Genomic DNA, 72,089 nt, shown 5'->3' with positions numbered 1-72,089 from the left:
TCAAACCACCCATCTTCAGACATTTAATGTATGACTTAGCTTTGAAGCTAAGTTTGCCTTAATAGAAAACATTATATTTACCTTGTCAATTTGTTAATTGAGACTTGTGGGTTTTGGAATAGAAAATAGTCTCATTGCTACTTGTTTATATCAGTATGCTATAAGGTGATAGAGAAAGTCCACATTTCCCACCCAAGCCCATGTTTGTAGAGAAGAAAGAAAGCCATTAGATATGAAATATGGATTCTACTTTCTTCTCTTAAGCTTACTGCTTCTCCCCTATTCCTTTCCTCCCCTCTCCCCCTTCTCTCCCTCCTCCTTCCCTTCTTCACCCTCTTCCTCCCCTTCCTTCTCCTCTTCCTCTTCTTTCTTCTTTTCTTTTAACTGATAACTTTTTCACAAAGACAGTCTCTGATTAGCTCTAACTGCATATAGATTTGTTAACTTTTTAATTTTTATTTTATTAACTATTCTGACTCCTCTCTGGGTCACTAAGGAGCCTGTCTGACCCCAAAATTCTACCTTCTTCTTAGATGGAATCTTCTTTCTGTTGACATGGACTCTTCCTTCAAAAAGTACAAAGTCTGAGTGTGTCATGCATCCTTAACTATGGCAGTCTGTTTGTGTTAATATTGCTTTCCTCCTTTGGGCCAAAGAAGTCTGTATTCTGAGTTTGGGCGACATTGTCACAAGGAAAGTGTTCTGAGCTCTCTAGTAATTCCTACAGAAAGCTATTGAAAGCTACATCTTGCTTCATTGCAGTGAGGATGCCAGCACAGAGAGGAGGACAAATGTTTCATCGTTGGTGATGGGGTTGATAGGTGACACACTAGTGTGCCAGTGGGTGTGTCCTGCTCATATTCCTATTCTGCCAGACATTGCCCTTACAGATTATGCTTTTCTTTATGGTCACATAATGTCGTCTGGTCCAAACTTCATAGCCAAGGTCGACCTTGCATCTCTAATTAGCCTTCCTCCACCTCCTTCTGCTGGATATAGAGTCACAAGCCACCACATTCAGTTGCTGGGAATTGAATCTGAGACTAACTGCTCTCTAGCAGCTGAGCTACATCTCTACCTTAAGACTGGACCTTCTGGGTCCTGAAGTAGGACTGCTAATGTGACAGAATCACTGAGATCCTTACATAGAGACTTTTCCTCCCCACAAAGAAGTTCATCTACTATTTGAATTGTTAGCACTAACTTTACTTGTGTTCTTGACAGAAAATAAAACAAGAACAATTTAAGAGAGGGAGGATTCAAATAAGGTTATGTTCTTAAGTCAAATAAAGATCAGAAGTTGGCTAAGTTTAAGAGGAGAGATTCTCTTAGCTGTAGTGAGGGTTTTACCATTCTTAGCTCACATCTTATAAAATATAGTACCAATAGGAACCCAGAAAAATGTCTCTACTTGACCATCTGATATTTACTGGGAAGACCTTCACTCATCAAATTGCATGTAATATTATAAGAAGTCTGTGTATATGAGGCTCTGAGTTTAGAGCTAGGAGTAAGACAGGTAGATCTCAACCTTCAGGAGATGTATGTTTGTTGATTGCCTCTTAACTGAATTTATTAGTATCTTTTAAATAGTCAAATCAATATAATAAATTTTAAATATTTTATCTATAAGGTGGAAATAAACAATGGCATTGTTATACTTGTTTCCAATTGGGTTTTATATAGTTGACTATATTTTAAATATTTGTCAAGATAAGGACCCTGTGGCCAATCCTGGTAAAGTACGTGGACATAAGTTGCATAAGAATAAACAAATATTTGCCCTTAGCAGTTAGTCATACATTTCTTGGTCCCAGCCTCTGGATGTCTTGAGAACAGATTACTGGATATAAGTTCAGACTCTGAAAAGGTCCAAGGTACAAACTCTCTACAGCTTATTGAACTAACTAAACCTTTTTCATTTAATAAAAGAGGTAGGAAGTCTGAGATGGAAAATATTAATACATTAAGAAATGCAAACATAGAGGAAGGACTTGAATGACTTGTGCTTTCCAATGAAAAAGGATCTGAAATGATTTCATAGGTCATTCATGAAAATGGATATAGAATTCTATGGGGCCTTTTCACATGTCTTGTGACAGCTGTGGACTTCTCCATGTGAAAGAATCTGCAATGGGAACAGCAGTTCATCCTGAGTTGGCCAAGTCTTTATAACAAGAGTTGAGAATAATCTGGAGCTGGAATTGAGCCATGGGCGGTGCATCCGGTGACACATTTTATAAGACGCCACATGTACTGGAAACTGGTAATAAAAGTGTGTAAAATTTTAATCGTAAACATTTTTTTTTTTAAGAAAAGTAATAAAGCAAATGGGGAAGTGATTGGAAATTAGTTTCTAACAGCATCAGGGCAGGAGTAAATTCTTCAAGCTCAAGTCAAATTCTTAAAGTATGATTAAGTAACTAAGAAGGACATTGAAAGTGCTCATCCATTATTGTGTGTGCCTTTGAATACCTGGCCCACTAAGACTGCTCATGCCTTTGGTAGAGTGACTCTCCTGATATTCCATGTTGTGACTCTTATATATATTTTCATGCTTATAAGGTCCCTAGTAATTGGTATCCTTCTCAGTAGTTATTTTTATTTAATAGTTACATTTGCAGTAGGAATTTTGAGATAATGAAAGAATTGAAACAAGAGTCCAAGGAAGTTGAGGTTCTCCAAGTGTGTAAGCCAAGTATTTCATGTACCGTCAAGCCATGGTTCATGTATGTGCTGTTAGAACAATGAATAAGAAATTCAAAGTCACAATGGAATGGTGAAGGATGATATCATCTGAGGTAAAGTGAACTCTCTGGCTGTCATTCTAGTTCATCATTTCCTGAGCTACTCTCATGACGTGTGTTTCTTATTCTTCTTCCTCTTTCATTCAATGCTTAAAGCAGTGGATCTTTTTCTATTCACTATTGGGTTGCTATTGCATATAAAATTGCAATTCCATCATAAGATTTACTATGTGCGTTTGTGAGAAGGCTCTAAAATTATGTGAAAAAAAGGGTCAAACCTTGAGAAACTAAATAGCAGTTAAGAATATTGTTCTAAACAGTTTTCCATGGAAAATGTGGGACAGTGTGGGCTACTTGCTCGTGAGATATTGAACACATTCTCTTCTTTTTTTGGTCTATAACCATTACATCATAACCACCATAGAGCTGGTGTCAGGGAGGGAAGATACTCTCCGGCATATATAAAACAATGCTAAAAACAATGCCTGCTTGTATGTTTTCTAAAATTAGCTCAAATGGGCCTTGTAAACTGAATGAACCAAAAACTGGAGCGCTTTGTAAAAGCAGGTAATTCAGGACGTGAGGATTCTATATGTAAAGTACATGCTACTGGTTTAGACAGAAGAGAAAGTTGGGACTTTGTTTGAGTCACAAACCCACTCTGCTTGGATAGAAGCTACTAAAGATATCTCTCGTGCACTGACTATCGCCTGCTGGCTGTGTGTCTCTTTGTCCCTGTGTTTGTTTAAGAGTGAAGACCTAACCCATCCTGTTATCAATCATTGTTATAGCTCCTGAGAGCTGCAATGGAAATTTGGTTTATAAGCAGAAATTTTTCACTGGAATTAGCCATCAGGGCAACAAAGCTACCTTTGGATTTCAAAATGCTGCACATCCATGAGTCATCTACCAAACTCTACTTACTTTCTGGAGACTAAAAGTAGGACACAATCAAATATCTTACGTTTTTGGCAAAAACATTACAAGTCATTTGCCAACAGTCAGGACATGTTCAGTGTCTGGATGGGTTAGGATCTATGGTGGATACATTTGAATTTAAATCAAGGGAGATTATAAAGGCTAGTGTCATGAAATTTTTAGCAGTGATTGAGAAGAAATGGCTGTCCATCATGGTTCAGTGTGGGAAGAGTTTGGAAGACTGTTGTGCATCTTGTGCTATAGACACATCAGGATGCTGTGTCTTCATACCAAGTTTATTTAAATCCCAGTGAATTGTGAGGAGCGGGTGTGGCAGCAGTCCCAAGAAGGCGCCAGGGACTGTAGCTAAGTCTTATAACTTGCACCTGACTTCCTCACCTGAATGAATATAAGCCACAACCATCGTGAGAGCTGTGCAGGTGTACCAGGATACTGGCAAATCCATTTTGGTGGAGACATGCCCCTGCTGCCCTGATTAGCTGAAGCTGCGTGCCTGGTGAGGTGACGTAGCCTGCTGTGAGTGGATGGGAACTAAGAGTATATAAGAGTGAGAGGCCCGGGGTTCGAGGTCTTCCTCATGATGAAGCAATAAAGCTTGCTGCAGAAGAATCCGGTTGTCCGAGTGTGTTCTTGCTGGTGAGGCACTAGCTTGGGACAGTGAATTTCCAGTGAAGAGCAGAGCTCTTCCTCCCTTCACTGGAATCCAAAGAAGCCATTTTTGGAGTCCTGGTAGTGCATGGATAACTTAGCTCCTGGTAGAGAATTCAGAGAAAAAGTGGGTAATGTGTCCTCACATCCAGCGAAGACAATTATCAGTACCTGGAATGTTACTGACACCTTCAAAGTAGACTAATTTTGCTAAGAAATGGGGTGGAGGAAGGGGTTCGATTCATTTCCTAGAGTGTGTTAAAAGGTGTCACAAGCAGGGGACACGGCTTCCTCCTGTGGACATTAAGGGTCTTCTTTATTAAGCCTTCCTTCACTACACAGCTTGACCTTTCTCTGATGGTCTCTGGAAAGCTCACAAATGAATATTACTCTATCAGTCTGTTCTCTGGGTGCAATGACTATCTCCTGCTGTCTTAGGTGTATCTCTTTGTTCCTGGGTTTGTTTAAGAGTGAAGACCTAATTCATACCTATTGTCAACCACTGTTACATATCATGATAGCTGCCTAGACCACCACCTTTTTTTTTCTATCTTATTTTGAGAATAAAGTTGGTGAAGGATTATAAGAAGTGAAATGCAAAGCTTTTTTTTATTAATTATTTTTTATTGGGTATTTATTTCATTTACATTTCCAATGCTATCCCAAAAGTCCCCCACATGCTGCCCCACCCACTCCCCCACGCACCCACTCCCACTTCTTGGCCCTGCCGTTCCCCTGTACTGAGGCATATAAAGTTTGCACGACCAATGGGCCTCTCTTTCCACTGATGGCAGACTAGGCCATTTTCTGATTCATATGCAGCTAGTGACATGAGCTCCAGGGGGGTACTGGATAGTTCATATTGTTGTCCCACCTATAAGATTGCAGATCCCTTTAGCTCCTTGGGTACTTTTAAATAATGTCATTTGACAAGGACTCTTCCCTCCTATACCAGAAGAAAGCAATACGCCCCCCCCCAAATAAAAATAAAAAAAAAATTAAAAAATGAAGACATTCCTCGAAAAAGTCATCTCTCTGACTCTCTGTCCAATAATACAAAACTGGTAGAGTGCTAAAGCAGAAAAAAAATGTGAATTGTATCTGAATCATGGGCCAGTGTAACAACCCAGGCTACACCATTCTCAGAGCACCATGTGAAATTGCCGGTCTCATTTCTAAGTCCCTTCCCATACAGACTGGCAAAGTAGATGCTTTGCCCTCTCAGTAGAATAGCTTCACCTGTCTTTTCATCAATTGTCTACATGGTTTACACAGTACAGGAATTGTTCATCAGAAGCACAAATCAGTTTCCTTGAGTCATTACTGCAGATCCCTTGTTCTGCAGAAAGAGGGCATATGGGATAACCAGTGGAGAGACAGGTGGGCTAGAGAGAAAGCACACTGTCCCTGATACAGGGGGTATCTTCCTTGTTTTGTTTTATATATTCCTTTTTGTAAAAAAAAAAAATAGAAGAACAAAAGTTTGGAGGTTTAATGTATAGAAGTTTAAATTCTCCAGATTCTGTTCCCAGCCAGGAAGAGGGTGCTCACAGCCTGGAGGAGGGTAAAATGTCTTGTCATCTGTCCTCTGATTTGTGTCATTGTCTTCACATTAGGGTCTGATGATTATTGTTTTATAACTTAAGGACTCTGACCTTTAAAACGAAATATGATCTTCAATATAACTAGTGCCAGAGACAGTACACAGCAGCTTACTTCAAAATAGGTTTTCCTTCTCATAAACTGTAGTCTCCATGGTGGTGTTTATCAGCTTCCTGGGAAAACCACCACTGAGACTGAGATTACAGAGCTTTTGGCTCACTACCTGAAGATTCTTAGAATCAGGATCTCATAGAAGCGCAGTTTGTGAGCACACTTGCAAGCGCAACAATACTTAATTTACTCTTTTCCCTTGCCAATGTCCTCCCTGACTTGCTTTTAGGAACCACCCCCCCAATATGCAGAAAATGGTTCATTTAGCTTTTTAGATATCGGAAGCAGGGAGAACAGGCTCATACAGGATTGGACTTATTCACTGTAAAACAGGCAGATGTTAGCCTGGCAGTCCACCACAGTCCTTGTCAGCCGTGGGTGATCTTGTTTGCTCTTCCTTTGGGGTCTCTCCTTAGTTCAAAACATGGAAAGGGGAGTTCTTCCAAATGCCCTTTCTATCATTCATAATTCTTTAACTTTCATGTCAAGCATGGAGCTTACTGTCTGATGTCTGAGTTGATAAGTTAATCCCAGCAAAGAAATAAACTCTTGGGGACAGCCTGCATACTGTATACTGTATACCAATTGTCCACTTAAAGGGAACTGTTCCTTTTTCAGTTAATTCCCAGTAGTATTGCAGTCCCTCACCAGAGGCATGCTTCCTCATTGGTGTGCCCCTTTGTGTTCAGAATTTCCCAGTGTTTCTGCTGCTTAGGGATAAGCTAGCTTAGAAAAAAAAAAAACTATACCTGCTTGTATTTGTTAGCTTCCTTTTGTTTCTGAGACATGTCCCTCTGTCAGGAGATAAAAACATCCTTTGCCTCCGCACATTCAGAAGGGTTTCCACAATAGGGCTCTTTTTATTTTTTTTCTTGGCCCCAGATTTCTGTGAAGAAGACAAGTATATTTTTCTATGCAATAACATTCTACTGGCTCTATCCATATTACATTATATTTCTCATTACCATCATCACTGCAAAATGTTACAAAGTTAAAAAGAAAAATCTATGAAGGAGGCAAAAAAAAAAAAAAAAAAAACAAATCCAACATCACAAACCTTGTCTGATTATTTCCACAGTCTCTTGTATGACTCACAACTGTCCAGAGGAAGTTTTAGAACTTAATAATTATTAGAAAAAAAAGACAAAAAATAACCCTCCAGTAATTTTTGATCTTAGTTTGAATGCATGTTTACTCGATACATAACTTGTATTATAGGGCATCGTTCTGACACTGTGTAGTTGTCACATTCAGTATGTGTATATGTGTGGATAAAACAATAGTGAAAGCTTCATTTTTACAAATAGCTAAGCCCATGAATACTGCAACTAAACATTAATGTTAAAGTATCTACCCCTGTAAAATATTTTGTGGCTACAAAATAATCTTGATAAAATATTTATTTATGTAAGTTTAAGTACAAAGGTTATTTATGTCATAAGTTCCTAAAATCTCATATACTTGTTGCAATTATATATTTTTTAATCTAAAAATTCAAACTGGGGTCGTAGAATAATACCTTCCTGAAAATGGATAGAACACAATTTACTCTATTTTCACTGAAAACAAATGAGGTAATTCCACTGGAAAGAAATATAAGATATAAACATGATGTGGCTTAAGGAAACATTTTAAAGTTTGAGTTTTAATACTACAAACAAAATATTGCCTCAGTGAACTGACTATTTAAACACCTTCAATAACTCTAAGATACATAACTTTATCACATAATTAGGAGAGCTGACAATTGGGAAACAGAAACATATCAGTATGCTCAATTAAAATATCTGATCTCTGGTGCAGCTTTTTATTTCTCCTATGAAACACAGGTGTTCGTAGAGGATTCAGTCTCCGAGGTCATGTGCAAGCCTTCAGACTTGTGACTCATGAGGCATCACAATGTCACAGTCACCATCATCCTGCCCACCACCTGCTCTGTTCCCACAGTACACATGCCGGCCATTATACATAGAATCATCTCCCCAGAGTCCCAGTTTATACCAGTCCTCAGAGAACTAGAAAGATTGTTACTATTTAAACACATGGTTTTTACCTTTGGAAAAATGATCAAAAGGAAATCACAGAATAAGTGCAAAGGTACTAAAAACCTCAGATGGAAAAGGCCACACTGTAAAGGTATGTCCTTTCTCTTGTCTGAGATTTCACCGGATGCTGGATTGCTCTTCTGTTTGGTTTGGAGCTTTTATTTCCTACTTTCTCTGTTGCTATTCTCCATTTAACTGCCCTTTTATAGCATGAGAGTCTGGTTTGCTGTTATTTTAGCTCCTCTGGTATATGCTTCCTTTTTCTACCAATATTCTTACCAGCATCTGTGTCAGCACTGACTTCTGCCCCACGGGTTGACCTGTTTGTGGGGCTTGTGGTGTGGGGGCAGTTGAGGGATCCAACATGTGGGAAGCAAGCAGTGCAATTTTCTTCATATTTGAGTACAGGGCTGGAGATTTGGAAACTCACATGTATAGACTCTGTTCGGCCAGAGAAATCATTTGTCCAAATATTGTGTTAAAGCCAGTGGTGACATCCCTCTCATTTCTTCATTGTAAATAGTTATAAATGTTCTGCTAATACATCAGGGAATGATACTAATGCATTCTACTACCTTCCTTAGCTTTTTAATGTCCTGTAAATTCTATCTGGAGACTAAAGTTACTGTGGAGAGTGGTGTGGAGGTGGGTGTGAAAATTGATCATAGCAGATTTAAGGTCTTTTACCTAAATTTATCTAAATATAACCATATAATAACTTTCCCGAGTGGGTCACGGTTGTAACAGCATGTCATTCAATATTGACTAAATATAGATCCAGTAACCTTATTGACTAAAAAGACATGTTTAAACAAATTGTCTCATTTATACTGTGGATTAATAATAATGGTAAACTTCAAAGAAAATACAAACAAGGCCCTTTTGTTTCTCAAGACTTTGTCTAGGAAGAAAGTTTAATGGAAGAATTAATGGCTGAAGGTTTGTGATCTTCTGTCACAGGCAGTATTGGGGGGGGGAGGAGGGAAACCAAACATTCATTGTTTAAGTTGTGAACAAAAATAGGGACTCTTAAATTATGATTGGGGTTAACATGTGTTGGGCAAACTGTTTGCTTAGCCTTGACTGAACACTCCACTCCTCCTGTGCACTTTGTCTCACACACATCTAGGAATGTGGTGAAGGCACCAGAGGAGTAATTACAAAGCCAGTGTCCAGTTAAAGGCTCTGGATTTTCCATTTTTAGCCTCTGCTGCAAAGTGTGGGTGTCCCAGGGCATCCTGTGTGAACTTCACAGGGAAAAAAGTGCCTTGATTTGAAATTCCAATAAAGCCAAAATTGCAACAAAACAAAAGAGAGATTTGAAAGGGCCAATCGACACAAACGAAAACAAACTAAATTATAAGGAGTCGTTTTTAAAGAAGATATTGCAGACACTGAAATGTTTTCATTAGAAGCCACAGCATATCATCTATTAAAGAGAAAGATCTTAGAAATAATAATTAAAGTTTTAGTGGGAATTGTCTCCAAAAGTCGGGAATGGAAGTGGGTGGCTTTGGTGTGAAATAGCTCGGAGTATCTATCCTAAGGCCAGTGTTGTCTAGATAGATGCTGGTTGTACTGATCTAATGTGTGTGTGTGTGTGTGTGTGTGTGTGTGTGTGTGTGTGTGTGTGTGTGTATAGATATAAGTTTAAATTTTCATGTATGCATAACATGTATTTTAATCAAATTCACCCCTACTTTCTCACCTCTAACTCTTCCCAGGCCATAATCCTATACTACCTTTCTCTCCCAAGTTCAAGTACTCCTGCTATCTCCTGCTAAATCTAATTATTTTGAGTCATCTACTGGAGCATGTCTCAACCTTCACACAGAGGTTTCTTCTGCAGTAGATGCTGGTTGCCACTGAGACTCACAATTATTCGAAGTGCAGAGAGTAACTGACTGGAGTATTCAGTCTTAATTGAAGTATCTAAATAATGCTTCCTCCCCTAAAGGCTCAGGGGTCATGTAGAAGAGTAGGCAGAAACATTGTAAGAGCTAAAGGTTTGGGAGGACAGCTGTGAGACAGTAGTTCCCAGATACAAAACCAGATAAGACAGGTTATGCGGCTGCTACATAGTGGGTATTGCCTCTTAGGGCTCAGACTTCTCTATGTGAGATGGGAATTCAAAAAAGGACATTACCTCAAAACCTTATTAGGAGATTGGATACACTAAAACAAACATGTATGATTATTTCAGTGGGTGATATATCATAAGTATACAATGGATATTATTAATAGCTATTACCCAAATGAGACTGTTGAAGTATTGTGGTTATTGACAATATATGGAATCAAAGGAATAGTTAATAAATCCTACTAGTAAATGGTTGCCATGATTTTTATGATGAGATTGGAAGCAAAGTGATCTTGGTAAATTGCACGAGGTAGGGCTGTATTCTAAAGAGAGCACAATGTTGTTTGGGCCTGGAATAGCCTGGTTCAAACTCCTGGGTAAGCACACATTCCAATAAGGACCAACAGGAGTCTGCATTTTCTCAAAGATCCCATCCAGAAAGATGTGTTCGTTTAAGGAATTAGAGCTGAGGGAGTAGTAAGGAGTAGATCACTGTGCCATCTCATAGTAAGAAAAGACCAAACAGTCTTCCAGTCTTAACCTGCTATAAAAATCCTCTCTACATGGTAATGGTAAAATCTTTACAAAGAAAACTGACTTTAGTACTTATCTATTTGAAAATACCTAAACAGTCATCATAACTAACAGTCCAAATCCAAAAACATACTCCAAAGACTCCTGGAAGGGCTCCCAATGCTTGACTCATCTGGATCAGGTTAGTGCATGCCTCAACCTGCCACACAGTGTTGGCAAGTTGCCTGAAGAGCCATAGCCTCCAGTACATCTTTGTCTTGATTTAGTCCACAAAATTTTCTTCAGGACAGAATTGTCTTTTCTTCCTTACATCCCTCCCCAGCTGCTGAGGCTGCCAGAGAGTGCATCCTGTCCTGTAAAGCTATGCTGAATACCTCTGCTTAAATGTTTATACACCTCACATTCTACCACTAAATTGTGAGTCTTTGGGGACACAAGTAACATCTTCTCCATTATGAAAAGACCTTATGGCTTATAAGATTTGTATATTCTTCACCATTCTAATGATTACTAGAAATTTCTGACCATGTCTTTGTATACTAGAATGTCTCATTCCTAATTTTAATCCCTTAATCAATGTGTTCTCAATAGTTCAATTTTGAGTTCATAGAAACATACATTGAAGAGTAGTCAGAGAAAAAAATTTGTCCTAGAGATTTGCTTTGAGTATAGCTTGCTTAATTAGCCTTATATTCTGGGACAACCCTAAGCAAGGGGCTCCTGCATCATATCTGAAGAACAATTATTAACTTAGTACCTATTCCAGTATTTGGGATATGAATTGTTCTTTTACATAAAAATATATGGCTTTCAACAGGACCAGTTGAAGTTTTATTCATCACAAACATACCACTAGCATTTGACTCATTAGTAAAATACTAGTAACAACGATGTTAAATAGTTACATAAAAATGAGCTCCTGTGACTATCCAAGCATGCTGCATGTGCCTACATTGCATTAGAATTCAGTTTTGTTCACTTTACAACAATTACAGCATTGTTTGCCACTTTCCATTGCTTACCATCTTTCCCAAACACTTTTGATTATTAATGTAACAAATGTGAGTGATATTTTATTTCAAGATAGAGTTCTGGATTTGTAAAACATTTTCTCATTTAATTTTTGCTTAACCATGGGCATTTTTTTGCAACATTAGACTTGGATATATATATATATATATATATATATATATATATATATATATATCCAAGTACCACAAGATCTTTAAAGCAAAATAAAATTCTAAAGTAAAATTACATAGCTATATAAACAAATGAGGCTAAGCAGTGATTCATATATATTTATTTATATACATTCATTCCTATATGCCAAGCTAGTGACTAAACATTGAGAGTAAATACTTCATTGCCATTAACCTGATTGTTATATAACTCATTTTTGTCTGCTATATAATACCTCTCTTCATGTAGTAAATTCTACTTACAAAATTAATGTGTTTAGTTCATAGGAATATAAAACTATGTCAAATTCTTTTGGAATAAAAATTTGCCATACATACAGAAAATTGCCATACATATAGTACCCATCTGCACATCCAATTATTGCCTCCTTTCCTTTGAAGTAAAATGATATTTCGATTGTTCAATTAAAAATACAGTAGCTTATCTGTGAGGAACAAGTTGTAACCTACCAGAAAGCCATTCATGGCCTGGGAAAGCTCCTTTCCCCAATTATACCATTCAATGTGTTTAATCATTAACCTGAAAATACTAAATTCGTTAAAGAAGAGAAGAATCTTAAGTCCTCATTGCTGTTGCTAAATTTCCTGTTAATTGCTTTATGGAAACAGCAAATATCAAGGGAAGCTAAATAGTTCTCATTCCTTAGAAAAGAAAGTTTCTCTGTAAATAAGATTTAGAAGTGATAGAAAATTGAACTTAGAATGTAAGGAGTGAAGTCCTGGGTTTTTGTTTATACTTCTTTAATGTAGGGCAATGCAGTTTTTGGTGTTCCCTACCTTTTTGTTCTCTGAGATTTTTCAGAGTCTCATATAAATGAAAATAATATCATAAAGGTCAAGATAAGTAAAAAGAGACACATTTGTTTAATATATCTTTGAACCACATGTGTTTCACAAAGAATATTTTTCTTTTTTTTTTCGATATTTATTTTGTTTACATTTCAAATGCTGTCCCCTTTTCTGCTTTCCCTTCTGAAAACCCCCTATTCCCTCCCTCTGCCCCTGCTCACCAACCCACCCACACCTGCTTCCTGGCTCTGGCATTCCCCTACACTGGGACATCCAGCCTTCACAGGACCAAGGACCTCTCCTCCCATTGATGACCAACTAGGCCATCCTCTGCTACATATGCAGCTGGAGCCATGGTTTAACTTAAAATAATTTTGAGCAGATTTTAGGAATTGATTGTTACTGGCATAAGCCATTAGTGATTAAGACAAAAGAAACAGATCTCAAGTCATCCTTTTCTTAGACACGTAATATGATTCACGATTTCAAAGGTAATTGTAGAAAACAAGATCCCAGAGGTGATTATAAGCTGATTGAATCTGGAACTTTTTCTGTCTGGGACAGCCTGTGGTTACGCTCTGCACCAAGTGAATGAGATATGTGTGGGATTCCTGCTCCCCTGAGCTCACTCAAGTGGGAGAGACAGACATCTCCACGGGAGAAGAGAGGTCAAATCAAACTGCAGGAATGCTCTTGAGAAAGAAACTCAAGGCTCACTTTTATGTGTTCTACTTAATGAGTTCATTTCAACAAGCCCAAACTTCCAGTAGCCTTTTTATATAAACAGGGGAACAAACACTAAATTGTGCTTGTCCTTGCAGGCGACAGTTGAGAGCTCTCCAAGAGACTGCTTATCTGTATCTCTGAGTTTCCTTTTGAAGCCAGATTTTTAAAAAAAAATACTAGGCCATAAATAGATTACTACAAATGTCTGAAGAAAACTGAATACTCTCTTTCACACCCCCCTTGTCATTGTTCCTGCCTCCTTTCCCTCTGAATGGTTGCTTATTATACACATTTTTATATAGTTATATATGAGGAAGATAAGCCTGAAAGCATCTCATGGAATAATTATAAGACGCCACAAAAGCCACACGGAGGGAGAGCTTACAAGAAAAAGAAAGCTTGAACTGAATTTTCGTATTTCATCTATAGTAATTCAAGTGCCTTGGGTGCGCTGCGTTGCTAAGAGAACAGGTGCATGCTGGGAGAGCGTGGCTGTCTCGAATGGAGACCTCTCTGGAACTGGAAGACTTGTGTGAGGGAGGATGGCTTTGAATGCTGTTATGAGAATGAGAAAATTCCCGTCTTTTTAATGTGGGCAAATGATAGTGTATGTTTTACACCCAGTTCCTTGTATTTTATTGTATATGCTTTTACTGCGATACTTTGAACCTTGCTTTAATAAATCTGATGAGTGCTCAGAGAGGCCAACCAACAATGAGTTAATAAACCCTCTCTCCAAATCATACCCTTCTGAAGTTCACTGGAAAGGGGCTTTAAGTAGGGAGTCTGTGGAGTAGGAGTAGACATAAACGTGTTTTTCTAAGCAATTTCCAGTTAATCAAAAAGGTGTTCTGGATTTTTATGTATTTACAGTTGAATTATCAAAATGTTCCTTTGTAAGAATATTTTCCTTTTGAGGTATCTTAAGTCACACTTCCGGAAGCCACAGTTTGCCATAAGTAGAAAAACTCCACACCAAAAAGCTGGAGTTTTGTTCCAAACTCTAACCCTACAATTTTGTGTGGGTTTTGTACTTGGCAAAATGAATGATCCCATCCCTAATCACAATCCACACTAGTACAGTGGGTGACAGTGGGGACAGAAGAAGGACTCTTGAAATACACCAGTGAACCTACTAGGAAGAGTCAGCTGTGCTTTCCTCTCTGTCTGCTGATCCCAGGAGGGTGTCCCTTCCAGATGGATACTTCTTTGCCCCCAGTTTATTAGACATGCAGAATTTGAAGCTTGAGAATATTGTACCTCAGGGTTTATGTTACCAGACCATCCTTCCTTCCATCCCATTGTTCACTGTTCTGCACAGGCAGCTTACATGCATTTTGCCTTGATTCTCTGGACATAAAACCCATATACAGTTACACCATACACATCCACACTATTGTCTATATGGCCACCAGGTTTGAATATTCAAGAGACAGCTTATTTATAAGTTTTGCTTGTGCAAGGCAGGTCATAAAACAGAGACAACCCAGTAGGTTGGAACAGTGGTTGTTATTTCTCATCCCATGCCCCTTAGTAGAAGGAAAGAAATGGTTGTTTTGTTTTTGTTTTGTTTTGTTTTGTTTTTCTGAGTCATCCCAGCTAAGGTGAGAACTATTTCACCATCTGTGGGGCTTTGAAAGAGGCCTGGTTAATCTTTATAGACTCTGAGCTTGGCTAGCTTGGCTTCCTGTAAATGTAGTACCACCCTGCCTTTTATATAAAAATGCACTCCATCCTGGGTGATGGGCTGAGGGCCTCTTCCTCCTCTTCATTATTATTACCCACAACCTCCTAATCACGGGGGCACCACCTGGGTCATTTGCTGCTTCTTACAAATTTTGTACAGAGCACTAAATGTTCAAAACAATGAAAGCAGCAAATGCAGCTCCCAAAGGCATTTGTTAGCACTCACCCCATACACGGAACTATTATTTAGGGGAAACATTATAATTGTGGCAAAATTACAGATTACAGTCTTTCTCAGACTTCCTACAGTTAACCTCCACCATTATCCCCCTATAAGGTCTGGTCCACTGAGCTACTTGGAGGATACCGCACAAGTCCAGTTACAGAAGGAGAAAACAACTTCCATGAGGATTCTTGCTTTATAAAGTGTCATGTTATTTATAGAAAAGCAAGACAGTAAAGTGTGCTTTCTTTTAAATCTGGCCTTTACTGCACCATATAATTTATGGTGATATAATAGATGATTTGAAAATAAAGATTTGAGACATTTTAGCATTAGTGTTTTTAAGACAAAACAAACATTCAAAATAAAACCTAAGCCACCAAAGTGAACTCTGTCATTAAATGCCCACTTTTTTGCTAAATCTGAGCCCAGGCAGTTTCAAATCTCAAACTCTTCAATTGTAACCTCTCACAAAGTAAAAATAATTGTATTATTTTCTGTGGTATGAGGGCATGATGGTTCATTATTTCCCTCCTCCCCAAAGTCCAACTAGATCTGCTTCAGCTGCTATTAAATGGGATTAATGAACTTGGAAGAATTTAAATAACAGTATGAGATTTCAGAGATGAACGAACAACCTATAATATTTCAGACTCCTGACGAGAAATGATTTCAGCTTTGTCTCATCAAGGCTCATTGAATCTTATGCCATTATGCAAGTGTAAATCAATCTGAACTTTTGCGTTTGCATGAAATAAATTCAATTCAAATGTTCTTTTCTTGTTTATACTATGCAATCTCTTAGTACACTATTGTGCCAGAAAGAAATGTGAGAAATACTATGAATAATAAATGTCAGGCAATTCCACAGAGATCATAAAGACAGTGAAGACACACGGTCACCTCAGTTCATTGATGTCGCTGTCACTTAGGCAGGGAGCACTGTACTCTGAAGACTCACCATATGAGGCAATAGGGTGATAAATCCCTGAAGTCACAAATATAAGGTTGACTTTTAGCTCTCTGTTCCAGCATGTCTCCCCACTCCTGTGACTAAATAAAGGCACTCTGAAGCCTCAAAATATTGTGTACTCATTTTATTTTTGCCCCCTCCCCAAGTTGTTCACTGGTCTTTTCAGCTTTCTGAGTAATTAGCAAAGTTCATGAAAAAGATCAATGGGAAATTTCATGTCTCACAAAAAGCCTTGTTTGTTTCTAGGGGGCTTGTCACACTAAGAACCGAAGATGCCATCTCTGTTTATTGCCTTCTTATTGCTTTTATAAAACACCAAGGCTGCATTTAAAAGAAAGCATTTGATTGGGCTTATCGTTTAGAGGGCAGAGCAATGGAGAGCTCACGTTCTCAAACCTCAAACAAAAGAAGAGAGAGGGCTAACTAGAAATGGCATCAGTCTTTTGTCATCAATGCCAGTCCCCACGATACATTTCCTTCAACAAGCCACACCTCCAAATCCTTCCCAAACATTTCTACTAACCAGGAACCAAGTAACTGATATGTGTTCAGAGGACCATATTTACTTAAACCACCACATCATCCAGAGGTATTGTACTTCAATTGATCATTCCACAATTTAGAACACTTATACTGAATAGCCAAACAGTTACTACCCCTAGTCCTGAAGGTTCTTTTAGAGCTAGGAGTGTTGCTGGGTCGACAAGGCACATTACACCTGGAGACCACCATTAAAGCATCATGAAGTTAAGTCCCAGCCTTCATTTTAACACAGTTTCTAGGAGGAATCCACACACACTGAAGCTGGAGAAGCATGCATTGAAGCATTTGTTCTCAACATATAAGCATGGCATACCTTACCAGTGCCACCTGGGCTGTTTTGTAAAACTCCCTGTCTGGCTCACCATCTGTCTCCCATGGAGATCTTCAAAACCAAGATGTTGGTGAGTGATGCCCAAGAATCTGCATTGTAAACAAGCACAGAGGCCCTTGATGCTCAAAATGTGGCCCAAAGCCAGATAGAATTCCTGAGGAGACAGGGAGAAATTCGAACTTCTGGGCCTTACTGCTGACTTCCAAATCATTGCCTGAATTTTAACAGGACCACAATAATTTCTATATATACTAATGTTTGAAAACCATTGTCCTCTGATATTTTCATATATAGTAACTTAATGATTTTCATAACTGCACATTACCTATACATGGGAGGGGGGAAACTTTAGTATGCTATCTCCCATAACTTCAGATAAAAACCAAACCAAACAAACAATAAAATAACTCCTTAACTGCCGTAACTTGTAAAGAATTCCAAGTCCTACTATTTCAAACAGTTGAGGCCCATAAACTTTATGAATAAACATTTGACAGCTTTAACCAACTGCAAACGATTCTTCAGCTTCTACTTGGATAAAAATACTTCTATCACCTAGAAGGCAAGTTTTAGAAATTATAAACTCATTGAATATCATCAGGTACTGATGTGATTCAGAAGAGGATCCAGGCTGCCTTTCCTAATGTCATGTTACCTTCTTTCTGTCCAGCATAATCCTGTCTCCTGCATGTAGCCTCTAGAACCCTTTGTGAACCTTAATATTATGCCTTATCAACACATGGGCTAAGAGCAGTGGTTCGCAACCTTCCTAATGCTGTGACTCTTTAATACACTTCCCATGTTCTAATGACTCTCAACCAAAAATATTTCATTGCTATTTCATAATTATAATTCTTCTACTGTTTTGAATTGTAATGCAGATACCAGATATGCAAGACATCTGAGGTGCAACCTCCAAAAGGTGTCACAATGCATAGTGGTTTAGAAAGAAGTTTGGTTTCTGACGGGTTTATCTTCTTACAAAAAGAGCAAGAAGAGAGGCCTGTGCACAGTCAAGAAGTCCTGAGCATGTCTTTTATAAAGTCAGATTCAGCTGAGGGTGCTCTGAGAATTCTTAGAAGAGATGTATGATATGGCGTAACCTTTTGCAACACAGATACTTTGCCCTGGGGGAAGGAGAGTGTGTGGGTCAGAATAGGGGTTGATATCAAGTCCAGCATGATTTTTCTTCCTTTAGTATAAAGATTATCTTGCTGATTGTGACACTACAGTAACATGAACATACTATACTGGAAGGCTATGTTCAATTTCACTAGCAGGGACCTGACATCATGCCAATCCACTGTCCCTTAAATTTACTGAATGTACTTTGTGCACCATCGAACAAACAATCACCCTCAGTGTTATGGTCAATAGTGAGAATAATAATGAAAATGTACCCTAGCATTGTTCTGTGAGTTAAAATAAAACTTTAAAATAATTAGAGTAACACCAGAAACATAAATTCAATGTGTAACAAACCTTATCCATAAGTCTAGTCTTTCCTCCAACATTGCTGCTTTTGCATAACGTGTTGATAAAAGCACTTTGATTTTTATACATCAGCTTGTATGAATTCATGTTAGGCATTGCTCCTCAGTAATGGGGAAGTCGGATATTTCCATAGGGGGAAAACACTTTTTCTTCAGGATGCTACTTTTAGTGGCTGTACAAAAATGATCTACTATAAAAAATAAACAAACAAACCTAGTACCAAAAAAGTGCTGGGAACATAAGCAATAGAGTTCATTTATGGAACAGAGAAGACAGTGGAGGACCCCAATTCTGGAAATGTAACTAGAGCTTACGACACTGGTGGGATTTGCTATGAGACAAGGAATGAAGCAGAGACTATCCCAACAAAGGCAGAAGACTGAAATATGGAGAGTGGCCAAGGATGAGGGGACAAAAACACTAACTAAACCCTTCATCTTCACAGTAAGGAGGTAGCTAGTGATATTGTAGTGGACTGCTGCAATGGCATGGGGAGGACTGACTGGAAAGAAATCAGGAGCTGGAAGCTAGTTTCTCTTGCCAAAAGCACAATCCTAAAGGAAGAAGTAGAGTTAGCTCACCCCAAATAGAAGGCAGAGTTGAGAAAAGATGGTCAGCCGTATCTTGCTTTTAGCTGTCTGAGAGGAAGGTATTCCTCTGCCACATTCACAGAAGGACCACCATTTATATAAAATGCATGCTGTTAGACAGTAGGAAATCATTGAGAACTGAGAGAAAATAACTCAGAAGAGAAGGATAAGAGGGTAAATACTGTGGTAATCTAGAGAAGTGGGGTGAAATCAGGAGCTATGTCGTAAACATTCTCTTGTGGGTCATATTTACTCTGCATAGAGTAAAGAAGTCTATCAGTGGGGCCTGGGAAAGGTGGGGTGGAGAAGGGGACTGAAAATCTTCCTTAACACTTAAGGCACTAAACACTGAAATAAGAAGCCCTGTGGTTAAACACACACTTTGGATTTGGTTATCAGGATATATCTGGGTGGGCAGGCTTTTTCATAGTGTTGATTGTGTAGATAACTGCCTCATATTTCCACTGTCTGGTAGATACTACTTATGGTCCTTAATGTTTTCCTGGAGCCATGAACTGTCACCACAGTTCATGACTTACAATAGAAACTAAACAAGACATTCGCAAAGGGAAAAGACATGTTTTGCGTCAAACTTCATGACATGCCATGCTGATGCATTTTGAAGTCCACACTTCAAAACATCTGGCAAAGCTCCCATGGTTCACACACACATTGAGAGCTTCTCACTCCAAATTTAGTTAAATAAATTGTTAAGAATGTGTTTTTATTACATAAACACAAGATCCAAGCAAGCCTAAATACTCTTAGATATTGTAAGCACAGGTCCCACAAATAGTCGTAGGGTCTTGGGGGTTAAATGATTATTTGACAATAATTTTAGAACAAAGAATATGATACTGAATGATTGCTTTCACTTAACTATTATGAGTATAGTTTGCCCAAAAAGTTCCAGTAATCAATAATTGATATTTCACATGGTTATTTCTGCCATACAAAGAAATATGTATATGTTCAAAATATTTTGTTGTGTTTTGAGTAAAATTTAAACCTTGAAACTTCTGGCACTGTGCCTAGAGTAATTGTTTCCTAGTGAAACATTTTCCATAACAATAATTAACTTTGAATTTATGAAAGTGTTGAGGATATTTTAACATTAAAATGATAATTAACTACAGGAAAACTAATTTCAAACTTAGTCTAAATGCCCAATTTATAAATTATTTGAATTCATTTCCCCACAGGACCTAAAGTACCACTTCTCAAACTTTAATGAGCTCATAAACACCTTGAAGATATTGATGCACTGCAGACGCAGATGAAACAGGGCCGGACCCAAGCTTCTACCTGCCCACCATCTTCCCAGTATCCCCGTGCATCCCTCAGCCTACCTGAAGGCAGGGACTTGGTCTTTCAAAATATACAAATCACAAAAATGTACAGAATCTCTAAGATAATGATGCCTTCAGTCAACTAAAATAACTGTAACCAAAACAAGATTCCATGGGTTAGAACGATTCATATCTGAAAACTCTTGATTTGGACGCTTTCTTTTTATCTGGAAACGATAACTTCTGGTCAGACTTTAAGGCCTCAGAGTCTCATCTGTTACTGTAGTCACTTCCCAACTTCATGGTGTCCAGAAAACTCACCCTGCATTCTCTATGCCTATAAGCAAGCAATATCTTCTTTAGAGGGTGCGGTGACAAACTGCCATTGTCTACTAATTGGATTTAGAATCACCAAGTAGATAACTTTCAAGGTTTAACTAAAGACGGAAGACCCACTCTGAACCTGGTGGCAATGTTCACAGGTTGGGGACCAGGATTAAATCAAAAGAAATCAAGGAGAAAGTGGGTGAGCACCAACATGTATCAGTGGCTGCATTCCGACTGTAAATATAATGGGAGGAGTCATTTTAGATCCCTGTGGTCATGCTTTGGGCACCATGATGGACACACTGTATTTCTTAATTAAGCTATTAGAATATTTTTAAATGTCAACAATGTATATTTATTTGCTGTGCATCCCTCTGTATGTATGCATGCTCCTATGGAATCAGAGAAAACCTGAAGTTGTTCCCTTCCATCATTGACTTCTGGGGAACCAACTTGGTGCCAGGCATCCTGAGCTATCTTGCTGGCCCCTTTTGGTATTTTGTCAAAGCAATAAGAAAAGTCATCAATACATAGTGCTTACTGAGAATGATGGTAGTTCAACACAATGTCTAAAGTCTTTTAATTAAATATACTTAATTAAATAAATTTCTTTTCATCACAGAAGTAGAAGAGCATCATCAAGTCTCTTGGGATGTTTCTTAGAATGATCTCAGTGCAACAACTCAACACTACATTGCAGTCCCCAACATTGTTACAAGCTTCTTCAAGATGTGGCCTTTGCCTAAGGTTCCAACATGTTTGCATTTCTCTCAGGAGAATGACTTTAGTCCCTCCAGGATGCCTAGGGCTTTGCACCTACAGTTTCTCTTGAGTTGTACTTTTGGCATGCTCAACTCTGAATTTCAGCACACAGTTCATTAACGTTTGCTTCCATTATACATGAGCTCCCAAGCACCAGTTATCCCAAAGGGCTTTCATGAAGCCCTAACTTGTAATCAATTTCTCTCTATTGTAGTCTCTTGTAATCTATTAGCTTTCTGCGTCATTCTCCAAGTAACTTCAGATTGTTCACACTCCTGTACTTTGTTCTTCTTCTATTTAATGCTCCTACTGAAAGTGCTGTGAAGTTTAGGAATGAGGCCTTTAATCCTTTCTGCCTCTGGGGAGCCAAGCAAAGCTCCAGGCACATAATTTTGTTCCTCTGAGTAAGCAATTGGGGAAAGAAATTCTGGCTGTTTCCTTCGACAGACAGCTGAGCTTTGAGCTGCAGTGGAACAGACTGGCAAGCACCCAGAGAACTCTTGCAATGGTCAAGCAAAGATTTCCACATACATCTTATATTCAAAGTCGCACTACTTTATATATCTACAGTTTTGAACTCCTTGACAATAACCAATAATGGATAACTAATATATATGTGTGACTTTAGGGTGTCAAAGTGGCATATTATCAGTTCTCAAAACTTAATGCCTTTTAAAATTCTTTACACTTCAGTGTCACTTGAATCTGTTTATTCTCAATGTGTGTGTGTGTGTGTGTGTGTGTGTGTGTGTATTCCCATTCCCATTGTGATTTAGTATAGTGGGTTTTGTCTAATGCTGCTTGTATTATGTGAATTTGGGTCCCCCAAATTGTACAAGGTTCTGCATGCCCACAGGCAAGACCCTGAGGGAACCTGCTCCCAGTTGGTTTTAATTGGTAAATAAACTTGCTGTCAGCCAATGTCTGGGCAGGACAGACAGAGGTGGGACTTTTGGATTCCTGGGCAAGGTACTGAGGAAAGAGGAAGGGAGAGGAGATTCACCATGCTGGGAGAAGGTGGAGAAGAGGAGACACTAAGACTGAGAAGGTGCAGGACTGAGAGCATGTAGGAGCCAGGGGAGGAAGGTCCTCAGAGGGCTGCCTGACTGGATCCAGGAGAGCCAGGACAGGAAAGATGGAATATAGATTTTAGTAAGTAACGAGTTGGGAATGTCAGAGGGAGGTGGATTAGCCACATGGAGGTGAGGAAGTGGCCCAGACATTGAGCTGTTTAAGGCATATCAAAAAAATAAAGGCAGTGTGTATGTGTCTTTCATTCAGGAACCCAGAACATTGGGACCACCACCGGGATCCATTGTAGCAGTTTAATTGGGCACTGCTACGATTTAGTAAACATTAGTCATCAGCCCCTTTGTGTGGATTTGATGCTAGAGTTACATTCCTCTTTCCTTCCGATTGAGAGTTCCTTTTAACCCCTTAGTTTCTAGGGGCTAAGAAAATCCTCTCTGCAATCTCATCTGGTATACAATCTTATGTAGAAATAAATATTGTTCAACAGTGCTGACACCATCAAAGAGAGCATCAAGCAGTGCGACCTTACCCAGGAGTAGAACTCACACATCTCTTCTGTTTCCTTTTTAAGGAGGCTTTCTAAATTTAAAAATTGCACTACATACCAATTATTTAACTTGTGTCTTGCTTTAACATTCCCAGTTACTCTACCTCTGAAGGACAAAATGAAGTAAAAGACAGGCAATACAGCCCATTTGTAACCATGGCTGTAAATAAGTATTTGGTAGGTTCAAAAATGCCACTTAGAGAAAAACACATGGATTTGACATCAGAAAGTCTTTAAGGAATTAGCCGAAGCTTCGTATGTTACTGTATGATAACCCCCAAATACTGAATGCATTATTGAGGGGGCTTCATAATTAAGTGATTTTTATTTTATTAATTTCTCAAACTGCTTTGGCCTAGTGAACCATGGCTCCAACTACAGAAGGTAGAGAGCATCGGCTTCAGGCCAAGTGCTGTCAAAGATAAGAAATGGCTCCGACAGACATCAATCTGTTACTGTTCACAAGGCTGTCTCTCCTCCCCTTCTCCTTCCAGCTATTAAGCAACAGTGTCAGTCATGGGCCTGTTCCTCCTTTCTCTTTTTATTAATGATTTAACATGGATATGTCAGTACTGCTCTATACATCTTTATGCAGACGGCACGACTGTGCATTTTAATGGCAAATCTGTTTCGCACTTAACTACTGAACTGCAAAAAGACTTTGGCAGACTGGTTCCAGGAAAACAAACTGGTTTTAAAAGCAGCAAAAACGAAAACAATGCTTTTTGGCTCCACAGCTCATCCAAGCTTGAATAGTGATTACTTCAAAAGCCAGACTCATTTGAGAACATGGTTTGTAAAGAAATTTTAAAATATAGGCTCAGCTTAAGTACGTGGTAAAAGCATCAAAGTTTGGACTAGACCAAAGAGACATGTTCCTTAAATTAAATCACAGTAAGTTCTAACCATATATAATAATTCTCACTTATTAATCCTAATTAAATATTTCCATTATTCAGCTTTTAAACACCAGCCATTAAAAATGAATTGTTTTTTTAAAATACTAGTGTTTAATGTAAATATTAAAAATATGAAATGTATGTATTTAATAATTTATAATATGAAACACCTGAATCAAATATAAGTGATATTTCACGTATAACAAATATAACACATTATAATCAGTAAGAATTATTTTAAAAATCGTATGTTTTAAAATCTCTATAATTATATTGACTTTCCTTTATATAGCTTCATTTCTGTTTCTCTTTCTCTATTCTTACTCCTCTACATGTTTTTCACACAAATGTCTTTGTATTTCGAGTAAACTTTCTTTAGCGGTTGGCAAGATGGCTCAGCAGGTAAAAGCACTGACTGCTTTTCTGAAGGTCCTGAGTTCAAATCCCGGCAATCACATGGGGCTCACATCCTCCCTCCCCCCCCCCCCATAATGAGATCTGACGCCCTCTTGTGGTGCATCTGATATTATACTTATGTATAATAATAAATTTTATTTTAAAAAAGTAAACTTTCTTTAAAGCTCATAGTCATTTAAGAACTGTTAAACTCTGTTTATTGATTTTAATTCTATTTTTTAACAGGGAAACAGATAAGTCTCTTGTAAACTCTTACCACCAAGAGCATTTTTATATTTATTTTGTTTCTGTTTGAGTCTACAGATCGAAAATATGCCTTAACACATCACAAGGTATACCAAAGCAGGAAGAGCTTCAACAATCTCATCCACAGTTCCAAGCCTATATGAATTTTGGGATTACTTTATTTAACAAACATTAAATTTATATAGCAAATCAAAAAGGATCTGCTCTAGTGAGACAGGAAAAGCCCAAGAATTTTCTGTTCACTGACTTCTTCCAGTTTTCTGGAAGAGCAGTTTCAAGTCATCTTTAGACAACTTCCTTTGTTAACTAGATAACAAAATACATTTCCGGGACGGGGCGGGGGGGTCATAGACTTGCTCAAGTTAACACAAATAACAAACAAACAAGCAAACAAACAAACAAGTGAGCCTGCGTCTCAGATGTGAGCCAAGCATCTGCTGAAGCCTTGAAACAACGGAATCCCTATTCCTAAATCACAGAAGGCCAATCGCTGCCAACATGGAACATGAGGAACATAATACAGCAGTGCCATTAAGGCCTCTCAGAGCTCCAAGGAATGAGACCTCTGCATCCTACTGAATTAACCGAGTCCCAGAATTTTCTGGAAGTATCGGTCTTGTGTAAGATGTGACCTGAAGAGCAGAAAATACATCTATTTTTTCCTCATAACCTTACTATAAATTCAACAGTTGTGGAGGCACAGTCTAGGAATTAACGTGGAAATCCCGTTAAGATGTCCATTTCAGTAATGATAGTGTTCAATCATAGCTGGGGTTACTTTGTCTTTAATATCACTTTGAGATTACATGGGAGATATGCTTCAATGTTTCACCACTACACACACACACACACACACACACACACACACACACACCGTGGTCCAGTACAAGCAGCAATAGTGGAGTGTCTGACAACAAGAAAGAATAAAAACCAAAAAAACCCTGCAATTATGTGGTTTCAAATATTCTATAAGAGGAAGAAGAAGCTGAGAGCAAAACTCTTTTAGAACTCCAGAAGAGCAGTCTCCTTCTACAACACATGTAAGTATAGTGTGTTGTGTTCTAGATCTTCTGCCACATATCCTGTCACCTGGATTTTATTTCAGCCAGGTCAGAATGGAGATTTCCAAAGATAAAAACACAGTATTTATTGAGAAAAACAAGATGAATAACATTATTAAGATTTCTAATATAATGAGGAATAAATTAATCCTAACTCACATGGCTCTTATGTATCTGCCATCTAAGCATGCTCATAAGAGCATTTATAACCATAAATCAGGGAAGAGTTGCTTTGTGAACAGTGTGTATATTTTTTAAAGTATCACTTAAGGTATTCGTTCATGACAAAGTATAATGTCACTTTCGTTTTATCATAAATACAAGGAACGCAAGATCAATTCTTGGCACAAAGTTATCTGCCACAAGTAAATGTTGTTTGAATATATCACAAGTGATTTATTACCATTGTTATGATTCTTCATGCACTGAGTTAGTTGGTCTCATCCTTTTATAGATACATTGACTTCTCTCCCTGCATCTTCCTCAACTTGTGTCAGGTGACCTCCCCACTCAGTAGTATAAATCTAAGGTGATGACGTGATAAATGGTTTTGCAGAATGAATGAGGTTTTTTATTTCCACATATACACTACTCATTCTTAATGTGGAAGAAAATGTAAAGTTGAATTGTCAATTTATTTTTAAAATCAGTGATCCATCAGGTAAGTCTATTCGTCCACTGTGTTCAAGTAACCATGGCTGCCAGGGATCCAGCCAACAGTATTCTGTCCTTGAGTAGTTTGCTTTCAGGTAGAGGCACTGATAAACTGACATATACTGTAGATATACCCACTGGATGCCAGTAACTCCTGCCATCTTTATCAGAGCCTATAGAGCTAAGAGAACAGTGAATGGGAAGAATGCTGTTTAGTCAAAGACACCAATTTCTCAAATAACTAAAGCCAATCTTAGTTGAAGGCAAACCATCACTGATGTAAGACTGCCATATCCAGGGATCCATCCCGTAATCAGCTTCCAAATGCTGACACCATTGCATACACTAGCAAGATTTTGCTGAAAGGACCCAGATATGGCTGTCTCTTGTAAAACTATGCCGGGGCCTAACAAACACAGAAGTGGATGCTCACAGTCAGCTATTGGATGGATCACAGTGCTCCCAATGGAGAAGCTAGAGAAAGTACCCAAGGAGCTAAAGGGATCTGCAACCCTATAGGGGGAACAACATTATGAACTAACCAGTACCCCGGAGCTCTTGTCTCTAGCTGCATATGTATCNAAAGATGGCCTAGTNGGCCATCACTGGAAAGAGAGGCCCATTGGACTTGCAAACTTTATATGCCCCAGTACAGGGGAATGCCAGGGCCAAAAGAATGGGAATGGGTGGGTAGGGAAGTGGGGAGGGTATGGGGGACTTTTGGGATAGCATTGGAAATGTAATTGAGGAAAATACGTAATAAAAAATATTAAAAAAGATTCTTAGTGTTTCTAAACATGCTGAGAAATTTAATTTGAAGCAATAATCACGTGAAGAAAATTATGAGAAAACTTTCTGTTGAGGTCTATGCTTGTTATATTAGAAATTTGGGGGAAATTTAATTTCTAACCCAGCAGATATATTGACATGTAATTCATATTTATAGTAATATAAGAATCTATTCTCCATCCACCTCACAGTTTTTTAGTGCAATCATAGAATGGTATAGTCATCACCATAGCTGGTTTTATGCCTCCATCACTTCAGAGAGAAGTGCCTTGCCTATTAGTAATTACTTCTCATTTCCCAACCCCCTCAGCCCAAGAAATCATCAACTTATTCCTTCTGTTTATAGTTTGTTTGTTCTTGGCATCTACTTTAAATGAATCATACGGTCGTTAGTCTTTTGTAGCTGTCTTCTATAGCCCACTCAAACTGTTCATTTTTTCATGACCATTTCTAGGAGTGTGCATGTTGTAGCATGAACTAAACACAGAAAAGCAGTGTAATAGCTAAGTGGCTACACTCCCAAGTATATAATATTCTGAAGAGAAATAAAGACAAATATCCAAACACATATGGCACACAAATGTTCAGAGCTTTATAAGTGTTCAAAATGTGCAAATAAACCAAGGGTCCATCCACTGATAAGTGACTGACACCATACATATAATATGTTAGACCATGATAGAATATGAACACAAATGCAAACTATCCAACTCTGTTTTCACACAGGATTCAGATAGCAGAGTTTTGCATTTTGGAACTAAGAAATAAGGGTACCAGAAATACAAAACACAGTACAAAGATGCTGCATCTAGAGGAGGCCTTGTTCCTACTGTTCAAGCTTGTCTTAAGTAACTATGATGCCTTAGAAAACAAAGAGCTGTGCTTTTGGTAGAAAGAAATATACCATTCTATAGAGGTCTCTCTGAGTATCTAACACCAGGCTCTTCTCTTTCTGCAAGGCAACATTCATGTTAGCACTCACATGTAAATACTCTTTTTTGAAGTGAGTATCAGGTTTTAAAATACGACAACTTACTTTAAAGATGATTTCAGAAGAGCAGTCAGAGCTGAGTAAAATTTATCTTTATTTCTAAAAATCATCACTGATAGTAAGATATTTCACATCATAATTGTACATTCTACATATAGATTTAAAGATTATAAATATTTTTGTGTGTTTTGTGCCTCATTCTTACTCTTTCATTTCTTTTTATTGAGAAACACAGAATATGATAAGTTTGGGATTTTTCCACATAGAAAAAAAATCTAGAATTTATCTTAGTTTCTATTTTAATTGGATAGTTGATTATATATACATATTAGTATGAACATATTAAGTGGTATATCCCATGAACAATTGCTTTCACTTCCAGAAGAAGCCCCGTTAGCTAAGGCTTTGGATACCATCTGCATCTAGTGAAATCATCTTTCAAGGATTTGGATTTATGATATCTGTGCAATGAGAGTCTCACTGGCCAACATCCAGTCAAGTCATTAAAATTTAGAGGCGGATCTTCTGAAATGAGAGAATAAAATCTTCTTTGTGTATAAATTGTTTTATTAGATAATGTGTTGATACTGCAATATTTCAATTCAGGAGGAAGGCATTTTAATTAATATGTAGGTTAAAATATCTATAAATCTTAAAGAAAATAAAATCTCTCCTAGACTGGATGCTTCTGAATCACACATAGATGAAGTCAGCCCTTGAACCAGACTGTGAGTCAAGACCAACACTTTCTTGAGACTTGCTCAGAGGTATAGGCTCACTAAATATTGCTTCTGGCCTTCAGAAAGTAGCCTCAGCAAGATAAAACACATTTAATACACCTGCATTTAAAACCTCATATAAGATTGGGTGTACTCAGTGTGGTGTGCCATAGATGAATAGCACCACGTCTGATATACCAAAGTGCTGTGTGACTTTAAGGGTAGCTCCTGGGTGTTGGCTTCAAGCCACCCTTTGATGTCACATAAAGATGTCTAGCATGATTTTCTAGGATGGGTTTTTCTAACTAAGCATTGGTGACTAACTCCCTGAAATTGTGAGTTTTACTGAGTAGTATATGTGTTAGCACCGAGAGCAGCAGAACCCCCACATGGATGATAATTTCTTCAAACTTCTGCAGTCAGAAAGAAGTGTTCATGATATTCACAAGTGGACAGTATAGGAACATAAATGAATTGTTACAGAACCCACATTCAGGGGAGTTTTTAATGCTTAGTGAAGCTGTTTAAATAAGGTCAAGGAAATGTCTGAAGAAGTAAGTTGTAATTGAGTAAAAGTTAGGAGAATAAAAAAAATGTATTTAATTTCCAGTAGTCTGAATATTATCTGGTTTGTGAAACAGGACCTGTGAATGTTCTGAAGTCTGAAAAACCATTTACCTCAGAACAAATGGATTATGGGAAGTGTTCTTCAAGGCAACCTGCACCCTCCACTATCCTATTGCTGCCAGCCTTCAGGCAGGACTTCCTTCTTGCTTACTTGTTATCATACGTACTACTGCCTGGAGCCTCTGAGCCCAGTTCCTCTCACTGTGCCTATCCTGAATATTTAGCACTTTTAACACTTTCTGTGTTATTTCTCTGTGATGGAGCCTCCTTCCCGGTCAAGCTGAAATAACCTCACACACCTTCTATCCTCTCCCTGTGTCATGTTCATCTTACTTGTTTGCCCAAATCCTTGGTGCCCAGGCTTCATGGCAGGTCATAACTTGATGTCTTCAATAATTCCAGTTTTTCCTTACAAAAAAAATGGTTTTGTTTGTTTGTTTGTTTGTTTTTGTTGTTTTGTAAATATCCAATGTCCATTTAAATTCACCTGTAGAATTTCAGATCAAATCCTTAGTTTAATTTTAAACATTCTTTAACTACTGCAATCACCATGGCCCTTCACTCATTCAGGTTTTCCCTTTGAGTTGCTTTGAATGTCCAGAAGAAAGGAAGGAAACTTAAATCTTTCCAAGAGCCTGGGGCCTGGCAGGCCATGCAGTGAGTGACGTAGTTAGTGAAGACTACAACGGAGGGGATACAACACACAGAGTGTGTGCACTGTACTGTGTGGAGCAGGACAGCTCCTCTTCAGGCTAACCAACTGCTGATATGTGGGATGCCTACATGTCACCTGATTTCCCAAAACAAAATTAAAAAAAAAAACAACAAAAACCAGACCTTTGCCTGAAATATTCCCATCTTTAAAACACCATGGTCCAAAGAAAATATAACTCCATGTCTCTGTTTGACTGTGAGATCATCAGCTCCTGGATGCCAGATCTAGAGTACTTGTGTTCTAAGTGCATGCTTGATTATATTTACACACTCAAGCAAACACACACACACACACACACACACACACACACACACATACACACACATACACATGTTCAATATTTATTATGAAAAATTAAAAGGGACTCAAATTTCCCATGAGCTTAATCAATGTTTTCTTCAATTTTGAATAAGCAAATAGAAAGTTGGTGAAAATACCATTTAGCTGTGCTATCAAACAAACATACACACACACACACACACACACACACACACACACATATATATATATATACATATATATGTATATATGTATATACACACATATATATATTAAACACACACATATCTTTTTCTTCAAGCAATAATAATTAATGAAAAAAGAGGCCATGAATTTGCAAGAGATTGCAAAGGGGTATTTTGGAGTGTTTGGAAGAAAGAAATAGAAGGGAAAGGTGTAATTATAATTAAAACAAAATATAAAACAAAGTACTGCTTTTGGTATAGACAAGCTTTATTAAGATGTACACTATCCTAAGAAACAGGAAGCTGTTTCCTCTGAGAAAAGCAAGACCATAGAATTTTATTGACAGAAAAGCCATATTAGATTACATATTTGAACTCTGCTTTGATCTTATTATTAATACTTAATTAACTCCATTTGTACCTGCCAGCTAATGTCAGTTTGTCATATTTATTAAGATAGTGAAGATTATTTTATTAGTATCACATGCTTAATAAGTCCTCTTTCTAACATAATTTGTTTTCTTTTAGACAGATAGTAAGGAGCAAATTTGTCAGAATTAGGAATGTATAGGACCAAGTGTGAATAATGTGGTATAATATATAAGTCACAGAGTAATACTTAAGTATTTTATTTATGAATCTAGTAAAATGTAAAAATATTTTAAATTAACTTATTTATTTTAATATGTGATATATTTATATTTTTCTAATAGCCAGTTCATCTCACTGTTCGCAACTCTATACCTGTATAGAGGTCAATGAATCTGGACCTCAAATAGGCTGATGTAGGAGGAGGAAGTGGCTTGATCATTTTCAGGGGAAAAGGTTCATAAACATGAATTTGTACGAACAGATCTGACTTCTTTGGGAAAGATTTCTGGCCTTGTCTGAGTCACAGGCCTTCTAGATCAGTGTTGATCTAAGGCTAGGGAAAGCCCAGTAGCTTGAGTCAGTCTGGTCTTAGCCCTGGGCCCTCTTGCACAGGAAACAAAATAACATGAAGTTAAAAACCATTCAGTTCTGCTTTTATTTCACACTCTCATACGAGACATCTGTCCTCAACCATCCAAAACCTTGAGGTGAGGCAAGCAGCCCTGGCTGTTGTTCAGCCATCGAGAGGGAATCTGAGACCAGGGAGTAAGACAAAGAACACCCCTCTCATGTGGGCAGGGAAGGTCTGGCTGGCCATCCTTTCTCAGCAGATGCTTTTTTATGTTACATTAGTTTCCTGCACAGGAAACAAAGAAACTGTGCACATATTTCTAGAAGTTTCTTAGTAGTTACTCATCATCATCTGAATTGTGTACAAATCAGTACATTTTCTTCTCTAGTCCTCTGGATCTTTTCCTAAGTTCAAGCCATGATGTGGGTATGGGGCAGGTATACGCTAGCAAACCAATCACATCCGTTCTTACCAAGGTCAGGTTGCAAAGCTCATGGGTACTGATGCCTGTATAATCATCTACATCCTCTTAGAGACATTGCTGATTTATTTACTGTATGACCTTGGACAAAGTTCTGAAGATTCCCAAGCATCGTCTCTGTCTCTCTGAAATAAGCACAAAGGCAACCTATTTGTCAAAGCTTTTGGGAAGATTAGTTAATACAAGAATATGTCCAAGGTATAGAAATTTATGTGGTAGTTGGTGCGTGTCACTTGTTGTCAGTTAGGCATTTTCAGGTGTGGTCAAGAGTTGTGATCTCGGTTTCCTCCTCACAATCCTTTGCTCACTAGTTCTTTGTCTAGCTTATTTTTTTTCTTTTTGAATCATGTTTGACTTTTAAGGTAAGGAAATGTTGACAGCTTTATGAAAAAAAATCTTGCCATGAATTTTAATATTTAACTTACTTCCAAAATGCTTTAGAAAAAAATGGCTCTCATGGAAGAAAAGTTATATTCATATTGGGGTATGACTACTAATCACATAGTAAGTTGTCCCTATCAACTTAAGGAGGAATGTAAATCTCCTCAAATATCTCAATAGTGCATTGTGATAAAAAAAAAAAGATGGCTCCAAGATCTCTATTAATAAGTCTAAATGCTCGTGATTCGATTTGATATTTACCTATCTTCTGAGAACGAATGGCATGCTTTCACAAGTGAAAATGAGAAAACAATTTTAAGAAAACAATCCCCTCATGTTTGTTAAAATGGGCTTAATTATCAGTGTCAAACGCTTATGTGAAAAGAGACTTCTGTACCATATGCATGCTATGAATGCAGTGAAGCCAGGGAGTGCTGGGAAGGAAAGGCGGATTTGTTTTCTGTCTTTTCCTTAAGAATATCTTTAAAAACACACCACCCACTTACCAAAAGCATAGTGTTTAAGACATGATGAGTACAAAGAATAGACCCTAAGATAATAATTTGTAAACTATAGGAACTTGCTGAAGTGACAAAAATCATACAAGGATTCCAACTGTTAAATTATTGGTGATGTATAAGAATATTCACACACACACACTCACACACACACTCAATAGATAAAAGAACTATATTGCATGTCCATGTGAAAGAATAACTATTTGGGTTAAAAATCACTTTGTAAAATACTTATAAATGATAACACTTAAGTTAGTAAGTTATAACTCATTGGCAAAATAATAATGCATACATTACTAATGTCTATGTACACACAGCACAATTCCACAAACATTTACCAACTGGTGCAACAGATCATGGTTTTACAACATCAGGTCTATGTGTAAGCTGGTCAAAGTCCTGTGGCTTTTGTTGGTTTTTCTCTTGATATATTCTGGAATTCTTCAAATTTTTCTTGACTAAATAACCATGACTTTCATGAGCTGCATACCTTGTAAGATGCTGGGCTGTCATCTGCAGATATAGCTTTACAGTTCTTTGATGGGGACAGTATTGCCTCTTTGGTATTGGTGTCAATGGACTAGGGGCGACTGGAGTTGTTTCTGGCCATAGCAGATATCCTTAGATCTTCATGGATGGCAAGTGCAGAGTTTCTTTTCCTAAAGACAAACTGTGCTGCCTTTCTTGCTAATGATGGAGCAGGCTAGCTCTTAGTCTCCATATGTGTTTTCTCCAGCTACCATGTCCTTGCAGATCACTGCCAATAGCCAAATTGGTATAGAATCTGAAGTTTACAAGGAAGATATTCCACCATGGCTGATATTTAGGAAGAGGCCAAGAAATAAAACAGTCCCACATTTAGTAGTCATGGAGGTTCCTCTCCCACTCAGAAGCAGTCCTTTCTCTGATGTGCCCGAAAGCCATGGTTGTGCACCATGGTCCAAGCACTCAGAGAAGCTCTTCAACCTGTTCCAGCCACCATCTCCCCTTCACAGAGCCCCTGGGACATGTCTGGCACACAGCTTCAGGTAGTCTTGTCACTGTCCTTTGAATATTTCCTGTCATGTCCACTTTGAACCACAAACTAATGCATGCAATTGTCCTTTCACAGACTTGAGGTAGAATGTTATTGGGAAATCAATCAAATCACACTTTAAGAAGCTCCTTTTGAATTGTATTTTCAATATTATGCTTGGCAGATCTCTTTCCTCCCCACTTCTCTCTCTTTCTGTGCATGCTTGTATGTGTACGTGTGTATGTGCATATGTGTGTGTGCACGCACGTGTGTGTGTGTGTGTGTGTGTATGTGTGTGTGTGTGTGTGTGTGTGTGTGTATGACTCTGGGGACCTCCCCTCAATAACATACAAGCCTATATTTTATATGGAATATATAAGTAAGTTTTTTGGTGTCTCATTTTTCCTTCTTTTATATCTTTTTTCTTTGGAAGACTATAAAGACATCACTTCTTACATCCTTTCAACATTGAGTCGGATTTATCCTTGATGTAATTTTTAGTTTAGAAACATGTTTTCAAAATTCAAGGTAGGAAAATAAATGGAGCATCCCACTTGCACGTACAGTGCTCAGCTACTTTACAGCATACACTTACATTTAAAGTTTTTCTAGTATCCCCTGACAAATTGAGAGTCTGCTTTACTCTTTAGCCTACGTGTCACTGTTATGAACTGTCCTCGGTTCAGGATTCAAACAGGAACACATTATCTAATTAAGACAGGCATGGCCTTTGTGGCTCCTGATTCCTAAAAGTTGGGAGTGCAGCACTAGAGAAGCCAGAATTCACTGCCATAGATGCTCTCCTTAAGAATAAAAGATGGAATACCTCAATTCTAAGATTGTCTGACTACTGCATGCTTATGAAGTTCATAGCCAAGTCAGTAAAGGTCTGCCAAGGAGTTGATAGTGAAAGAAGAGAGAGGACATTAGGAAGGATGGAGGCAGCGAGGACAGGAAGATAAGGCAAGCAGGGGCCTCTTAGATACCCAGAAAAAGCTTTTGTACAGATTTGGACCCAGAGGGATCTAGTCTTTGGGATGCTGCCACCCAGACTTGTCACCTATTAAGAAAATACTGGGCTTAAAATCTAAGGAACCTCATTAAAATAATTCCAGTGTAAAGCCCACCCACACTGTCTTTTTTTCTATCTCTACACTGAACTTTAAAATTTTAATAATTATGAGAAAGTAGACATAGGAACCCCCCACCACACACACACACAAGAATAAGCCTTTAAGCCTAGTTTTAAAGGACAGAAGTGTGAACACTCACACTCATGCTGTCGGGGCGGGGCACCCTTATTCCAGAAGGCTAGGGTATATATTAAAATTCAATTATGCACATGGAAGACAACTCCAAAAGGAGCTTAGAATACTGCATCTCATAGAACAAATTGTTGGAATTAAAGCAGTATCCTAAGAATGACTACAAGAAACTATTAGACAAGACTTCATCACTACCCAGAAATTCCCACTGCTGATGCTACTGGATGCAGGGAACTTGTGTTGATTCTCTTTAGCAGCTGTTACTGTGCACTTAAGCCAGTAAAACAGGATGACATTGTGTCCATGTGTATGTGTAGTTAAACCCCGTCTCAATAGTTATTTTAACTTAAATATACTTTTTTAAAGAAAAGGGAAGAGGAAGTTACATTTGCAATAAGAAGAACAGTCTCCAAGTCATAGAATAATAGGCAACTGAGGCAGCAATGCCCTGATTCTAGAAAGTTTGAAGTCCATTCAGTTACCAATCACCCGTGCCATTTAAATGTCAAAACTTGATTGGTATATATTGTATGCTAAAGCTGAAAAAGACATTGGTTTTTCTCTAAATTAAAGAATATTGTTTTGTGTTTTTCTCCAGACTTTAAAGCAATTACTACAAAAAACAGAAGTGAGAATGTTATAAATGTCATATTTTGATTACATGGAAAAATTGAATTTCTATTTTAAAACTAAATATCTGAAGTTTTACAAAACATTGATGTGCATGTGATAGATAGCAGTGTTTGTAAGGAGGAAACTGCTTTCTTAACAATTCGTTCCGATGAAAGCTACTCATTGATTGATCTCTTTGAATTTATACTTATACATGGCTTTACTTTCTTCTCTTGATAGAGTCTCACTTTATCAATAACATTTTAGAAGTACAAACTAAGAAACCTAAGGTAGTAGACCACTGAAAAGCTGTCTTTTCCTCCAGGACTGTATGTCATTAAAGTGGTGGTATATACCAGTGCGTGTGCATGCGTGCCTGGTGTGTGTGTGTGTGTGTATGTATGTATGTATGTACTTATACCTAGAGGTAATACACACATATATATGTCATATGTATAACAATATATATCTTTGACTATTGTATTAATAATGGGACATTCTATGGTGTAGAAAAGAATCTGGTTTTGAAAAGGAGTCAGCTAGGTTTAAAAGCCCTAATATCAGAATAGGATTTTAAATGTTGCTTTGTTTGTAAATCCATGAAACTATGGAAGCTCTAATATCACTAGAAATTAAAAAGTAGGAAGCAGATTTTCTTCTTTTGTGTGCCAGCCAGAACTGAAATACATAAATCTTGCACTTATAAATATACATTATCTCATTGTAGCTGAACCAGATGGCCATGAAATGAGACTCATGGACCAAATTTTGGATGCTAAGTTGCTTGTGTACCCCATGCTCTCAAGGTGGCAGGGGAAGGAGACTTCACCCACGTTCCTGAGGTGAGCTCTGTCAGAAGCTTAAAGAATTTGCCTTGTAAGCATCACAGCCTGTCCACTGTACTGACACCAGTGACTTTATATTGAAATCAGCTGTGCTGAAACAGCTCCCCAGAGAAGCCCGTACAAAGCAGACTCAATGAGATTGTGTGAGTGACTGGAGAGACTTGACTATACAACTGGTGCCAGTCCTGGGCAGGGTAAGGAGAGGGGCTTTCAGATAACAGAAAATGATTCAGTTCAGGCAATGGTGTCAGGAGCACCATTACCATCACCAGTAGCAATTACAACAAAATAACTTAGAGTTGATCCCCCCTTTGCTATGCACTTCACTCTGAAAGTGTGATGGAAACTCCTCTCACTGCCCATCCTGCCCACTGGACAGCTGGTATACCTCCCACTTTGGTACCCCACTGTCGAGTGGTGCATCTTGAGAACAGAAGGGCAGCATAGAAGAAATTGACTTTCATTCAAGACTGTCACTGTTTGCATAGTTGTTGATTTTATTTTTAATTTCTTCAGGTAAATAAATAGTTTTTTTACTTTCCCAGATAATTAATGTTTACATAGGGAGGACTGTATATTAAACTTTAGAAATGAAAGCATGGAAATGCTCCATCAATAGAACTAAGTAGTTACTTCACTATGGATGCATGCCCTGTGTTTGGCCCAGTGATATGGACCAGAAATGGTATTTTGCAATGCTCTCTTTTGGTGTATGCATCATTAGTGATCATCCCCGTTGCTATTTTTTCCTCCTGAAATACGGACTTAATCTGAATAAATGGCTAACTTCAAATCTGGAACAGAGACAAAATACAGTTTAAAAAAAAAACAGCACAAGAACACAGAATATTTTCCAAAGATTACTGGGGCTGTATCAAGTAGGCACAAGTGCCAACCCTAAAGGGGTTCCCCTAGCCAAACCTGTTACAATATGAGCATGAAAACAGTACTAATCCTGGTTGATTGGAAAACACGGGGGAACCAAGGACTGCAATATATAAAGAGTGAAAGCTAATTAAAACTACAGTTTAATTAGATAATAAAATGCATTCTTGTTGAATCTTACTACTTGACCGTGTATAGAATCTTGATATTTTAACAATATACAGCACGGGAATTAAAGACCACCAAGTAGGTTTGCAATGAGAAATTTATTTCTGAATGAGTCATTCATTAAAAAAAATGTTGTTAAGTGATCACCTGGAAGGTAAAGCCATTAAATCAAAATTTCTCCAAACACTCAAACATTCATAACAGTGATGCAGTTCAAGGACATTTTTTTAAGTGGAAGTCTATTTTAAGCTCAAAATTCAAATTATTTGAAAACTAGTGCAAGTTAAAAGGAAAAATCACTTTGTATAGTTTAAGATTCAAAGTGCAATACTGAAGCAAATGGTCACACAGGGCAAGTGTTTCAGGAATGAGTTGACAGAAGACAAGGGGACACGTTCTAATTTGAAGCTTGTTTCTTTGTGAACTCAGGAACTAGAGTATGATAATTTCTACATAGATGCTTGTGGGACTCATAAAGGTAATGCATAGAGATACTACACATTCTATATCTCAATTCATGGAAATGGAAGTCTGTTTTCTTATATCAAGTATATACAGAGTCTTTGAATACTTGTGCTTAACAACATAAAATATCTTTTAAAAACTCAAAATAGGGCATTAAAAATAATATATGCATCTGAAATCTTGCACTGTTAACATCTGAAGAACTAGTTTTCTTACATTCAATCTACCGTGAAGCATTAGAGTATTGGTTTATGCTTAAGATTTAAATTTAACCCTACTAAGTTTATATTCAGTGTTATAGCTCTTTAAAAAAATTAAGCTCAATTGATAATAATTACTCACCAAAAAATTGGAAGTACCAAAAACATTGAAATATCTATATAAGAAGTTTGTTAATTGATACAGATTAAAATATTTAAATATGCATTATACATTCTTTGTACACAGGACAAACTCTTACTTTAAAATCTCCTAGAGATTCTCAGGGAACATTACAGAGGAGGAAAGGCTGTAAGGGCCAGAGGACCAGGAAGGTGGCTACAAAACTGAGCCTCAAAAATGACAGGGAGCTCCACTCATGTCGCTGCAATATAGTGTGGCACTTACAGAGGCTCTAAGCAAGGGCTAAAGTGGAAGGGGAGAACATCTCCTACAGCCCACCCTGCACAAAAGCAAACCAACAACAGCAACAAAACAAAACAAACATACAAAACAACCCTACAGGCCACGAATGATAGTGAGAGACAGAGAAGTAGTCTTGGCCAGGGATGGGCACTTTAATTGGTTATCCAATTGGCCAGTCCTAAAAAATCATATACATGCAAACAACATGAAATAAACTCAAGAGATCGTGTGTGTGTGTGTGTGTGTGTGTGTGTGTGTGTGTGTAAATAATAGTGAAAGGAAAAGATGCCTTGTATTTGAGAGGGAGTGGAAGAGGCAGGAGACATGTTGGACATGGTATAGCTTAAACAGATGAAAAGGAAGGGGTTTGAAGTCATGCAATTATATTTTAATTAAAAATTAAGTTCCTTAGAAATTATAAAACTGTGCTTAATGCTATCTGAAATAGAAAGCATACAACAGAGCCTGTGTACTTCGACTTTTCTCTACCTCTAATGGAGAACAGTAAGAAGGTCACAGACAAGCCTAGAACTGCAAAGAGACACAGGAAAAATACACAGCACACATGAACTTTAAACATGGCCAACTACACACCTCTTCCTCAGAGCCATAACCCTAACACTGACGACAACAGGCGACAGAGGCTTGTGCTATAAGATGCCAGTAAGAGACCGCTCGAAGCTGTCTGCCCAAGAGTCATTCTCAATGTCTCCCTGCATCAGCAGAGGGAGTGTCTTCTGTGGCTGGCTTTCAAGCTGCTGTTTAGAACGTGTTCAGTAGGGTTCCCTAATTTCCTTTAGGCCCTGTCCTCAACTGAAAGGGGAGGGCTAACCTGATGCATGTGTATAAAAAGCCTGAAAGTTGGGGGGTGCATTAAGAAACTAGACTGTGCCTCAGAAGTTTCTGAAAGTAAATACTCGTCTTCACTCTGTATTACCATTTTTATTAAATTATTTTGAAATTTTTGAGAATTTTATTTGCATTTTCTTCCTTCTCTCTTCCTCTTCCAACTTCTCTCACATCCCTTCCACTCTGGCTCAAAATCATTCCTTTTGTAAGTATTGTTATGCATGCACACAGTCAAACATACTGAATCCATTGACATCACTTGTATCTGTATGTGTTTACACTTAACCTACAGGATAGGATCAACACTAGAGAAAACGGAGTCTTCCTTTCTCAGCAGCCACAGATTATCTGTAGCTCGATCCTATGTGTGGGGCATTGTGAAACTTACTCCATCAATATTACCATGCCAGTGGGATGGTCATTGTGCAGGTCCTGTTTACCATAACATACCATAGACATTCCGTGGGTGCAGGTCCTCTGCCACACCTATAAGGCATTACCTCACAGCTTGAGTCCTGTCCTCTGGTGCTCATTATAACCCTCCTTTCTTTTCTTCAGTCTTTAAAAATCTTTTATGCAAATAATAAATATAAACTTTATTCTCAGAATCTTTGATAATTTCCCACAATAGCACCAGTCTGTGATTATATGTGTGCATGACCATTTTTAATTCACAAAGTGATTAAAGTCACTATGATCTTGTAATGTAAATTGTAAGAAGCATTATGTGTGTAGCCCACTTTCTGTTTCTACTAAGCAACACTGCTAGACAGGGTAGCGTCCCTGATAAAATGGTCTGTCCCAAAGTTCTGTCACTATGGTATTTAAAGTTCTAAAGACTACCTGTGCTATCTTCATAGATAAATTTTAATTTGTAATTATGTCAATGTCCATATGACATTTTTTACACATGTACACATACACATATTCTATTCTCGGCTTTTCCCCATACAGTTTGAAAGTCCAGTTATCTATCCAGAGTGTTTCTTGTTGTAGTTTTCAACATTTAGAGAATTCTTGCTATCTGCTACTTGTGTTAAGCTAAGCAGTTAACTCATTAAATATTAAAAACTATGAGATAGGTACAGCTTTTGGTTTCATTCCATGTAAAGGGATGTAAAAGCTTAAGAAATTATGTACCCAATCTATGGCCCCATAGCTAATAGGCAGTTCACTCCAAAGCCTGTATTTCCTTATAATATGATATCCTGTCTCATTAATAATGGTTTTCCTTTGTAAAATCAAGAGCAGTGTGAGTTTGGTAAAGATGTTGTGATTTTTCACTAGGTGTGAAGTTTCTGAAGACTTGGATCCTACAAATAAAAATCTTTTCAGCCACTATCTTCTGTGTGCCCTTCACAGCCTTGGAGACAGGTACAGCCTTTCCATCCATACCAACATCTAATGGCTCATCAGGATTCATAGGCTATGCACTTTCTAATCAAAGCCGACTGATACAATTTAGATTCGTTTATAAAAAATTTTTTAATGTTTTTAACAAAACAATATCTTGACAAATAGCTAAATGACAATCTTATTTGCATTATAACATTAGAATTTGATGACAACAAGAGTGCTGTCAGATTGTTTTTCACATCAGGGTTGGGTGGTACTGCTGTACATATCTGTCGCACGACACATCCTGCAATAAAACTGAAAACTTGGTCAGGAATCAAATATAAACTTGGTGCTTTTTATTTACTTCTCTCTGTTATTCTGCTATTTCTTATCATCGTTGAAGTTATATTTTTGGCATCTTAAAAACAAGGAATCTGGTTCCTATTGCTTTAGGCTATATAAATATATCCTGTTTATATTAAAATGATAAGCAAATATACTTAAAGTTGGAAAACACGATGACAGAAAACATTTTTCCATCTTTTTTCTAGATACATGGATAAACATTACTTTTTTTTTTTTTTTTTCTAAATTTTGCCCAGTCTGCAAGAACCTTTTACACTCTGGTGTCAAGAGCCGTTTATTGTAACCTGAATATATTCTTTGGCAGACACCATTGTAATTATAAGAACATCTAATACATAATTTTTTAAGATGTTGTTTTATTTTAAATTGTGTGTATATGTGTACATCTATGTGTGGGTTTGTGTACCTGAATACAGTGTTTATAGATGGCATTAAAAAATGGCATTAAGTCCCCTGGAACTGGAGTTATAGGCACTTATGAGTCCTAACACCTTCATGGGTGCTGGAAACTGAACTTGTATTCTCTGTAAGAATAGTACATACTCTTAAATACTGAGTCCAGATCCCAAAGTAAACATTTTAGAAACATATAATACTGCTGTTTTACATTTTTGTAAAATGTAAAATCTCATTTTACATTTTTACATCCCCAGCTCACTGGCACCTCCCATCTCAGCAGCCAAATTAGGTATTACTATGCATGCCACAGTCTCCTATCGTGTTACCATTCTCATTTTACCATGGCACAGCTTCTGAACTAAGAACTGGCAATATTGGGTGGGTGATTTTCAGGACTCAGTTTCTGGACATTTTCAATGATAAACTAACTCAATCAGAGGGAAAAGGAACTTGAACTAGTTTCCTCACACTTTTCAAATAGACATACTTGAATTTCAGACAAGTTTCATCTTTAAGAATAAGCATGCCCCCCACATTGTATAACATCTACTTAAACTTGATCTGCACTGCTGTAAAATTTACATATAGCTGAACAGCTTATGTTTTATCTGCCAATACTATTCAGAAGCCTAAGAACCATGGGCATATTGATGTAAGAAAGATGCATGGTTTCAAGCTTTTAGTTTGGTATCTGTTACTTGGAGACCCTGAGATACAGGGCTTCAGTTCAAACAGGGACATACTTTAAACAGTATGAGTAACAGAGTAAAACAAAGAACTCCTGTTAGGTAGTTGTTTCTAGAGCAAGGGATAACTCCCCAAATTCATGACTTAGGAAATAGCTACTTCCAATTGCTACCTCCCACTAGACTATGAACTGTTAGCAAGCTTGTTAGATTATCATCAATTTGGAGGTTTCTGGGGTGACTCCCCCCATAATCAATAGCTTGTTAAATTAGGAATGAAAACTTCATTCAGGGTGGTGGCTACTGTGGGCCAATAGACCAAATGGCCCTCCTCTAGACATTTTATCAACAGTGTGAAGACTCATTAAATATATGCTGACACAAGGATCTCTTTGTCTGCTGTCCACTCCCCCATCCTAAGAGTGGGTTCACACAGTGGTCTCCTTCACCACTGCTCACTCTCACCCCTTCAGAGTGATTTCCTGTAGTCTGAAATAAACCTTCCCACCTCCTGTTTTGCTGTCTCTTCGGAATTCTTCAGATGAGATCACAAGGTGCATTCTTCATTTTTCTGTTGCTGTGATAAGATACAGTGACCAAAAGTAATGCATGCAGGAAAAGAGTCCATGGTGATTGCGACCCATAACAACAGACAGTCACAGAGGTTGAAGCAGTAGTCTGACAGTCATGTTTTGAAGTATGAACAGGACTCAGAGAGGGCAATCTGGAAACAGGCTAAGGCTACATACTCTCAAAGCCCTTGCCCAGTGATACACACTCTTTTTAGCAATGGCACACCTCCTCCCCCTTTCCAAACAGTACCTGGGAGAGCAGTGTTCAAATTTCTGAGCCTAATTCTATTTTAAATACTACCCAAGGGCTTGAGAGTTGAATGGAGGCCAAAACACCATCTAGATCCCATCCCTCAGCACAGGTATAAGGCTGTATTGTTACAGATCGCCACTATAAAGGACATTGTTTCACACATGGTAGGTATTTTATGTATATGCAAATTAAGTACCAATATATGACATTATTTGAGAGTTTATGCAAATCTATTTCTATGAAATTGATTGAGATCAAGCTGTCCTCTGCTCTAAGTTGCTCTACGTTGTGCAAAATTACAATTTTCCCGGCTGTGCCTTGCCTAAGAGACTCCCATTTTAGAAGAACTTCTGACTCCCTTTTGTGTGAAAAGGGAGAAGCCAGGGCACTTTGCACTCTGTTGTGCATGTAAACACCACCATCTCTGTCAGTCCTGACTGCTAAATACATTATTACAGAGAGTAGAAAGGGCAAGAGCCTATGAAATCATTAGAGCAGGTTAGGGCTATATGAGCACATAAGCACTAAAATCTTATTGGGCCAACCAGGATCAAAACGTATTGGTTGCACCAGACCTGGACTCCATAGAGAGAAGGACACATGTCACTGTAGTGGAGATGGAGATAGCCCCAGTGGGTTATCATTTGACTCGTCAATGTGAGTGTCAAAACACTGACAGGCAAACAACCCCCAAGTGTCCTAAATTGGCCCATTTAAATTGCTATTCACTCTTTTCATCTATCTACATCCATTTCTGTACTTCACTTAGGACTAGACCATCATGCTACTCAACCCTGAGGCTAAGCTCAGTGAGGAAACATTCCAATGGGGTTCTTAATTTTACTTCTATAGATTCTTATTGCATCTCTGTTAGCTTTCTGCTGGCCTCCAGTAAGGCCTGTTTGAAGACTCTGAATAGTCTCTTTAACACTAAGGTCATGCTCTCCTCCAACTCTCCAACTCCTCTCTCTCTCTCTCTCTCTCTCTCTCTCTCTCTCTCTCTCTCTCTCTCTCTCTCTGTCTCTCTGTGTGTGTCTATCTGTCTCTCTTTCTCTGTCTCTCTGTCTCTATCTGTGTGCATGTGTGTTTGTGTATGTATGTGTGTGTGTGTGTGTGTGTGTGTATGTATTTGGATTAATATTTTCATCACCCATACAAAAACTAGGCACAATGACACACATCTTTAATAGAGAACTAATGGAATAGAGACAATAGACCTCAGAGGTTCTTTAGCCATTCAGTATCAGTATAGCAGAATCAACAGGCCCTAGGTTCAGTGAGAGACTCTGTCACTCTCTGAAGTGGTGAATACTAAAAGAAAAATCCAGAGTTAAACTGTGGCCTCTATATGTGCACATATATGTGTTTATATGCATAGAACACATGAAGAATGAGAGAGGATGATGGAGAAGAAGGTGGGCTTGTATTTGTCAGTTGGCATCTATCTGGAGTAATCAGGGCAAAGTTGTTACATTACATCTAATAAAATCTATGTAGCCTGTAAACTTACTGTTATTCAATAAATTCTGATTCAGCTGATATTGTAGAAGAACACAGATACACCCTTCCATGTTTTTGATGTATTATATTCATAACCTGTATAATGCCATATCAGAAACTAATTCAGAATGTGAAAGTGTTGCTTTCTGGGAAGCTATTAATTTGTGAGTTATAATATCTGATCAGGATTTGCGTTTCCTGCTTTTGGGTCTCCATTTTAACACCAACTCCAAAAACATTCATTTCTACAATTTAGAATTTACCTATTTTTTTAAAAAATATACACATTTCCTTTTTTCTTTTATTATGATAAAGTTAAATGTTTAAAGTATATAGTCTCCTGCCTGAATTCCTACGTTCTACTGCTACAATTAAGAATGAAACTTAAATACCTCATTAATTTCCTGCCATGAATTTTCACAATAAACATGGAAAATCTTTTTTTTTATGCCCTTCAAGTTAACATTTCTGGTACTGGCTTAAAAATCCACCAGAACTATTTCCACAATAATTAGCCAATATTAGAAGAATAAAAAGTTGTCTAGCAACTGACTCAATGGATAATTCACTTAGAAGTGAAGGTATTAGTCACCACTGTCCAACTGTCTTCCGTAAAGGCATTATCAATCTTCTTTTGTCTTTTGGGAAATGATATCAGATTTCTCAAGGTTTCCAAGAACAACATTCTGGTATGCTCAAAACTGGGCTGGGGCATTGGAAAAAAGGCATTTTCTTTGATAGATCAGAGGCATCACTTTCTGTCTTGGCTCAGTTTTCTTTGTTCTTGAGACAATTCAATAAGACACAAACTTTTAGATGAGTTAAAAACATACTTTGGGCTAACAGAGGGACAGGTAAATTGGCAAAAGTCTAGAATTACACCTTCTATTTTATCAGGATGTTTTTCTGATGAGTGTCAAATTCTCATTTTATAAGCATTTTGGTCAAGTTGTAAGGATAATTAATGACTTCCCTTAATTCTAAAAGTTCACTTTTTAAGTGTTGTCATTAAGAATTTGAATATGATCAAATCAGTTTGCAAATTCAAGCCACAAAGTGAGAAAAGGAATTAGACTATTTTGGAGCAACAGGGCTGTACCTCTTGTTTCCAAAGAAATACAACATATTTGGGGCAGATGTAATTTTTACAATTTTTATTAGAGTGTGAAAAAAATAAGTCTCAAAAATTCCCCCAATTTGATCTATTTGCACTTGATCATACTTTACACTCTCACCTGACGTTTCTGCTAATAGAAAGGCCTGGGTTACTGCATCAGTTAGATCATAACAGTGGATTCTGGAATCAAAAGGAAGAATAATATTTCAAATCCATCATTAGTGCTTCAAATAACAAAAGCTGACATTTTGTGCTCATTTGCAGTCAGCAGGAAATTGGCAGGAAGATAGCAAGGAGAAATTTTCAGAAAAAATTCACAGAATTGAGGGAATGTCTGTATAATACTGGCTCTGGAAAAGAATATCCGTGTGTAGCCAGTATGAATAGCAAGATTAAAGCCAATTGAGTGCCTGAAGGATGCTCTTCTGTGTTGCTAAAAGTTAGTTAGCCAGTACTGTTCTCTCTGCTATTAAGGCTGCAGATAGATCTGTGACATTCAATAGGTCTAATTACTGCAGGTTTCAGTTTTGCTTTGTTAGATATTTTGACAGCTGAGTAGATAATGACTTACCTCACAGAATTGCCTTCTTTAACTTGATATTTTCTTTAGAAAGTAGATAGATGCAAGAGGCCTCCTAAAAGTATGATAGTGAACATCTCTCTAAATATGAAAACCATTTACATTTTTTAATGTAAGAAATATTTACCAATTGCCTACAAAGTCAATACTTTCATAGGCCATTGGAATACAGTGATGAGCAAAACCATATATTTTCATATATAAATTCTAGTGAGCAGACACAGAAGACAAGGAAGAAGGGGATGAGGAAGAGGGGTGGGCAGAAGAGGAGGAGGAAGAGGCTGAGGGGGGAGAGAAAAAGGAGGAGGGAGGATAGAAAGCAGAGGAGGAGGGAGAGGAGGAGGAAGAGGAAGGGTTCTGAGAGGAAGAAAATCATGTTCCAGTTTGTGAGAGTGCCTGAAAGAGTTACTATGGAGACATCTGTAGACATGAGTAGAACACAATCACTTGGTAAGCTGTTATGTGAGGTGTAAGTTTTGTAGCTTTGAGAGGGAAGAATGTTCGGATACCTGGGGACCACCCAAAGACAAGTGCCCCGTGCCTGGAGTGTGCTCAACTTCAGTGAAAATTTCCCCTGACACTGAAGTGTAACATGTGACCTAAGATATACAGGAGATTGTATCAAAATGAGAGTAGTGAACTAAACTGTTGGGTAATGTTTGACCCACAATATGCAACTATAACAAAAAAGGCTTTTTTTTTAAGCCAGAGGCAAGTGTAAACAACTGATGGTTAGCAGAGGATTTGACCTGTGATGTGAAGGTTTGCTTTGTTTGTTAGGTGACTAATAGACTATAGAAGAGCAGGTGTGGTTGGCAGATGACATCAATCCAGAAGACCAGGACCCTGGCTTGGACCGAGGTGAGGAAAAGAAAGAGGGAGTTGAAAGATCACAAAGCTTGAGAAGTAAAGAGGAGAGTTTGTAAATAAGCTGCCCACCATGAAGCATGAAGATCAGAATCTGGATTCCAAGAACCAATGTAAAAGCTTGTGGATATGATAGCCCACTTGTGACTCAAGCACTCAGAAGAGAGAGATGGGATCTCCTGAACAAGCTGGCTTGCTGGACTGGCCTGTAAGAGTAAGCTCCAGGTTCAAATGAGAGACTCCCTTCAATAATTAATGGGGAGAGTGATCAAGGAATACTTCTGATGTCAATGGTGGCCCTCCACAGATTGATTGATTGAGAGGCCCAGTAAAAAATAAATAAAGATGCCTGTTGAACTCACCACCTCTAAGATCAGTGGTGATCTTTTAATGGATGATCATTTAGTGGATGGGAGTTTCTATAGAATCATAGATAAACAATTTTCATGGATGGCAATATTCCCCCAAATAAAGAAGTAAATGAATAAGTAAATAAATAAATAAATTGTTCTCTCTGATTTCCAATTTTCTGATTTTCTAATTTCCATATTGTAAACACTCCTACACTGCTGATTTCAAACTACCAGTGCAGCACTGTTGAACATAGACTCCAAAGTAGGCAGTGGATCTTACAAAAAGAATTCAAGGTCACCACAGCGTAGCCTGGGAAAGAATTACAGACACCGTAAAATATACTACTTTTAAAACACATGTGCAATAAGCTAGTAGCTAATTAATTTGAGATTATATTAGATATATTTACAATATCTACCATTAAAATTGTTCTTATAGGGCTAACACGATGAGTTAGTAGGCTAATATGCTTGTTTCCAAAATAAATCAATTGACCCAAAACGAGTTGACAACCAAGAGAATGCCCTTGGAACACAGATGAAGAAAGACTCCTACAAGTTGTTCTATGACCTCCAGATTTACTGATTAAAGTACTTGCAGACTGCATGAGGACCAAAGTTTAAAGCCAAAATTCGTACAAATTCTAAGGGGGCATGGCGACTTAATTACAATTGCAACCTCATAAGGAGTTAGATCTCTAGAACAAGCAGGCTTTGGAGACTAGACGTATAAGTGGCTATGAGTTTGGTATGGAGACTTTGTCTCAAAGCATAGAATGTGAGATGTATAAAATGTCCTGACAACTTCATACTTTTGTGCATGACCACACACATGCTTGCTCACATATTGTTCCAGATAGATAGATAGATAGATAGATAGATAGATAGATAGATAGATAGATAGATGTATAGATAGATAGATAGATAGATAGATAGATAGATAGATAGATANGATAGATAGATAGATAGATAGATAGATAGATAGATAGATAGATAGATGTATAGATAGATAGATAGATAGATAGATAGATAGATAGATAGATAGATGATAGATACAACACAGAAGAAGAAAAATATTAAATGTGCACAAATATGGTATACATGCATGCATATCTATGTATTCATGCATACAGCCAGACATATGTAGGCATCCATGCATGCATGTGCACCCGCATGTGCTGAGATTGATGTTGGGCATCTTTCTTGATAGTTCATTGCTTGATTTATTGAGGCAAGGTCTCTTGATGAACCAGAGTGCACTAATTCAGTTAGTCTATCTAGATTGCATGGGGATCTCCCGGTTCCTCTTCCCTGAGCACTGATAGCCTATGTGGCACAGCATGTCCTAAGACTTTTATAGGAATGCAGGGGATCTGAACTATGATCCTCATGCTATCCCAGAAAGTGCTTAATTTACTGAACCACTTTTCCATACCTCATTAAAACTTATTCATTGATATAAAATTTTGACATTGGTGGAAGTCATGAATGGACTTCTTAGCCTTGTAAGAGACTTACTAATATTAATTGGTTTTGTTTTTTATATAGTTTTACATTTTCAAAAGGAAAAAGATCTTTTGATTTAGCTTTGAATACCTATAATGACATTTATGGGTAAACGTTATTTATTTTTACTTTATGAGTAGGCATGTTTTGTCTGTAAAACGTACATGTATCATGTGCATACCCTGCATGCACAGGTTAGAAGAAGGCTTGTTATCCACTGAAACTGGAGTTACAGACAGATATGAGCTCCCATGTAGGTGCTGAGAACAAAGGACAGGTCCTCCAAAAGCAGTAAATATTCTTAATCACTAAACCAGCTCTCCAGCCCTATTCATGGAGAGCTTTGCAGTATACAAGGATTGTTATCCTGTTTTCTTGTTGTACATGTGTTAGGTATGGATGATTAAAATGTACATTTTATTGTGTAATTATTGTACTTATGCACAAAATATTTCAATTTACAATCTTTGGTAAATTGTATTTAAATTACTTGCAACGTGTATTTTCCGATAAAGAGTCAATAATGTGAATGATGTTGATATAATTGTATGCTTAAAAATGCAAAACCGCTGAAGTGTATAGAAAATAAAAATAATGAAACGCAGCCCACAGAAAGGTAGGAAAGTAAAAAGACCTGTAGATATAGATGCTCAATTTAAATAATCAAGAAATAGAAATTATAACAATGCAAATTTATTGACAAACACACACAATAAAAATTGTAATGAATACTGAATGAAAACCGATTGGTATTAATCAGTAAAGTTAAATATACACATAACCCACAATATGGCATATAATATTCCTCAAAGAAATGCCCATGTGTGTATTATAAAACATTCATGGAAACTTCTATAAGGCTATTATTTATAATATTAGAACTGAAGAACATATATTGAATGAACAAAAAGATACAGTCATATAATGAAATATCACTAGCTGAAGATGAACAAGATATAGCTATGTACATCAATTTAGATGAGTCTCAAAATGGAAAAATAAGTGAGTTATGACTCATATATAACATGATTCATATACATGATAAATATATATAGTATGAATGAATATATTCATATATGAATGAATATATCTGTTATATATGGTCTGAATATGTATAGTACAGTTATATATAGTACAATGAATATGTATAGTATCACAATGAATATATATATATATATATATATATAGTATGATTCATCTTTTAAAAAGTTAAAGAAACAGGCAAACAAACAATATATATGTATGGATATATATATACATATATCCATATATACTAGTGGTTAAAAATGTAGAGAACAGCAGGAATTGGTGACTACAAAATTTAGGATACTGGTAACTTCTAGCTGGTGGAAAGAGAGCATGAGACCACGGAGAGTGCAAAGAAGATCCTGTGCATATGCTTGGGTATAAACATGAGTGACCATTCTGGTGTGTGTGTGTGTGTGTGCATGTGCATTCAGAGAGAGAGAGAGGGAGAGGGAGAGGGAGAGGGGGAGGGAGAGAGAGGGAGAGGGAGAGAGAGAGAGAGAGCACATGCGTGTGCACACACACATGAGAGAAAGAGACAGAAAGACAGACAGAGACAGACAGAGACAGAGACAGAGAGAGATGGGAATGGCAGGAAATGGATGGAGGTTAAAGAACAGACTCAGGTGTCAATCTTCTCTTTGTTCCTTGTATAAGGCAAAATGTCTTAGTGGTCTGGCCCCTGTGTTGCATATGCTTGCTGGGAATTCTCATCTCATCTCAAAAGCAGTGGGCTTGTAGATGCACTCTTCAATGCCTAGATTTTGCAAGGGTTTGGAGGATTAAAACTAAGGTTCTTATGCTTGTGCACCAAGGGTTTTTACCCACTGAGTCATCTCTCCAGACTCCCATGCTAAGATTTTTAAATCATAGAATGTTTTATATATTTTAATCCATTAATTATTTTCAGCATAAAATATTACTGGATAATATTTGCAACATGAACACATGAATGAAGAAAATCACAGACTTAATTAAGATTCCTTATCATTAATTAAGACAAATGATTCAGGCTTAAGGTACATTTGCAATGAATGAATTAGAGAAGACAGAAAAATACAAAGAAGAATATGTAACAATCTAACTCATTGGATCCTTAACAATATAGAAGAGAAAGAAACCTGCCTAAGTTGTCTCCATGCTGTGAAGCCCAATATCATAGAGAGAAAAATCACTTAACAGCAGGTAGGATTTACCTTGTTTGGGAGCAAAGCCAGATGTAAGAATTAACATTGAGCATCCTCCAGACACTACAATAATTGACTATACAACAGAGATGTATTCATATAGAAAAACATATAAAATGACTTTATAGAAAATCAGGCTCTGTGGACTTTTCTTACTAGAGAAGGAGGAAGTTAAATGAAGACTTGTCTTCCTACAATTTATTCTTCATATTGAAGCCAGAGTAATATTTCTAAGCCACAAAATTGATCATGTCAACTTCACTGGCCAAAACCCTCTTTATAGCTTCAGGGTAATTTCCAACTTCTATAGCCTGCCACAAAATGCTATTTATGCTCTGGTTGCATCTCTAGCCAGCTCCATCTCTTGCGACTACCACCCAGTCAGCCTTCATGCCAGCCATACTGATATGCTTGCCACTTTCTCATGCAAACCTATAACCCTGTGAGCACATTTCCTCTGCCCAAGTAAAGCTGGACTACAGCACACCAGCACCTCCTCCTCCTCCTTCTGTAAAATCAAGAGCTCCTTTCTGCCACAACCCAAGCTGCATCACAATCCTCTATCATTTTACTTTTGTAGTCCTCATTTACGTCTTTATCCACCCGTCTTAGCTCTGAATTTACTAAACAAACCTTTAATAACTGTTTGCTAAATAAAATGAATAATGAGCAAATGGGTCAATAATAATTGCAAGAACCAAAAAGATGGGAAATACCATCATAAGAGATTTTGAAAAGGGGGTGCATGATCAACAATATATTAATTGTGACCTTGGACAGATGGGCCTGGAGAAAATACTTGATTAAGTAACAAGGCCGACAGAGACACAATCCCCAGTGGGCTTCAGCCTCTGGCAATTGGTATCCCTGCTGAAGTCTGGCACTTCCTTTTCTTTCTTTCTCTTTTCAGAAACAGAATCTGGTTATGTGGCTAGTATTGCTTTGAACTCACAATTCTATGTGCAAAGATAACATCACTCCCTGCTTAAAATAGCCACTAGTGCTTGTAGCAGTATTTTCCTGATGACCCAACCCAACACCTGAAGACTCTTCTAGCCCCCTTTCCCCCAACTTCTGCAAAAAGTACTTCCCAATGGTTAAGAAATATTTTTTAAATTATTATTATTATTGCTATAGTTATTATAAAATCTTTTTTTTACAGTCCAGTTGTTATCCCTTCCCATCCCTTCTCCTCCATCTCCAAGAGGATATCCCCACCCTCTCACCCCGTCTCCACCAGACCTTGCTGCTCCCTGGGGCCTCAAGTCTCTCAAGGGTAAGGTGCTTCTTCTCCCTCTGAGGCCAGCCCTGGCAATCCTCTGCTGTCTATGTGTCAGGGGCCTCATATCAGCTGGTGTATGCTACCTGGTTGGTGGGTGAGAGATTGTAATGCCCTGTTTTCTATCCTGGGTGAAACACGCCATTCTCACTATCCAGAATGTTAGAGAAGTACCTGTGGGCATGAAGTCCATCTGAAAATTTCAGCCAACCTTCTCTGACCAGTGGAGTTTGTCCTGTGTTAGATTGCATTGTAGGCACAGTGCTCAGGGATTCCAAGTTCTTCCTTTTTCAAGGTCCAAATGCAAGATCAGGAGCTGGCGACAGACAAAATTGGAAAACCTTTACAGAATGGTGGCAAGAGAGTCATCAAATGGGCAGCTGAGGCTAACAACAGCTATAGTTGTCAGGTACATGTAGATCTTCCAGGGAATCCAAATTCATACATCAAAATGAACCATAAGGAATGGCTGAAAACAAAACAACAAAGACAGTGTGATGGCCAATGGTGGGCTGCAGTTTTAGGTGCAGCCAGTGGATTGACTAAAAGAAGCCACGTGGTGACTGAATGGGCATATGAGTTCAAAGTTAAGTGAGAAAAATAGAGATATAACATCACCAATTCTAGTTAAATCATCTATGAAATCATGGCAACACACTTTGAGGTTTTACACAGGTATGCTGAAGGAATCCCTGGGATATGATGTATATAAAGAAATAGCTATGAACAAGCCAATGGGTTTGTAAGTATGTTAGAATAAAAGATGGGATTCTAATGGCAGAAAGAAATTCAGAGATAAGTGGAGAGGAGGATGAAGGCTCATACAAAGCAGGAGGAGGGATTCTGTGCAGGATGATGAGGAATGAACAGGAAATCCTCACACTAAAAATTATGCTGGAGCATAAATCAGAAAGCAGGAAAGACCCTTGCTGATGGATGGCGAAGACCTGAGGAACACATTGAAGACTGGCAGTTGTCAGGATGTGTTTGCACCACCACAGCTCTAGACTGGAGAGCAAGTGACAAGCTAGTGCACACAGCTGATAGAGGACAATGCCCAACTTGTCACTTGCTCCTAAAACCCTTGGCTTGTCAAAGATGCTCACACTATCCATATGCCTTATCAGTCTGCTTTTCATCATTATAGGAAAATCTCAGACACAACCTATTGCACAAAGGAAAGAGATTTTATCTTGGCTTACAGTTCTGTTCATCTAAGGCCTTCATCTGGTGATCCAGTACAAGACCTTGCGACAGTCAGTCACAGAGCATTGCAAGTTAAAGAGCAGGGAAAATACCTATGTTTTGGTGTGCATCTCTCTGATTTTCCTGTGAAACCACCAGGGTTCAGTCCTGAGTTCCCACTCCTAAACTTTATCTAATCCAAATCCTCTTTGTACAAGTCCTACCCCTGGACACCATGGTCAAATTAAAGTTTCTACTTTATTAATTCCTCACAGTGTGATTGCTGTTCAAATGTGAAAGTCTGAGGGACACTCACGACATATCCAAGCCACTGTGCCTTACTTTGCTAGAATGTTTAAAATATGATTACTTCATATGAATTGGCATAGACATGACTTTAAAAATCTCCTGACCCCCAACACTCACCAATGCTGCTCTTTCTTCTGTTGTAACACTGATATTCAAAACTTGGAATTCACTTTTATACTTATATTCATTAATTTTTATGTCTATAAATTAATATAGGATAATGTAGAGGGCTAAATAAGGATTCTGATGGTAACAATAATCTATTATTTATGAATATTTTAAATAATCCTGTCCTCAAATTTCCATCTGTGTCTGCATGTTTTTATGAGATCTATTAGATATGCTATCTTATCTGTAGTTATCTCAATATACATATTTCTTCTACTTATGAGATCTCAGTAGATGACTTCATGAACTCAGGGGTTTGCTGTATGTAACATGAGTCAGAATAAACTCCCTTCTTGGAATATCTATAGTGTCTTTACTTTGTAGTAGATTAGATATTTTACATTTCTGTTCTTGATTCTCCAGATATGAAATTTTAAATGTGTCTTTTTCCTCTGAGCCTCATTTTCCACATATATGGAACAGTGATGAGAATACTACCAATTGATGAAATTATTGAAAAAAAATTAAAGGAAAGAATCCTGCATTTAAGGTGTTCAGTTAATGATTGTTCACTGTGCAGAATTTGCAATGCATGATAATTTTAAAAATAAGCTCTTAAGTTTGTATTGCTATTATAATTATTTTAAAATAAAATACAACATATTCTTCTTTTTCATCTCCTAATATGATAGAATAACTGGTTATGCCTGTAAGTCCAGCACAATAAACTTCAGACAGTGTTTTTGGAAAACCATGCTGGTTAAAAGAGTTTCTCAGACAGTAAAGGTCATGTGAACGCTTCAGGTGCTCAGAATTTCGAATCCTCAACTTGATTATGCCAACCAACCTTTCTTGCAAATGTTACGAGTGAGAGCACACCAAAAGTGTGAACTGAATAACCCTACACAGTTTCATTTCATTTTTTAGCAGCCGAAGAAATGAAGGTCTGTAACTTAGCACCCTACAGGAGCTGAGAATAATTAAGCCAACTAAGAATTGTTAATTGTCTTTTGGGTAAAATCTAGCTGCGTGGCTCGTGTTTCGTCCAATATTAAGGAACTTGATTGCCATGGCAGACATTGTGAAAATGTCTTTGAGTTTGTTTTCTGCTCAGGCACTGGCATGTAGTAACCTTACCACAGCCCCAGCTTGCAAAACCCTGCCAGGCATTGGTGAATCTTGTGCCTGAAAGATGACCTAACTGCTGCCAACATGAAGGACAAAGACATCTTAAGCCAGGATAGCCTTGTCAGATTGCTTCTTTCTAGAGCATCTTCAAGGAATACAGAAAAATGCAATTTTAAGTATTTCCATATATCTGATACAGAGAAAGTGATACAGATGTAGAGTGGCACCTGAAACCCTCTTGTTGGATAGACAAGACAAGTGGACTTCAGAGCACAGCTATTAGGAAACAGAGAGCTAAGGGTTCAGTGAGAGAGCCTGTCTTGAAAAATGAAGGGGAGAGTGATCAAGGGCAGCACTGAAGTCAACCTCTCTTACCTCCCACAGCACACACTGCATAAGTGATATAATTTCACTTCACTGTTAGAAGTCTTCAAAGCAGACTTTTAGCAAAAGTGGGTAGCAGGTCTTCACTTATCCACTCATCCTTCAGTTCTTTGTATCTTGGAAAATTCCCCTTAAGGCTACTATTAATAAATCGTCAAACATTTGTGGACGCCTACTCTATGTCACATCCACTGCCTGGCATTCTAAACCACAGTCATAACTAAGCCAATCTTTCTTCTCCATACAGTTGAGAGTTTATTAAGAGGATATGCAAAGTACATACGCAGTCACAAGAAAGCTGAGACACTTACAAAGGGTTCGGTTCCAACCCCATAAGGGTTGCCAGTTTCAGCACATACCCGTGCATGAGAAACATCTTACGTTGCTTGATCAGGGCAGAGTTTTCTTCAGTGAGTTGCATATAAGTGTTTCAAGGCTTTAAACAGTCATTCTCTCTAAAATGACTTGAGATGGCTATTATTTCAGCTAGTAAATTAATCTTGGAAATCTGCAAAGCAAACACAAAATCTTTGCTTTATCTTCCCAATAAGATCTAAACAAGGTAAGTAAGCCCAGTCGCTGCTTCTGAACCCAATGCTACAGTCCTTGCAGCTAACAAAGAACAGCCCCTCATCCCAAAGGGTGAACATCTCTGTGCCTCCTCACACATGCCACACTTGTGTTGATGTTCTGTCTTGATGTCTGCTGTAGTAATAAATATTTTTCCTTTACCACATGACAAGCATTTAATTGACAATCTGATAAATGCTCCCGACAAGAAAAAAATTTTTTTTCTTTTAAGCCACTGTCTCTCTTCTGCAGTGTTCCATCATCAATTATCTCTCCATTCAGAATACCCATAAAATATTCAGATCGCTGTGAGGGAAGCTGTGGATGCTTGCCATTGTGAAGCAACATATGCTCCACAGCAAATGCTGAATGACCTAGGAAGCGCATCTTCCTCTCAGAACACATGCCTTGGACAGTCTTAACAGAAGTTCTGAAGTGGGAACCAAAACAGGCTTCCTTCCGCGGCATGCAGATGATGCTTCCTGCCATTCTCTTTCCGTGAAGTGACTTAATCATTCCAGTGAAATGCTCTTGGAAACAACAGAGCTAAGCCTCAGCATCCTACATACTGGGTACCTGGTAGGAGGACTCCTTCATGGGCTGGCATGGTTATTGGTGTGTTGCAAGGAAATGCCTATGAGAAAGCCAAGCCCCACTGATATGCATTAATTCGTTTTCAAACACTCGTTTAATAAAAACAAACCCATTTACTCCTTTGTGTTTCTGCTTCCCAATCTCTCTGATGGCTTGAGAAGGAGTTAGGGGCTTGGGGAGCGGCACTTCCTCCAAGAAAGTTTTCTTTGGTGTGATCAAAGTTATGTAATTTAATTTAAAACATAGCTAATAATTGTGTTGAAAATAAGATTAGAATTTGCTATACCAATTTAAGAAGATAACACTGGAAGGACCTGAAGGTTAGGGACATATGTCTCCTAGCACCCACCTGCCATATGTAATGCCCTATTTTTAGCCCCATGAGTAGCAATGATAAGATAAACCTAGCTATATTAACTAATTTAATTTTCTCCTCTAATATACAAAAAGATCTTGACCTGAAAGTAGTTAAGAAAATTTCCCAGTCTATGAGAAATAGTCATGGCAGAATGGTTCTTTGTCTATGCTCAACATAGAACTCTGTCTTCTTGGTGCTTTAAGACTTAACAATAAAGTGGGTGTTTACAAACTTGTTTGCTCTTTGTAAAGGAAATGGGTTGCAATCAACAGATAAGACTGGAGAGGAAAAGCCAAGGTGTAACAGGGCATCCCAGCTCCATGGTGTGACAGGGCATCCAAGCTCTCTCTGGTTTTGACAACTGCTATGTCAGAAAATAAAAGAGGCGATCTCTTTGGTCTTTACACAAGTATATAAAAAATAAAACAAAATCTTTAAAAAGCAGGTACAAACAAACTCAAACTACAATGCCAGTAACAAAACCAATGGGAAAGACTCAAAACTCTACAGGTGTGCTGAGAATCTAAGTCTAATTATACTGCCCTTGCCAGCATATTTGCAAAAGTGAATGCACAGTTTAGCTTGTATATGTGCATGACTCACTTTAACAATTTCCATAGTTATTTTCCGTTAAATTGTGGCAGTTACTTTGAACGGATTCCAGAACTTTAAAAGCTCTTGTAAACAGACCAACACCTATTTGATAGGTCAGACTTGCCTGTATCTACACATGGAAAGCTCATGCCCAGTGACTTTAGACCTTGGGTTTCATAATCTCATGTTTGATTCATAGTCCAGTCCTGGAGGAGAATGTTGAGGAGATGAAAAGAATACATGCCTGCACTTATTTTGTCCTGAGCCTTTTTTCCTCAGCTTTTCATCCCAAACCCTCCACTTCTCCAGTACACCACTCTCTCTTTCCATTGGTGAGAAAGAAACCATCTGGCTCAGATGGCTGGGGCATTATGGGTATCAGGATATGCCAGTGCCTGGTACTGGGGCATAGCTCCTGGCCTTCATTTTGTCTGTATGCTTTACTTGAATCTCTTAGAACTCTGAACATTTGTGATCACCAAGAACTTTAGAGATCTGAGGTGGAGATGACCTGCCTTGGTTTTTATAAGCTGTACTCTGCTCTTCAACTAACCCTCCTGCAACAACGTTGGCATTCTTGCTTTTGGAAATCATTAAACCAAAAGTTGGAGACTTTCTGTCCTCAGCAGTGTCTTGGTATGTTTATCCCTTCTTCGAGCCTGAGGCTTTGACATCTGCCCTCTAGAGTTCACACATCCAATACTGTGCTTTCCAGGGCTCCCCTGTTCTTATTCACTGAACATTTGCCCTAATTACTTCAGGGCCACACACAAGATAAGGGATACTAGAGTCCGTTGCACTGTCAGTCTAACCACCCCTCTTCTTCGCTTCCTGACTTTTTCCTATTTCTTTCCAAACCCCGTGTTTCCTTCTCTTGTTCTATCTCCATACTGTTCTCAGTTATTCCCTGTGTGAGTCTTCATGGCATAGCACACTCCTTCTTAAATACAATGAAATCATGAAATAAACTCATTCTAATAGCATTAACCCCACGATCTATTTGTCTTGGTATATACCTCTATGTTGTTAACACATTATAGTTTAAAATATTCCAAACACCCTTGTCATTTTCTTCACCTTCTTCTATGTTAGGGGAGTGGTGTCTGCAGGCCTCTGCTACATTCACCACACTTAATTTACAGGTAGGTCTTGGCTTCTGAAACTCAGAAATCATTGATCAGTAATACAATATCCAACTCTTCTTCAGTGGTGCTGCCTACACTGAGCTTTAGTGGGAGGATGATGCACAGCTCTTCCCTTTGCAAGGTATATAGTGATTTCCATGTGAGTGGAACTCTGTCTTTGAGGCCATCAAAGAATTTTCAGACCCCTCTGAATTAAAGTTGCTTTAGAGTTGGTTCAGTTTCTGTACAGATACAGCTGAGAAACAGCTCAAGGGCAACCTCCCTGTTGATAATGATTTTAGTTTTCTTTCTAGTGTTGCTCACAACACCATGAATTAAGGAAATTCATGTAGCAGAAGGTTTCATTAAACAACTTACAGTCCATCACTGAAAGAAGTCAGAGAAGAAGCGTAAAGAGGAAACTGAAAGCAGGAGCTGAAGAAGTGGCCATAGAGTGGTCTCTTACTCTGTAGATCAAACAACCTTTTTACAGGTGTTGCCGAAGACTGTGGGGAAAACACAAGTATTTACATCACGATTCATAACAGTAACAAAATTACAGTTATGAAGTATCAACAAAAATTAATATTATGGTTGGGTATTACTACAATGTGAGGAACTGTATTAAACGGTCACATTTTAGGAAGGTTAAGAACCTCTGCCATATAGGAACATAGCTCACTGGCTTGGTTATTCAGCTTTCGCCAGTGCCCCCGGTTGACACTCTCCCCAGTAGTTTGTAATCATCAGTTAAGAAACTGTGTCACAGATGTGTGTACAATGCTGCAGGGCATTTTCTTGGTTGTGGTTGTCTCTTTCCAGAGGACTCTGACTTGTCTTATGTTGACAGCAAAGGAAGCAGCACAGCTCCTTAAGTTCTTAGGTGAGCCTCCTACTAGCACATGCTGGACAGTTATACCAGTGTCTCCATGGCCCTAGCTCCAGCTGATCACACTATTAATACAGAGCATATGGAAGAGATTTGGCGCCAATCAGCAAGAAACTAAAATCTTTATCATCCTTGCTCCTTTTCTTCTGCTATGAAATATTTGGTATCTCCAGGCTGGCAATTCTAACTATCTGTGATTTATTTCCATCTGAGAAAATGGAAGATGAGCCATTAATAGAGTTTCATGGAAAACACATTAAAATGGATAGGTATGGGACAGCTTGGACTTCTCAGTCTCAAGAGGGTGAGAGAAGAGGCTGAAGGTGTCTTTGGACCTGTGCTGTAGGAATTTTATACTACTGTGTCTTAACTCCTTTTCCTTAGAAAAATATCACAAGAGCAGTTTAGATTCAAGAAAGAACAGGAATAGACACTCCTCATCCTGTTCCTGAGGGAAAGAGTGGTAATGCCATGCTTACAAGGTCTTGGTATAAAGGATGAAGGAAAGACTCATTGGAGTGTGTGTGTGTGTGTATTTGTAAGTGAATATGTGTAACCATGCCTAGAGGCCAGAGGTCAACTTGGGTATTGTTCTTCAAGAACATCATCTACCTCTCCTTTCTGAAATAGGATTATCTCACTGGGATCTGGTATCATTAATTAGGCTCTAATAGTTGACCAATAATACCCAGGGTTCTGTTTGCCTCCAACTCCTCTGTGATAGGATTAAAAGTATGAGTCACCATACCTAGTTTGTGTGTCTCTGTGTGTGTTGGGGAGGGCCTCTGAGCATCATAAACAGACCCTCATGCTAGCATGACAAACGATTTACTAGCCCATGTAATGACATTAGATTCTCCTCTCTTGCTTTCTGGAATTGAGTACAGAATCAATGATAGATGAGGAGTCAGCACTTTGCAAACACGAGGAGAACCCTGGACCCCTTATAGCATCCGAGAGTTATTTCTGCAGTTTGGATGTATTACCTGTAGATTTCTTGTTTTGCCTTAAGACAACCCAGTATCTATTTCAGTCTCCACATTGTGTGGACTCCTTTTATTTCATGCATATCTTTAGATAGGGATAGTTGTTTATTATTATTAGTAGTAGTAGTATTAGTATTATTATTACTAGAAAAGGGGTTAGCAATTCTATCTTTTTAGACTTCCAGAAGTAATTTGTTTTGTGAGAGATTCAGTCAACTTAGCTCATTTCACCTAAGGTACAGACAAGCTATCTAGGGCCAGCTAGCACCCATGGCATTTGTAGTTTTAAGCCATTGATTTAAACAGAATCAGATGAATGAAGCAGATTCAATCATGTTCATAGTTAGTTTTCTCTATTAGAACCGGACAGAATGTAAGAGAGCATTCGGACTTGAGCATCAAATCTCAAAAGCATCTGGTATATGGCCATTTTGTCTGGGGTTTGTTCTAGATATGCTAATTACCTTTATGTTGCTATGGCAAACATGACTACCTTCTACATCAGAAAACTGCTACCAGGAAAATACACTGGGAAAGAGAGAACTCGTGACTTTCCAAAAGCTCTTTATGCTGTACAGGAGCAGTCTTAGGAATTCCATTTTTATTAAAACTTCTTGATTTTTTTATAATAATTGTTAAGAATTAGACTTATAAAAAGGATACCAAATTTTTATGGATGAGTACCTACTTTCAGTAATAAAAAGTCTAATGTATATTCTAAATGAATGCTCCTTAGAGAAGAGATATATAAAGCTCCAATGTGAAAAGAGGGAGAGGGAGACAGAGACAGAGAGAGACAGAGAGACAGAGAGAGAATATTTCTATTCTAAACCTCATACACACTCATTTTGTTATTGGCTGGACAATAGCTTTCAAACTCCATGTAACTGGGAGTTTTATGCTTACACCTGTTAATTACTTAGGAAGTCTCATTCAGTATCCCAGAGAAAACAGGTTTTCAGATCCTTGAGATTCAGCTTAGATAACTTTTAATGCTTTTTCCTCACACCATATAGGGACTTCTCTCCAGTTTATACTGGTCATATTTCATGTCTGTTAACAGGCAGATTTTTCTGTTTGGGACAGGGCTACAGAGGCTGTGCCTATGGTCTATTACTGGGTTGTACCTCTGCCATGTAGCCGCTCTCCACCTCTGGACACTTAGCAGGTACTATTCTCTCCTGGCTTCACCCTTGCACCTATGTATTATAGCCCTGCCTTAAGAATTTAGCCCTTAGCATTGGAGTCCTGCCATCCTCTCTAGCCAAATTCTGCAGTATGTGTTTGCATGACTCAATTTCTTTGAAGCACCATATCAATGTTGAAATAATTCATTTATGTGACCATCGACTAGTGCTGGTGTCTCCACAAAACTAATTTGCATGAAGGCATGGAGCATGCCTTTTTGCTTGTTATTATGTCCCCAGGGCCTAACATAGTGCCTGGCACATGGTAGCCATTAAAAACTATATTAACTAAATGAATGAATTAATTTAAATAATAATTGCTGTTATTCTAGATCTTAGGACTCAGCCTACACTAAAATTAATGGTGTATTTGCACATTTCCACCCACTAAAATTCTGTCTTCGTTCTCTTTTTTCCCTTTTCTGACATCTGAGAATGTTTCATGAGATCACGATCCTAGGATAATCTTTCCTTCTCCCACTTATTTTTAATGGAATTGCAAAACTAAGCTCACTCTTCAACTTGGATTTGAAGAAGGAAAGAACTGCCTAATTCTGTCTAAATTTAATCTAGTTGTCCTCTGCCAAACAAGCCCCCCCATTCCAAATTCTTACACATTGATTAGCAGAAAAAAAAAAACCCTCAAATATGGCTTAAAGTTTTGTTGGCTGCAAGACTCTAAATCGTCCATTGAGAGATCAGCTTCTCATTTAAACATATACAGTCTTTCAAAATGGCCTCTCTTCTAGTTCCTCTAACAATCTGAGTCTCAGACTAGAATATATGGTCTCTAGGGGGGAAATAGACTAAGGACTTCAGTCTTGACAACCACACCTCTTCTGGAACCATTTATTTACTAGTGCTTGTCTCCTTGCAGTTTACCCCAAGCTATGGTGTAGCATGTCCTTTCACCCAGGGCAGCGGTGTCAGGACCTAGAGCTGTTCTTTATCTGTTGTTTGGTTTGAAGTTTCTAATATCTTCCATGTATTTAATGGACATCCAAAGGCATACTAATAAGCCCCATACCAGAATAATCACAAAATGACTTGCCTTGCTAATAATTTTGTGTCAGACTTAAGACAAACATTTCCCTTCAAAACATATTATCATTTGTGTACTTAATATTGTGGAGAAGTTGATATCCTCTACCTCTGTAATTTAACCTATGCTTTCAATGGTCATAGGCCAAGCAGTGCTGTGTTGTTTGCCTATTTATGTACATATCTAGGCATAAACAGTGAGCCTCTTTCTCCTATTTTTGTACTGAGTGTTGTTAACTTTAGTATTTTTTTTTCTGAGAGGATTCAAATCAGAGTTGATTTGTGAGAAGCACACTTTGTAAAACTCACCCAAGTCAAGAAGAAGTAATATAAACTGTAAAGTAATATAAATTGAACCCCTTAAGAGTCTTTAGAGGCCACATTACCTAAAACTTCTATAGCTGGAAAGACCACAGGTATGAATAGTTACAGAACTCTCCCCAGATCAAATAAGGAATGCATTTGCCCTGGTTCCAACCATAGTATTTTCATCAGCAACTACTGTAGGGATCAAGTAGCATCCTAAGTGACTGTGTTTCTGGTACAGTTACATTAAGAACGGCAGTGTCACGGTCTCATGATCATGGTAGATTCTTCAAGAGATGCTCCATAGGATAGAAAAGCCTTTCTTTGCCCCAAGTGTGGACTTTGACAATGTGTAAAAAAATGTTCACCTCCACTTTCTCCTTCCTGAGTGTTTACAGCCTAAGTACTGGTCGCCAACAAAGGCTATTCCCATCCAGATCAGCTAAACAGGCCTCCTTGTTCAGCTGTATATAAAACCTCTGCCTTCCTGTCATCTGTATGTAGTAACCCACTTCAATGTTGTATACTAAGCATGCAGAAGTTCCAGTTCCAGGTGCTGTAGTTTCCCTGTCAGAGAACCCAGGCAACCTGATCATAGCTTTTCTGTCTGTCTTTTCTTTACTCTTTAGTTACCTCAGTTAGTTCTAAGCCCAGAGCTGTTTCAGGAGGCAGCACACTGCCTTTTGTATCTTCTAGACCACCTCAGACTCATCTTGAGACAAAATGAGCTGGAAAAGTCACTCAAGGGTCAGACGAGCTTTTCCAACAAAAATATGTATTAGTTCCTCAGAGGATGAGACTCAAAAGTTGTATCTGACCCTCATGATTAACTTCCTTCCCTCATTTTCCAAAGTGGGGCCAATAGGGTCAAATTCCTAGTGAGTCAATATATGGATAAAGGCCCAAGAGGTTTTAAAAAAAAAGGAAGATATGAAGACAGTAAGAGATATTGGGGATTGAGTAAAGGAAAGGGAGAAAGGATGAACAAGGGAGCAAAGAGGACATGGGCATCTGAGATGAAATAGAAAATTGTGTTATCCATAGAGGCCAGCCACCTTATGCTGACTCCTCTGTGATGGAGGCTTCCAGAGCATGGAAGGGGCATGGAATTCTCTATCTCAGTCTGAGGCAAGGGAAAATTTAGAAGATAGTAAAAAGCCTAGTCATCTCTAGGCAAAAACTGTCCTGGGGGTGAGAAATAAAGGTCTCAGAGGTAACATCTGCACCACTGAGGCTTCAGAATGCATACACGAATCACTGTAAAGACTACAGGAGCACACAGCTACACATTTAATTTTTCTAAGTCAGTTTGCATAGCATTTCAGGATTAATGGGCAGAATGCAGTTCATAAATGTCAGTTATAACTATAATGTTCACCCTGTGCCATAATTTAATTCCATGGAGCTAAAGGCTAGTAAATTTAGAACCAATAAAAAGGAATACTTCCTTCCATTGTATATTTCACCCCACTGAGACCACTGCCAAAGGGTCATTGACACCGGGCCAGCTCTGAGGAGGAATTTGACAGTCCTCAGATATAAATCTGGCTAGTCAAAGTGGAGGTGATTTAAGAGTTACAAAAATCTTATGCAGCTTGAATGGGGGTCAGGGAGGTCCTTTAACCTGTGTGCTATTCACAACTCCAAGTGGATGAAGCACAACAGTTTTTAAAATTAATTAATTAACTTTTTTATTTTACATCCTGATCATGGGCCCTGTCCCTCCTCTCCTCCCAGTCTCTTTGAAATCCCTCTCCCATCACACCTTCGTGGAGAAGAGCAAGCTCCCCTTGGGTACCACCCTACCCTGAGACATCTAGTCACAGTAGGCTTAAGCACATCCTCTCCCTCTTACTATATAGTTCAGTTAAGGGAAGGGGATCTAACATCAGGCAACTGAATCAGGGACACCCTGAGCTCCAATGCTTTTTATAGGGAAGGAAATCAGATGAATCTCAACTAAGAACAGATATGTGTATTCTTTGCAACTGTAAATGCTGAAAGTCCAGTGAATTCAAATATTTAGCTCTCATTAGTAATGGAGGCTTCCAGATCATGAAGGGACTGAGAATCTCTCCAGTTTCCACCAAATTTCTCTGAAATTTAGCTATATATTTGGGTCAATTAATCTCTTTCCTAGTGATATCTAAACAAAACATTTCATTCTGTTAGATACACACAACCTGGAAGTAACATTTCCTACTGGTTTTCACTTCAGAGGATACAAGTGACCTTCTTGAAAAGAAAACGGCAGGAGAAAGAGATACACACACACACACACACACACACACACACACAGAGAGAGAGAGAGAGAGAGAGAGAGAGAGAGAGAGAGAGAGAGAGAGAGAGAGAGAGATTTCATTAGACCAGAGCAGATCTAATGAAGAAGGATGCCCACACTAAGTGTCTGTACCTATCTAGCTCAATGACTTCAAAAGGACCTACCTATGTTGGTTGTCAATGTAGAAGGATAGGCAGGGCATTTGTTTCTAGATCAGACTTTCTTGGAGCATTGCTTGGTTATGTATCATCTTCTTTTAAATTTATTCACTCTTTGAGAAGGACAAGATAGTAATTTTTGAAACTTCTATTATCTCTGAACTTCATTTTATGGAATTATTTTTAAAAATTACAAAATTTTTATTGTAAGGAGGGTGAATAATATCATAGAGTTTTAGAATACAGATAGACACACAGCATGGCTTTTTTAGCGTGCACAAGTGCTTGGTAAAATATTCATATGACAATTCAGGTTTCCTGCTCTGCAACTTGTTGTCTGAGTCAAACTTACCAATGGCTCGTGGATGTTCCAGTTCCATTGGATACAAATTATATGGCCTTCCTGTACATGCTATGGCTATCTTTTGTTCTGTTGAATTCTAGATGTTAGATTAATTTGTGGGATATATTTCCTTGTCTTTGTCCTGAAAATCAAGGTATTTCAGTGTCTCCACTAGTGGGTCTATTGGTTGAACCATTACAAACTTCCTTAAACCTTCAGATTCTTTCATCCATACAGTAGACAATCATAGCAACCTAGCTAACGGTTTAAGGATGCACAGAGACACCACATAAAAAGGATTCCACATGGATCACACTCCAAGCATGAGGAACTCTTTAAGCCCTGTGTTTGTGGCTCTTTAGAATATCAATTATGTATTAAGCTTTAAATGACAGTCATTCCTCACATGATTTTCGTCCTCGAGACCTGAGAAAATAATCTAAATTCCAATGTAAAATATACCTACCAGTTATTGAAGCCACACAAATACAATTGCTGATTATTTCAGTGTGATTTAGATTAGCAGGATGAGAGACACTTTTTATACAGCATCAAAGTGTTTACTTAATTCTCTCATGGAACCATCACGGGATAAAGCTTCTGCCTTAGTGCTTGGTCAAGCCTTAAACTTTATGTGTTTTGGCATCGCTCTGCAACAGAAGTGATCATGGCTGAGACTGCCAAGAGCACAGAATAAATATAAATTTTTATCAGGACAGTAAGTGTTCATAATACTAACTGTCAGTAGAAGGATATGGAATATTTTTATGATTCCAAGTATTAGAATAGCAGTAAGCCTCAGAAGTTGCTGTTCATCCTTTAAATCTTAGCTACTGATGCCCACAAATTCCTGCTATGTATAAAACTATGTGAGTTATTTAGCATGAGACCAGAGAAAAACCAAGAGCCAGGATTGACCCCAAGACTCCCTATGACTATCCATGGACTGAGTCAATTTCTCAGTGGTCTTGTTTATAACAGGAGAACACTTCCAGTGCATATCTACCTCAAAGGATTATCAGTGGCAAGAAAGAGGAAAGCAGGTGGAACCATACTCAGATTCCAAAGTGTGACTGTGCAGCTGTACTGGCTCTTGTTCAAGTCCATTGTATTGCTGCTGAAGGATCCAGCAGTTTCCCAAAGTTTCTGGTCACATTGAGGCAGGTTTCTGTGGTGAAGAGTAACACATTTTAAAGTTAGTTCTATCAACTTAGAGACATCTTAAATAATCATGGGTCCTATTCCAGGAATTTTAATTCAACATGAAGATAAAAGAAAACCCTCTATAGAGTCTACCAAGTGTTGATGCTCTGTCTTGTTCTTCCCTGTTAACCAAATTGGAGAATCCTGGTTCAGTAAAGTCATGGCTGAGGTAGGAAAAAATATTTTTCAAATTGAAGGGCACCACCATGTTTTTCTTGGGAGAAAGTCTACTTTGTTATAAAGAAACTAAATAAGATCCCATATTCCCATGAACACAAGGCCTCCTGAAGTGTTTTAGACCATTATTCTTTTTTGTTTGAAACTGGGCAGAAACAACCTTGGCCAAAGACAAGATAGCATGTGACATCAGAGTACTATGTCCTGGCCTGATTCTCACTGAATTAAAATTGGTTTCATCTGTGGTTCTTAATGGCTCAGAGTATCACACATTTTCAAAATCAATGGGCTGTGACTTTGGACCATTCTAAATATTTTCATTATTTAGATTCAATAAAATGTTGTATCCCCAATTTTAATAACAGTGGAAACATCTTTTGCTTTTGCATGTAGTGTCTGTGCATGCATGCACATGCTTTGGGACATAAAAGTGGGGGTCAGGGGACAACCTATAAAAGTCTCCTTCCAGCATATGGGTCATGGAGATCAAACTTGGGTCATCAGACTTGTTACCGTATACCTTTATCCCTGGGGCATTTTGCTGTCCTATCTTTTGCTTTAGAATTACTGAAAGGGGTGAATTGGTCTGAGTCAGGCTGACTCCATATCAGGCTATAAACTAGCAGTTCAGGAGACTAGGTCTGAGTTTCTACTTCTTAGAACTGGGTAAGTCAGTTACCTGGATAACCACAGGCTTATGTAAAAGGGATAACCACAGTTGCAGAAGGACAGTTAGCCAAGCTTTTGGCTAAGAGGTTAAGAACTACCCCTTTTTGGCATGAAGCCATAATAGTCAAATATGCTTGAAGCAAGACCCTAACCAATCATAGTATTACCCAGACCTACAGAGATATAACCCATCAATCAAGATGTAGATCATCAACCCCTCCCTAATGTTCATCTTGTTGGCTTTAAAACTGAATCTGCCTGTCTTAGTCAGGGTTTCTATTCCTGCACAAACATTATGACCAAGAAGCAAGTTGGGGAGGAAAGGGTTTATTTAGCTTACACTTCCATGCTGCTGTTCATCACCAAAGAAGTCAGGACTGGAACTCAAGCAGGTCAGAAAGCAGGAGCTGATGCAGAGGCCATGGAGGGATGTTCTTTATTGGCTTGCTTCCCCTGGCTTGCTCAGCCTGCTCTCTTATAGAACCCAAGACTACCAGCCCAGAGATGGCACCACCCACAAGGGGCCTTTCCCCCTTAATCACTAATTGAAAAAATGCCTTACAGTTGGATCTCATGGAGGCATTTCCTCAACTGAAGCTCCTTTCTCTATGATAACTCCAGCTGTGTCAAGTTGACACAAAACTAGCCAGTATAGTTCCATCCCGATGGAATTGGGCCTCTGCAAGCAAGAATTTGCACTATAAATGTTTTTTGTTTGTTTGCTTGTTTGTTTTTGTTTTCTTTTGTTTTGTTTTTGTTTCTGCATACTATTTGAGTCTGGGGTATCACTCTTTAGAGATTCACAGACCCTAACATTACCCCCTATAATACTCACACAATGCTATCATCCAGTACAATTTTAATAAATACTTTGTATTAGGTCATATGGATGATTTGCTAATTATTTTTTCCACCACTAAACAAAACATACTATTATTCTTCTATTTACTGAAAACAAAACAAAAGAATGGCCCAAGCCTTTCCTGCAGTAGAGCAGAGAAAGAGCAGTTCCCATGCCAGACCTGTGCTGAGTGCCCTCAGAGTTCTCAATTTTATTTCCTATCACGTCCTCACTACTTATTAATGCTTATTGATCGCACCCACCAATTGTCATTTTTTTAATTCACTCCTTCCTCTCTGTCTTCACCATCCTGTCCCAGCATAGGCCTCATATATCACCTGCATTGCATTAAGAGCTTTCACAATGATTTGGTATGGTCAACTTTTTTATTAAATCAGTGTGTATTTATGAAGTCTCTGCCATCTACGGCGGTATTTCCTACAGAACCAGGAAAAAGATCAGATTTCTCGAAGCCCTGGAACATCCAAATGCTGAAGAGCAAGTACTAATAAAGAAAACAAGTGGACATGTAAACTTCAGGGTGTTTTGAGCAGTACAAGGACACAAGAGTGATGTCTTACTGACTGGCATTATGAAGGGGAAAAATACATTTTTAGAAAGGCAGTTGTGAGTTTGTAACATTTAGCTGAAAGAAAAAGATAAAAAGGAGCCAGCCATGTGAAGTGCAGAGAAGAGTGGCATAAGGGAGAGCATGAGGCAAACTACGTGAGTGGTATGCCACAGAGGTGACAATGTCACTTGGACTGGATGGCTAGCTGGCCTGGCAGCAGGTCCTATGGCTTTGTAGGCATTAAAAAGGTTCTGAGTTTTATTCAGGAGCAAAAGGAAGATGCTGGAAGCCTTCAGAGAAGAAGAGGCATTATATCATTTAATTTTTAATAGGCTCGCTCACTCTTGGCATCCTAGGGAGACTGGATTACAATTGAGTGAAGCCAGACTCAGGGAGGAGAGATTGAAGCTGCACACCACAATCCACATAGGAGACAGCCTCTGTCAATGGCTTGTGGATAAAAGCAAAGAGATTTAGGATGTGTTTGGGATATTGAAAGGAAGATAACAAGGAGAACAAAAGATGGTACCCAGGCTTGGGATGTTAATACCTAGTGGGCTAATTTTATCACTTGCTGAGATGGGCAAGAAGAGAGAAGGAACTTGGTTTTTTTGTTTGTTTGTTTGTTTGTTTTGTTTTTTGTTTTTTTCCATTTCCACAAATAGCTGGAACAGTTTTTTTTTTTCTAAAATTGAGTTTGGTCGTGGTGGTTTGTGCTTCAGGTGTTTCAGTCACTTCCTGTCTTCTCCAGTATGAAACCCAGGCTCCATTTCTTTTTCCAGGAGTCTCCTGAGCTGATACTCCATGTCCACCTCCACCGTAGATATGTGGTGCACCTGGAGTGTGGTTATTTAAGCTTTTTGCATATTTTTCTCTAAATGTTATCTACACTCTGAACTTCTTCAGCCTCAGAAATCAGTTTCCCCTGCCCCAGTGTCCTTGACCATGGCCTTCTGACTACAGTGTCCTACTTGTCTTTTGCAATGCCACCTGCATATGTGAAATTCCATGTGTCAGTCCTCACCTGTCAAATCCTAGTAAGGTAGATGCTTCTTTGTATCCTCATTGTCCCCCTGAGCCAGCTTCAGAAAATATGCCAGTCACAGGCAGACTCTGCCTGTGACTCTGCACCTAGGGCTCATATGCTAATCATTAGGTAACTATTTCTGTAGAAAATAGACAATTGGGCCACATTTAACACATTATCTTCTAATAATAATTTTGAGTCTGCTTATACAGTTCTTCTACCCATAGAGACTGTAGGCTCAGTAGAGAACATGTTGAAACCCACAATCTGTACCTTGTCTAATTATCCCAGAACCTGCCTGAATAAGTTTCTCCACAAAGCCATCTCTGGAAGATGATAAATCTTCATGGAACTTCCAGGTACATATTCATTGCACATTGGCCTCTTAGTGTCATGCTACAGATCTGGAAAGGACATCTCAGGTTGGTTACCTGTGTATTATCTGAACGTACATAAATGACCTTGGGCACAAGGAGTTGAGGGTTACCAATAAGTCATATGATGTGGTCACTCACATCTAGCTTATTTAAGGCAGTGGGATAACATGACCCTTATCCTAATGACTGTGGTCCCTTCCCTACTGTTACTATAGCCTGGATTTCTATTCATTTTTCATGTTTCTTACATATAACTCACCACCATATATAAACAATTATGTTGGTAAAAACCCTTAGTACCAGTGGCTATTCGTTTCAGGTAGCTTAGCTTCATGGATGCTCAGAAACATAGACATGCAGGAAAGAAACTTGCCCCTGGATCCTGACATATTGATAGTAAGCACTACATTTAAAGCCAAGGTGTTTTCTTAATGAGGAAGTCATTTTCAGTGTGCCATAAAACTTAACACTGACTCCTCCCTATATTTTACACTGTGTCCGTGCTGTGCTCGCTTAAAAACACTGCCAGTAGATTTGTATTCTAATAACTTGATTTTTAATTAGTGAGAAACCAAGGCAGCGCTGGTTAAATGTCTCACAAAGCATTGCAGATGACTCTAAATGCCTCATGATATAAATACCTTTAGTAAAATGAAAACACAAGTAGCTTCGCATATATTTATATGTTTTACCCTTTAAGTTTTTGACTTTAAAGGCTGAAAGCAGAGATGGTGGCAAAAAGGGAGGCATTTTCTTCTGAATATCTGCATTAAATTACTTTGCTTCAACCCAGTGTG

This window comes from Mus caroli, chromosome 1, assembly GCF_900094665.2.
Source record: "Mus caroli chromosome 1, CAROLI_EIJ_v1.1, whole genome shotgun sequence".
Lineage (NCBI taxonomy): Eukaryota > Metazoa > Chordata > Mammalia > Rodentia > Muridae > Mus > Mus caroli.
Note: the sequence above shows the minus strand (reverse complement) of the source record.